Source organism: Lygodium microphyllum, chromosome 23 (assembly GCF_053477565.2).
Source record: "Lygodium microphyllum isolate KBCC chromosome 23, Lygodium_microphyllum_v1.1.10, whole genome shotgun sequence".
Lineage (NCBI taxonomy): Eukaryota > Viridiplantae > Streptophyta > Polypodiopsida > Schizaeales > Lygodiaceae > Lygodium > Lygodium microphyllum.
The window spans coordinates 97,252,563-97,324,651 of NC_141157.1; the positions used below are offsets into that span (position 1 = coordinate 97,252,563).

At 40.0% G+C, this 72,089-nt stretch overlaps 1 protein-coding gene across 2 annotated transcripts; it reads right to left on the reverse strand.

The window, feature by feature from the left end:
• Window positions 1-22,272: 22,272 nt before the first annotated feature.
• On the reverse strand, window positions 22,273-27,786 carry LOC148016510 (mitogen-activated protein kinase kinase 3-like). 2 transcript variants are annotated; one of them, XM_087664015.1, is made up of 9 exons: window positions 27,465-27,781; window positions 26,306-26,629; window positions 25,640-25,858; window positions 24,977-25,114; window positions 24,654-24,821; window positions 24,368-24,481; window positions 24,162-24,269; window positions 23,993-24,084; window positions 22,273-23,605 (listed from the first exon to the last, which is right to left on the reverse strand). In XM_087664015.1, exons 1-9 carry the CDS (start codon window positions 27,564-27,566, stop codon window positions 23,251-23,253), a joined length of 1,620 nt encoding a protein of 539 aa, XP_087520141.1. In that variant the 5' UTR covers window positions 27,567-27,781; the 3' UTR covers window positions 22,273-23,250. The 2 variants fall into 2 exon arrangements, with proteins under 2 accessions (XP_087520141.1, XP_087520142.1); XM_087664016.1 differs by having other exon boundaries at window positions 23,463-23,708; window positions 23,989-24,084; window positions 27,465-27,786.
• Window positions 27,787-72,089: the final 44,303 nt, after the last annotated feature.

Sequence of the window (72,089 nt, forward strand, 5' to 3'; positions counted from 1 at the left end):
CAATGCACTTGGAATCCCTATCTTGGATTCACCTAACAACATAAGATGCCCAATCGCATTGCCACTACATCTTAGGAGTGCTAGATGTGAATAGCTTTTGGGAAGGATCATATCATCATGCCATCCTCTTAATAGAAGCTCTCGGTGACTTCTCAAGATGAGGAATAATTAACACAAGATCTGCGCTAAACATAGTTAGCTAGGAAGTGCTCTATGCATGGGGGAATCCTCCCATCAGGCAAATGCACTTCAACTTGAATCATGATCGATGGATTTAAAATTTGTCATTTGGGATTTCTCAAAGACTGACCAATCAAGATCATAGGAGTAAAAATTTTGATTAACTTTCTAGTCATGAAAGTAGTGGACTACATTCTATTGCTCAAACATCCCTGTATGCAAAAAGCATGACCCAATTGGAGCAATGGTCTAGATTTCCTTGGCAATAGGATAGATGCAATTGGAATCAAAATGAGGACACATAGGACCATTCTCATAGACTGAGATACAATATCCAACAAGTTGTGAGAAGATGCCAATTGTCATTCTATCAAGAAACCCATGAACTACTAACACATACCTTGACTCGAGGATGAGCAAGATTGAGCCACTTGGAATGTTCATGGAGGAAGGAGATTATCATGAGGCTGATAACACTTCTTATCATGAGCTCTAACTTAGCGACACCAACTTCCATTAAGGGATATCCCACCCCTACAAAAAGTAGGCTTGACCTACATAAGATATTAATGGTATCCTTGTTTTTGAAGTAAGAATGAGGCTAGCATGCTAATCTTTGAGGAGTTTCTCACAAGTCCCAATTGGCAATGAACTAAACTCCATTAACAAGTACCACAACAACCACTAGCTTCCTAATGCGAGTGCAAGGTGTAGATAGTGAAGAAGAGAGTGAATTAGAAGAAAGAGAATTGATGAAACATGGAAGTAACAATGAATTGCATAGCGACTCCAAACTATACCACTGATTGCAAAATAGTAGAGTAAATTATGGCTTACCCAAAGCCTCTTGTGTGAAAAGTCTACTCATAGCCATGGGTGAAGTCAGTTAAATTGGATTTAGAATGGTTAGAGCACCTAGAAGTACTTGATTACAAGAGCATGGGGTTGTTTGGGATTAATGGCCACATGTGCCTAGCCACCTATATTTAGCTTGTACTTATTATATGCACATCGATATAGTGCATGTGCTAGCCACCCATCATTGTCACTTTATTCTTTATTTTTAGTATGACAATAGAATAAGGGAAGGCATGTCACACATTGTGATAGTTGGAGTTCCCACATATGGTCTTCCTCTTTCTTCTTGCTTCAACCTCCACAGATCTTGCTTCTTGCTTCCACTTGTACCCTCATTTTTTCCCAAGAAAGAGAGCTTCAATTGAGCTTCCATATAGTAGTTATCTCTTTATCTAATTGAGCTATATAGCAACTTCCCTTTCTTCCCATCTTGTTTCCCATTATCTAGAACACCTCCTCTCAATGCAAGTGACCTTGAAGGATCAAGAGTTGTAGGAGAAGGCAGAAGAATAGCCCTTGTATTTTTTGGCACAAATTTAGGGGCAATTCCCTACAGCCCCTACCTTAGGTGCACTAGCTCTTACTGCCATTGTCCAATACTGTAATATACTTATCTTTCCAATCCAATATACTTGATCACTTTATTTTTACCCTTGATCACTTATCTAGGAGTCGTATGTTTATTTTTACTCCTACATCTTTGTAATAGTTCGAATTGATTTTAATTGGTATGAAATATATTTTAAAAATAAAATTGAATTGATTTTATTCTAAAATTTCTAAGATTTATTTTGAAATTATTATAATATCTATTACAATTTTTTCTTTATTAATTATTAGTCATTCTAATTATTACTAATTTTAAAAGAGCTATTTTGACTCATTACCTAATTTACTATATTAATATGTCAAGAATTTCTCTTTTTTAATGATAAATTTTAAATTAAAAAATTTCAACTTATTTTACTTAAAAATTATATATATAAGAAAAAATGATTTAAAAATTCAATAAAAAGACCTTAGTGTTAAGGGTTTGAAAGGCTCCCTTCCCCTCCCCCCCTCCCTCCCTTGCAATCAATGGGGAGAAAAGGGGGGCCCCGCCTCGCGTGCCACATTGATCTCCCCTCCAAGAGCTTTGTAGGTTTACCATGGCATTGCCTAGGTCAACAAACCGTGATCTGCCCCTCCAAGAGCTTTGTAGGTTTACCATGGCATTGCCTACGGATGCATCTATATAGGGAGTAGTAGTGACTCTAAGCCCTACTTGGTTTCCACTCTATGTGTGATTCCCTATACCTAGTGGTGAACCCTCATTTATGCTGCATCATGAGGGTGTAGTCCTAGGGTGTGTCTATGTTATATCGTTTCTTTCATTGAATAATACGAGAGTATACTATGCTCTCACATATCATGTTACCTTTTTGTGCCATGTTGAGTGAGTGATTGAGTGCATATGCATTACACTTGGTATTGGAGTAACTCTTGGTCGGAGTTTAGGAGTGCTCATGGAAGCATGAGAGAAGATCTAGTGCCCCAAGGTCATGTTGTGATGACCCACATCATATACCCCCCGTCATGACACCCCATGTCATGTCACCCCAAGTCATGTACCCACATCACGATGCCATGACGTGACAACCTTGGCGTGACATACCATCTAAAGGCGAGATAGACTTTCCTATGATGCAACTACCACTTGAAGGTGAAACGTGACTTCCTTGCAATGACAACCCTAGAGCCAATGTGTGGCTCCCCCATGATCTACTACCTGAAGCCAAGGCACGGCTTCCCACAACACCATGGAAGACAATGCAAGGAATGCATCCCACACACCTGTTGTAGTTGAAGATAGGAAGAAGAGCTAAGGTCAAGAATGGAGAGAAGCTCAGGAAGAGAAAGTAGTTGGATTAAAGAGGCAATTAAAGGGCATGTCAGCCTATTAGATTCAATTTGGAGGAGCATAGAGCACAAGGAAGAAGAGGAGAAGACAGGTTGAAAAAGAGCAAGGGTTTAAGAAGTTGATGAAACAACAAGAAGAGAAGGAGAAAAGACATAAATTATAAGAGAAGATATATAGATTGGAAGATAGATTAGCTATGGAGAAAGCATCTAGGAAGTGCCAAGAGATAAAAAAGGACAAAGAGAAGGAAGGATAGGCTATTGATGCTTCAAACTCCCAAGCATGGACATAAACAACAAGTTGTATGGATTACTATTTGGTATGCAGGAGTGGGCTAGTAGAGATGTAGAGAGACCAGAACCAAAGAGTTTAGTCGCCATGAGAATGGTGGAGAGACTAGTAGATTTGGAAGGAAGGAGGACTACCCAAGGAAACTAGACTAGATTCAACACAACTCTCACCACCAACTCTTGGACCATGAGACCAAACCTCCCAAGAAGACCTATCTCAAAAGTTAGAAGTTAGGTCTCATGAGTAACCCCATACACATCACATTCTACCTTGGTACTAAGGGGAGCCTCTAGAAGGTGGGGAAACAATCACTATAGACCAACTTCAAGCACATCTTATAGGTTAGTAGGGTCAAATACATCATGGTGGAGATCCCAAGCCTTAGCCACCACATGAGTTAGATGTTTCAAGTGCAATGGCCCACACTATCAAAGTAGATGTCCAATGGAGGATACAACATCAACAAGTGGGTCTAGAGTAACAGCCACAAGTGTTTATAGAGGAGATGAGTCACAGCCCCCCTGCACAATAGATTCTTGATAAAGGTGAGGTAAGCCTAGATCACTTCGTCGAGAGTGGAAAGGGTCCCCAATGCATGGCAATGTGAGTAGAAGTAATGTATCACTTATACTTGAAGGGAAGAGAAAATGTGTGGGATCAATCATTCATAGTGTATAAGGAGTAACTCCAATTTCATCATGCCAGAGTGTGTAGCAAAGCATGGGCTGAGATTGTCCAAGTCACTAGAAGGATTAACAGTGACCTTTGCACCAGGAGAAGCAAGGGAGGTGAAATAAGTGTTTGCAGTGCAAGTGGAATTAGGGAAGTGGAAGGCCATGCTTAATTTTCTAGTGATACCTATGGACGACTTTGAAGTCATTTTGGGTCTAAAGTTCTATGACAAGTATGTTATTGCAATGTTTGGCAAAGGAGTCAACAAGATGCTGCTAGATATGCAAGGAGAAGATGCACAAGTGCAATGTAAAAGAATGTAACTCCCAAATAGGGCATCAATAAAAGTGTAGATGAAGGATAGCAAAATATGGGGCCTCTTGCCAAGCCATAAAGTCAGGACCTCGTTAGTAAGGAGCCCCACATGAATCAACCCAGAACCTATCACAAGCATCATGCCTTGTATCATGACATGCACTACCAAACTGAAAGGTAGAGCCGGAATGGAAGCACACAAGTAGAAGCAAGAGCTATGGCATATGGAGAGAGAGAGAGAGAGAGAGAGAGAGAGAGAGAGAGAGAGAGAGAGAGAGAGAGACCTATGTGGGAACTCCAACAACCACAATGTGTGACTAGTCCTCCCTGCTTAAATAGTCACTGAAAAAATAAAAAATAAAGTGACAATGATAGGTGTGCACCACCTATAGTGTACACGTATGCAATCATGGTGTGTGAAGTAAATATAGGGCAGTGTAGGCACAAGCACCTTTAACCCCAACACTTAAGTCCATAAAGACTCTTACTCAACTTGCACACTAGGTGTTCCTTTCCCTTTTTCTCAAAGCCCTTAGGCTACTACATATAGATATCATCATGCGATTTCCCATAAAGAAAAGCCATTTTCACATCCATCTGGTACAAGTACAAATCCATGCATGCAACCAAGGCCAATACCAAATGTAAGGTAGCCACCTTGATTACAAGAGAGAATATGTCATCGAATTGAACTCCCTTTTCATGCCTAAAACCCTTAGCAACTAATGTGACCTTATATGTTGGCTTAGGGTGGCCAGGGGTACTCTCCAACTCGTACACACATTTGCATGACAATGCATGTTTTCTATTGGGCAAAGGAATTAAATTCCTTGCATGATTTTTCTATGGTGAATCATAAACAAACTACATGGCCTTATCCCAAGAGTGACTATTATCTCTATGCATAATCTCCTCATAAGTAACGGGCTCACTAGAATTTGTCACCATCACATAATGCGTAGACTACTCAAAATGATTAGGAGAGTGTGATACTCTAACAAAAGCATCTCAAAATTGGTTGTGGGGCCTATATAACATGTCATCTCTATACAACATCATCATCTTGCACAACATGTGAATCCTTGGCCACAATATCATCAACAATTGTAATAGGATATCTAACTAGGATTGGTTATACTGTAATAGGAGGCTTCTGCTAGAAAATCACCTTGCATATCTTAACTACCTACTCTGGTCTCATATGCATCTTTTTCTCAGGAAATACTACAATATGGCTCTTTGGGTAACCTTTTGAGCCTATGGATCCCAAAGACAATAGCCCATCTCACATGCATCACCATATCCAAAAAAGATATATTTAACAAACTTTAAATCCAGCTTATTGTGTTTGTTGTCTTTTGGAAATATGGCAAAAAGTCTCACATCCAAAGACATGCAAGTGTGTATACAAGAAAGGCTTAAACCATACATGCTCTACAACTCTACCACCAAGAGCAATGCATTGGAATCTATTAATCAAATGAATTACAATAGTAACTACCTCAGCCCAAAAGCGCTATGGTAAGTTCTACCTAACTAAGCATATTGTAGACTCTTTCTTGAATATTCCTATTTGTGTTCTTTGCAATGCCATTCTAGGGTGGGATGTGTGGGGCAGTCAACTAATGCTTAGTACACCTCTCATCACAAAATTTCTCAAATGCCTTAAAGGCATATTCACTTCCATTGTTAAATCATAGTAATTTTAGCCTATAGCCTTTCAACCATACTAAGAGAGCATTGAAATGTAACTATAATATCTCTAATTTTTGCTTACTAGGATAGGCTCAAACTTTATGCAAATACTCATCAATTAACATCACAAAGCCCTTAGCACCACCTAATGACTAATAGGCCATGGGACCACAAACATATGAACAATCAAGGGCCAAAGGCTCACCCATGTACATAGAGCACATTTTTATGAGAGTTACATGTGTGCATGTCATATAAACAATGATCATAGTCAAAACATGAGTAGTCCAGAGGCAGTAAATATGGTAAATGAGTGAGTACTATCATTACTTTTACAAACATTTTCCCAAGATGTCGATGCTAAAGAGAGGAAGATCAATCATAGCCAAAACATGATCAACAAATCCAAATACAAGCAAAGGGTATAGGATGCCAACCTTGGGACCCCTCACAAACATAAGACTACCATGAGTAATTCTCCATGTAGAATCACCAAAAGAGATAGGGTACCTATATCATCCAATTGTTTAATGAAGATAAGGCTTTTAGTTAAAGCTAAGACATGACATACATCATGAACCACAAATGGATCACCAATATCAAACTACAATGTTATCTTTATTTTTTCAACAACATGAGTAGTATGTTTGCTTAGAAAACTAAAATACACCATGTCTAAAATGGAAAGTAGGTGGATGGGTCTTCTACACGAAACCATCCTAAGGTTGGGTGGATCCAGTGAGTTGGTTGGCTTCTTCTATTGACTCTTAGAATTAGTATAGCATTGTTTTAGGAGGTAGTGTAAGATTGTGCCTTACGGGCAAAGATGTCACCATTGAGGTCCCCCTTATTTCTTACTCTCATTAAACTAAGTACATTTCTTGTCCGTTATTTGACAACTCACACAATAGTGACCACTGTAGCTAGGTGGCTTCTTTCAATATTTAGAAAAAGAACTATGAATTGTAATTATCCTAGGGTCAAGTCTCAGAAATTAGCACTATTTTAGGAGAAAGTATGAGACTATGCCTTAAGGATAGAGAGGTCGATACTCATCTCCCTCTTGTTTCTTAGCCTCATTGAACCAAGTGTAGTGCTTGTATATCTTGAATCTTTGATGGCTTGGGCAATAGTGATCATCTTAGCTCAATGCTAGTATGCCACTAGAGACCATAGATATGTTGTTAGGAACCTACAAGATGATCCTCATGGAATGAGGGGAAATGCTTCGCTTGTGAGGTAGACTTAGAGAATACCTAGGTAAGTAATTTTGCATGATCATGAATAGCATGGATGGTGACAACTAAGATCAGATCCCTAAATGACTACCAAAATACCCTTCCTATGATTTAGGATCCTTTGCATTTCACATGGTATCAGTGTAAAATTTCAGTATGCTCTATAAATGAAAACAATGTTAGATTAGAAATTATCTATTTTTGTAATATAAATAATCACATTAACTTGAAATTAAGTTCTTACGGATAGTTAATTAAATTTGGGATTCTTTTAGGAATTCTTTAATCAACTTATGAGCCATGAGGTGTTTCAAGCAATGTATACTGTGGCTTGTGAATCGAGTGATTTCCATTTTTGATGTAGCATTCCCTTACTTACATTCAAGGTTATCCCTGGATTTGATTGGTCTAAATCCAAGCTAAAAGTTGGCAACTTCAAGATGGAAATTACTTAATTGATATTGGGAAAGTAAAACACATTCACAAGATATAAAGAGAGCCAAAATTCTTGAAAAGCTTGATTGAGATATTTTGGTTCTTTGAAACAAAAGACCCCCAAGATCTTGCATGTGTTAACAATAAAATGACCAATCAAAATTAGTAAAAGTTGCACACCCTAAGTGCATTGGAATTTGGCCTCATAAATCCTTTGTACCCAATATAGAAATATATAGTCTCCTTGATTATCCCATTATGGCCATGGATATAAAGAGAGTAGCCCAATAAATCTATCATCCCTATTCTGCTTGAATACTACTTTTAGGCTAGCCAAAGCCTTGTAAATCAAAAGATTTTCTTAGCAATAAAATGTGAGACTCAAGATATTATTAACCTTTGGAAAATATTAAAGTGGTTTTAAAACTCTTATAAAAATTATAAATCTTCTAAGGGTTTTTCTATTATCTATGAATAAAAGGAAATCATTATACCATATGAAACTTGTACATAATAAGGAAAAAAACCCTCTCTTACTTCTTTCAAAATCCTATGCAAGTGGAATTTTGTGTAATATTCCCCTAGTCTATTAAGTAGGGTTGCAAGGCAGACTTCCCTTGTGAGAGGAATTTTTTGGATGATGGATTGGATCTTTGTTCCACCTTGCTACTAGTTCTTCAAGAGCTTCCAGTGGATGTAGTGTATGGGATGGTATATGACACCTCCCAACTACTACATTTATGTCGACTATGTCAACAACCTAGAATATGATATATGGAGGATTCAAAGGATTGAAAGACTCAACATCATCTAGCTTTTACCTTTTACCCTAGTCCCCCTAGCCCTATTGAGTACCATGAGGGTGAGGCCATAACTCAAGCTTAGTGGATATATAGAAGATTTACCCAACTCATTTGACCTTTAACCCTGGATGTGAGTGAGCCACTTAAGTGTTAGCCTATTTCCTTAAAGAAATATCATGATTAATCTTGTACGAGATGCATGGTTTTTAAGTAAAGCATTAGCTTTTTTCTTCTATGTGCAATCTTGACTTAAATAGAATTGTGATTCAAATTAGCTTTCTTTGTTGCAATATAGATTTAAAATGAACTATGGCATGATTTTCTCATCTTCTACACCATGTATCAACTTCCTCTTCATTCGTGGGACTACTCTTAGCATAAGGACTTTATAAACAACGTGGAAAGTCTCTACTATCCCCTAGGGTATTATGTGGGCATGTGTTGACCTTGATATGGCATCTATTGCTTCATTGACACCAAGAGGGTAGCATACCTCAAGACTAATTTGAAGCAAATTTGATGGATGGAGAGTTAAAGCTAGCAAAATATTCCTATTTGAGGAACATAAGGTTAATGCCATAATAAATGTAAATGATCAAAATATCTATCAAAATTAGTATATCTATGACCGAGTAATTGACATTATCCTTATTGATAGGATAGCATATATGGGCAGACTAGGACAAAACAATTATATTGTTAAAGGATTCCCAGAACAACCCAATCAATGTCATCTTCTCAAAGTCTATGAAAAGCCTCATGTGTATAAAGAAATGGCTATCTCTAGCATCCCATAACTAAGTTCCCAACCAATGCTTTAAAAAGATCTTTCTAAAGCTATGAAAAATGTACTTATTGTAATGCAATAAAACTTGAACTTTTTGTGGTGTGAATAATCATGTAAATTTTATCAAACTTTTTCAGGTATCCCTTCCTCTAGTCAATTTGTCTAACCAAAAGGAAAAGAAATCTATGTTGAAATAAGCCTCCCAAATTCAATGCAAGGGCCCTAGAATAGAAACCAACACTAAGGCCTAGATTGAACAAATGGAGGAATATTTTTTGCTTGCTGGGACGAGGGTAGCCAATTAGGCTATGATCAGCCAATTGCATCTCACCTAAGAAGTTCATTTCTAGTGGAAACAATGGTGCTATGACAAGGTTGTCATTAAGACCTCCCAAACTTAGGAGAAGATTAAAGTGGTACTCCAAGGAAGATACCTATCATTCCCATCGCACCAAATGTAGAAGATTGGCAATTTCTTCAATTTGAGGTAGTAAGGATTAAGAGTAGAAGGTTACTACTCCCCCTTTGTTACCCTCTTAAAATATGCCCCAAGATGAATATGTCACAGCAAGTAGCTCATTTTTACTGAGGCTTAAACCCACCACTAAATGGGTAACTTAAAGCCATGAAACCCTCTGACCTTGACAATGCCCTATTGAGAGCCTAGCCTTTAGTAGACTCACTACCCAAACGCAACTTTCAGGAAAATCCACACCTTCCAAATTGAGGATTTATCTATCCAAAGATGGCTAGAGTCATGGGCCATCAAAATTAGGATCATGTAAATATTGCCAACAATGCCCCAAACTACCCACCCAAAAATAACCACCTAAACACTCTTAATGCCAATGTCTACCAAGGAGCCCAACCCTGATGTCTCCAATGTAGCTAGTCATGCCACTTTTGAGCCCAATGCCCTACCAACACAAATAATTCCAATGCAAATCCTATTCATAACCCTCCAGCAGTAAGGGACAACTTCAACAACCTTGGTCAAGGACGAGGAGCAAGGTGGGGTACAGGTGCTCGTGCTTGTTTCTTGGCTGGGGAAGAAGAAGACCCTGCCATATATGAAGAAGTAGAGAGAGTTACCATCCATACAATCATCAATAATCAAGATGCTAAATGAAAATATTACATCTTACAATTCCTACAGATCACCAAGGTAAATCCTTTTAAATCCTCCTTGATTGTGGTGCCACTCATTTCTTCATTTCTCCTAAGTATCTAAATAATTACATTTGAAACCTAAATCCACTAGAAAGCTTATTATCAAACTGGCAAATGGGAAAGAAGTTTTTCAACTCAAGCAATCAAAAATTTGGGGCTGCAAGCATTCATTGTGGAGAAGGGAAGATTACATTTAGTAACATCAAAGGAACCTTAGTTTAGGCCTATGGAAATGCAAGAAAACCTAGATTACTATTATCCAAGGCCATCCAATTAATTAAGGTTCTAAGAAAAGAACTACCCATATATATGATCAAGCTAAATAAACTGAAATCTCTTGTGGACCTAAAAGAACCTTTATGGCTTAGCAAATATGCCAATGTGTTTCTAGAATATCAAATTGAGTTATCCCCTAGATGTGAAGTAGTTCATGAGATTAAAGTAATACTTGGAGCTAAGTTGGTTACAAAAAGACCCTATAAGATTTATATTATCAAAGTCATTAAACTAAAAGAAAAATTAAACCAACTATTGGAACAAGGATTCATTCAACCCATTGAATCACATTGGGGTGCCCTTGTACTCTTCTAAAAGAAGAAAATGGGACTCTAAAGCTTTGCATTGACTATCATGGGTTAAGTTGGATACCTATTTAAAAATAAAGATCCTAGCCCACGGATGAGGAGTTTCTTGATAGATTTCAAGGAGGAAAAAAATATTCAAAATTTGACCTACAATGGGGATACGATCATATTTAAACAAAAGATAAAGATGTCCCAAGAACTACCTTCAATACTAAATACACCCATTTTGAGTTCACAGTAATGTCCTTTAGTTTAAGTAATTACCAACTACTTTGAACATGATAGTGTATGACATTTTTAGGCCTTATCTCAATGAATTTATTATTGTATTCTTTAATGACATATTGGCTCAGTCCAAAGAAGAAGAAGACCATCCAAATCACCTCTAAATTATCCTTAAGACCTTAAGAATGAACAATCTCTATGCAAAATAAGTTATATATTTCAATTGGAATTTGTAACCAATTCTCATGGCCGTTATGCTAAGCTCAAGAGTCATATTTGACCTTAGGACTCCTAGTTCATGAGCATTGTGCGTCTGAGCCATGTTAACTTTTGATCGGCCTCTAAGCCCTCCATATGCCCCTTTGCACCTTGCCCTTGGCCATGTGCTCACTACCTTTATGCTAAGCTCAAGAGCCATATTTGAGCTTTGGACTCCTAGTCCATCATATTTGAGCTTAGGACTCCTAGTTCATGAGCATTGTACGGCTAAGCCATCTAAACTTTTGATCAGCCTCTAAACCCTACATATGCACCTTTGCACCTTGCCCTTGGTCATGTGCTCACTACCTTTGAGCCACATTGGCTTTTGATAAACCTTGAAGTCATGCACATGCACCTCTAAACCATGATCCACTATGGGTTCCTAAGCTTGTTGACAAAACACGTCATGTTCCAGATCTAGTTGCAAATAACTTCTTATCATGTATGTATCTTCTCCAGAATCTATTTTACAAGATTAGACACTGCCTCTTTTGAGGTAAGACCTTCTTGGGCTTTCTACACTTATGTTTTCTCTAATAGGTTCAATCACCTATAACCTAAAGGGGGGGTTTTCAGTTATCTATCATCTTCGTGTGCAAACATAGATGTGTGTGTGTGTGCGCGCACGCGCGCGCGTGCGTGCGTGCGTGCGTGCGTGCGTGTGTGTGTGTGTGTGTGCGCGCGCGCGCGTGCGTGCATGCGCGTGTGTGGGGGGGTGTGCACGTGTACGTGCGTGCACTCGCGCATGTGTGAGTGTGTGTTAGCATGTCAACACACCTTAGTATGTGTAATTTTAGGGTTCGCTTTGGACTATTGAATCCTTAGGTCTACATAATAAATCCTTTACATTACACTTTCATAATCAATCAATAAGTGATTTTTATTTAGCATTAGTTTTGTCTACTTGCAAGATCTCTTCTCTCTCTCTCTCTCTCTCTCTCTCTCTCTCTCTCTCCCTCCCTCCCTCCCTCCCTCCCTCCCTCCCTCCCTCCCTCCCTCTCTCTCTCTCTCTCTCTCTCTCTCTCTCTCTCTCTCTCTCTCTCTCTCTCTCTCTCTCTCTCTCTCTCTCTCTCATGGAGCTTCATCCACCTTAGTTTTTGAACTCACTTGCAAGCTCCATCATCCAATACACACAAAATGAATAGCAACTTCATGTCCCACTCCTTTCCTTGGGACTCTAACAACATCAAAATTTTACACAATGTCTTATTTGTGGGTAAATGTGTATTTATTCCTTGTCCAAACATGAGCTAAATTGATAGGCCCAAGGTATGGAAAGGTTCTAGTGGAAGAATCAAATGAAGATGCATCTAATGTTGGGTATTCAATTAGCTCAAACTTTGGCACACATCACACGATATCAAACCATCTTTAAGACATTTGCATGCATCATCACCCACCATAATCCAACTTATCGAATTTTCCTCATAGTAATTTAAGCAGAAGAGTGCCCTCTTCTTTGATGGGGCTCCTCCATTATAGCCTCTTTCTCCGAAGAAGCAAAACCACCCCCTGCAACATTTTGGTTATATTTTAGTGGTATAACTAACCCAAAATAACTTCAAACTACTAGCTTCAAAGTGCCAATGGCTTCAACAAGTCTATTGCAAGATGGTGGGGCGTTTTCCCACTAGAAAAAATTTCCAACATTTCCTTGTACCAGAATCAACACACATTTGGAATCGGTATGTTATCCTCCAAAGCTGTGAAAGCTTCAAACACCAGAGCATCTAGAAATTCATCATCAATTATGTAACATAATACACCATGCCAAGACACTTCCTTTCACTAATGTAATGATTCCTTTCATTTGAGAAAATATCTAACTTCCAATGATAGATAGGCCTAAACCAGTCTTTCCTACATCAGGACACTACCACTAGCAATGTCAAAACATGAAACTCCTTCTTCCAATGTAGAGGAATCAAAACTAGGGCTTTGGAAAGCATCTGACATAATCTTTGGAAAGCTAGGTCATAGTCTACATCCCATACAAAATCTTTCTTTGGCAATTTTGCAACTCAATTCAAGGAATCACCACATGCATCAAGAGCCTAATCTGGCAATTGTACCACCACACCTAGGTGCCCAAGGAATCTCAATATTGCATTCAATGTGTCCAGCACTTGTTCTTGCATGATGGTGGACACTTTTCATGAATACACCACTATGTAGTTGTGTGAAATGACATGATCGAGATGCATCCACCCTTTTATACCAAGTAAACTCTTCATGTGGTTAAGGCTGATCCATGCTTCCTAACACTTGGCTAAGAACAACTATAGATGATCTAGATGTAAACTAAGCCCTCCAAATACACCAAAGTCACCATGGAATATCCACAAAAAGTTTGTTAGATAAGAAGCAAATATCTTTTGAATGTTGCAAAGGGAAGAGAAAGGCACATTATTTTGGCCAAGCCACATTTTGATACAAATGCTGTAACAAAATTTTATATTTCTTTAATCCTCTAGAACCATTTAAACTTGACCATACCCACTAGAGTTGTCTAAATAAGAGTACACTTCATGTCTCACCACTTCCTTGAGAATGCTATCCAAGTATGACAAAGGAAAAGAGTCTGGAATTGTGATCTCACTAAGCTTTCTATAGTCCACATAAATGTGGATTTTCTTACTTTACTTTGGGAAAAAAACTATAGAGCAATTCACTCTTCTAAATCCACTAGAGGAATAAACACAACCCAATCCTTCACCAATTTGGCCAAGTGAGGATTCACATAGTATCTCTACATACAAGCTGGAACCATATTGGGGTTGACAGGATTCCTGTGTTGACAAAGGAGAGGATCATGCCCCATCGTTTCTAAATAGTTCCATGCAAAGACATCTCTAAGTTCTTAGATCAAGTTTATCAACTACTTCCAAAAAGTGAGCTCCAACATAGCACTCATCTTGATTGGTTTGGAGTTCTAATCATCACCTGAGTAAATTTTCACAAACTCATCTTCCTTAAGTGACCTTTTTCATATATTGCTCGAACTCCCATTCTTGCAACAAGGCCTCTACTACAATTGAAACCACCAAAGCTACAACTTTTGTATCCTCCACATCGACTTAGATTCCACTTCAAACACTCCAATAGAATCAAGAACAACTAGTTCCTCAAAATCCTTATTCATATATCAGTGACTTATTTGAAGAACATCTGCCAAGTGCAACAATATAAAATTAGTATTGGCCACTAGGAAAGCTTCCTCTTCATCATTAAGTATACTATTTCTACAATCACTAATCGCAAAGTACATGGTGGAGGTGAGACTTTAGTTAAGGAAAACTTTACCTTGTGATGACACTAATAAATCGCCAAGTATTCCACATCCCAATTGTGAGGGACTCTAGCTTGCCATAGCCAAGGCCTCCCTAGTTGCAAGCTAGGATCCTCATCCCCCATTTCCATATTAAGGACCACAAAAGAAACCAAGAGTGGAATATTGGCAACCTTGATGACTATACAATAGAGTACTCCAAAGGGGTACACCCATTGTTGATTCACCATTTGCACCAAGAAATGAGTCAATTCTCACACCATTATGTCAAACCCCTCACATGAGCCATCATAATGATCTTTACCATGAACCGACTATCCAATAGCACATTGTTAACAATGCGGCCCCTACACTAGACTAAAATGACCAAAATGGTTGGATCCAATAGTAGACCTTGTGGCACCAGGGTATCTAAGCATTCTAAACTACATTCATCAATGTTATTGGTGTAGACACAACCCCTTGTCATCTAGCAAGGGAAGGAAATAAAGATTGCAAAATCTAAATCAAATGATCCCGAAAAGCTAGTACCAAGTTTAATAAAGGTTAATTTTGCAAGTTGAAGATTCTCTAGCTACACTTGTGGACTCGAAACTTCAACTACACTTGTGGACTAGAAACTTCAACTACACTTGTGGAGCATGGGAGTAAGGAAAATCCTTCAAATTGGACATTCTCTAGCTACATGTGGACTCATCACTTCAATTAAGGCCCTTGAAACTTCAACTACACTTGTGGAGCATGGGAGTAAGGCAAATCCTTCAAATTGGACATTCTCTAGCTACATGTGGACTCGTCACTTCAATTAAGGCCCTTGAAATCACTTCTCGATTTTGATGAATTTTCGAGGTGTCATCCTAAATAGGTAATGGGGCTGAGTCAAGAAAGGCAAGTGGCTCTATTTGGGCCCATGTGGCCACTTGATTCTTGACTTTCTCCTCGTGGGGCTAGTTTAAGTATCAAAAAACCTACTTCCTTAAGCGCATTAGCACACTCACCATAGGGTCTAGAATCTCCACTATTTTCACCATGTTGACAAAAGGTATTAGAGTGTTTTCCTTACCATGTCAATACTACTTTTGGTTTTGGGTATCATATATTGTCTCTTTAAAACACTCATGCCACCAGTGTCCTTTACCAATACAAAAGAAATAGGACTTATTGTGTGTTTATGAGGGTCCCCAACCACCTCATTCTTGACCACAACCTTCATCCCCTATGTGAGGTCTTGCTGCGTGTAGGAAATTGCCAATGCAACTACAACTGTAGGTCTTAGGTTTTGTTGTGTGTAGGAAATTGCCAACGCAACTATAATTGTAGGCCTTGAGTTTTGCATGATGCATGTGTGGGCATTCGTGCAACTTATCAACCCCTACTTTGGATTATTGGTTCCATGGGTTGTACTAATAATGTCTGCATTATGGGTAAAATGTTTGCAACTCCCTCACTAGTGCTAGTTACATGTGCAGTCAAGAGTCAAATGCCCTAAGTTTATACATTTGGAACAAAAAAGGGTAATCATTGGTGATTTTCAAGCACCCTCCAAGAATTGGTAGCCCTTGCCCTATTTTTTGGACTTTGTGGACTCTTAACCTCTTCCTCTTCAAAGTACTCTTCATTGCTACCATACTTTCCTCCTTTGTGTCACTATCCAACTTAGAGTCACTAGATTCAAACTTTTAACTCTTGCATTCCTTTTTTGAGGACTACAATTTTTTCTCTTTATTGATCCCTTCTAGGGACGATCTCACCCTAACAAGCCAATTGAAGCCACTATATATCAAAAGTTGTATTTTGCAAATCTACTAAAGCTAAGAGCACACCACAAGTCCCATACTAGACCCCAAATAAAGAAAGAATTTTGAACTTTTGAAGTTGGTCTCTCCATCAAAGGAATGCATTACATCAAAGCATGGTAACTAGCAAAATAGCTTTCCACAACCTCACACCCTACTTAAATATGCATAAACCTTTCACCATTATCCATATAGCAGTAAGCAAGAAAGGTTTTCTTAATAGCTTCATAAGTAGCAAACTCAGTAAGCTCATACTTTTCCAAACAAACATGGACCTTGTTCTACAATGTCGACTCAAACACTATAATTGATCTCGTACACCTTCTCAAATTGCAAGACATGAATGTCTGGATCTTCATATTTTTTTCTAAAAATTTTAGAAGATTCAAGGTGCATCCATTCTAAAACCACTTTTAAACATGTTGGAAACTTGGGAAATAAAGATAGGAATGGGCTACACAAGTACAAGGCCACTGGTTTGGAAGAGTTTCCTAGGAAGAATCAAAGGCCAATCCAACACAATTGGTAGATCCAAACTTATAGGCCAACCAAGAGGGTATGTACACAAGTGAAACCTAGGAGGCATAGTACCCTATTCAGACTCCTTATTAATGACAAAATCATGCACATCATGGCCAAAGGCAATAGGTCTTGATGTGTTTAGAGGATCCTGATGTTGCTAATCATGCCCGCACTATAGCCTACAAATGGGAGAATGGAGGTAATGGTGGACCCTACAATCAATGCACATGCATTTGTGCTTGGGAAGGTTGAATCATCATGGTCATTATCATTGAGTGTCATTAGGTATAAACATCCACACATTCATGCCCAACACAAGGGTGCAAATTGGATTGAACTTCATCTCACTTTATAGGTTATTAACACAAAACGAAAAATGAATTATGCAAAAAAAATCCATGTATTAACTTTAAAAAATAGAGAATAGATTTCTCATTGATTCTAGAATAGCATTGGTTACAAAATACATCATCACAAATGAGTTACATGATGCAAAAATTGCCAAATGGCACAAATCGAAAAAGGCACAAACAACAAACAATGGCTTAAGGCATTTCCACTCTATGATTCAGACACCCAAGAAATAATGTATTTAATAGCACGAAACTCAGTATGTGTAAAACAATACACATGAGGCTTTACATATTTGATTTTGACTTGATAAATAGACTAGGTCAACTAGCCAATTCTAGTCATCTAGAACTAATTGTTCGTCGTCAGAGATAGTGAGTTGTCATGATACCATCTGATTTTTCTATAAAATACCTAATTAACTTGTGACCTCCATCCATGACCACCTATCAATAGCTATAGAAAATTGGAAACACATTAGATGATAATCAATTTATTGGCTTGCTAGTATACATATACAATTCATTGGCTTGCTAGCATACAACTACAATTTATTGGCTTTCTAGTATACATGTACATTAGATTATAGTTAATTTATTGGCTTGCTAGTATACATGTACAATGAGAGAGACGGGATCAAGATATGAATTTGACCACTCAATCAAACTATTAGCTATTGATTTTACAAGTATACAAAGGGAGAGATCTCACCAACCATTATACCAACTACTAGGTTGAGATTAGAGAAGAGAGTGACTCAATGATGGCAAAATTTGTTAGGACTTGATAATTTGAATGAATAAGAGCAGAAAGATATGATGACAATGTATGTCAATGTACGTGAGTCCTAAAACACATCAACACATCAAAAAGATTCGTTATATTCACAAGTTTGATATGCACATGGAAGATGAAAAAAGTTTATGTATTCCAATGAACTGCCACAACAAAAGAAAATTCAAAGAGGAGCAAAGCACCTCAAGAAAGCAAATAACCAAGTCTTTAAATAGGTCGAGAGAGAAATATGATGGACACATAAAAGCCCAAAGTTGATATATTTCAAACAAGTGCCACAACAGAAGAAAATTCAAAGAGGAGCAAAGCACCTCAAGAAAGAAAACAACCAATCTTTGCTTAGATCAAGAGAGAAATAAAAAGACACTTTGATGCACCATCTTCAAAAGTTGATCATAGCCATGTCATAGACCAAAAGACCCCATTAGAGATACGATCAATCTTGTACATGATATTGAAGGAAGATGACTCTTGAAATTAGGATGAGGCACCACTATAGTCAAATGTACTTTGCAAAAATACATTTTGGAAGCTACATAATGGGTGACATCTTCTATCATGAAGTGAAGGATGAGACACCACTATAATCAAATGTACTTTGCAAAAATACAATTTGGAAACTGCATAATGGGTGCTATCTTCTATCATGAAGTGAAGGTTGATATCCATGTTACTACTACTCTTGCTAGGACAATGTTGTCACAAAAATTTGAAAAGTTGTAGGTTGTTTGATCCATGATGTAATCCCTCAAACCTATCCAAACACAACATAGGATAAGATATGAGAGAGTTGCATGTCTACGTGTGCACATGCATGTAACTCTATGATAGTCATATTCCTATTATCACATAGGTACATTGTTTTACTTATGACAAGTCTCCTTTGACCACAAGGCATCTCTAGATAGTGGGCTTTGTGATCTAGTGATATCCATCCCTAACTATACCCATTTGAAAATTCTATTGGGCATCCTCACACACCTAGTCCCTTGCCATGTGCTTGTAGAGAAACCTCTTTGCATTTGAATAACGATTGCTATAAGGTCCAATCCAACCTCTCAATTCTGATTTTCAATGACAACTTACGAGTTATGTGTCTATGTGCTTCCAAAATAATGAGTTTATCTATTCAAGTTTTACCGAATGCTTTAGCATCTTGAAGCACCTCCAATTACATGAAAAGACTTGGATGGAAGAAATCAATTTTGGTTTTACCAACTAAGATCTTGGTTCAAATTGGTTTAGGGTACAATTACTTATCTATTGTAGTGAAACTCATTGATTGCATAGAATCTAATATATTTGGTAAGTGAGGATGGTGGCAACCAAAATAGGTTACATTTACACAACCATGTTAATTAAATATTTATATCATTGATAATATATGCCCCTATATATGTTGGCTAATTCCAAGAAATTCATACCCAAAAAGCATTGAAATGATCGCCACCATGTATCCTTTACCCATTAGGATATTTAGAGATAGTATCATATACTGTTGAGAAATTGGCACTTGAACCTTGAAAAACTATATCATATGACTATCTAATGAATACATAATGAATCAAAAGATGGATGAAATTTTCTGCCTTTAAAAAATAGAAGTTTTTTATTTTTAACTAATAAAAATATTGCAATCATCTCTATCCATATTTTAGATTTCCATGGTTCGCACAAGCAAGAAACATAAAAATTAGTATGTATCAAAGCCAAAAAAAAAGACATTTATAAGTGGAGTCATAATAACAATAGCAAGGATGTAGAAAGAGGACTCACATAGGTAGCAAGGATGTAGAAAGAGGACTCTCATGAGATGATAGAGTTTGACATGCAAAGCATGTACCCTACTTAACCAAGAAACCAATGTTTGGATTGAAAATCCACATCACCTTTTTAAATTCCTCCCAATACTGGTAGGCTTATCACTAATAGTATGCAACAAATCCATATTGTCCATTCCATTACAGTAGCCAATGATCAACTTTCTTGCATCCCAACAAGAGGCCATATTGGTTTTGTGTGCATGTATGTATGTGAGAGTGAGTGAATGGGAGCTCTCTCATCACCTGAACATGGCTATATATTATGTGTACACAAGTGTGCATGCATTTTCTCATGCGAAGAAGAGAGTGAAATTATGTCTCATCAAAAATGCACAATAAGTTTTCCATATTTTCTCATGTAGTAAAAAGGGTCTCTCTCTCTCTCTCTCTCTCTCTCTCTCTCTCTCTCTCTCTCTCTCTCATTATGTGTCAATGTGTCTTGTGACTATTATTAGCATACTTCATTATGCATGCTTTTTATCTTTTAGTCATTTCAAGATTTCATAGAAACCACTTTTTTTCTCAAATCCACACACACACACTATGTACATATATTTTTTAATGCATGCCACTGTGTATACATACTATGCACACGCGCACATGCACATGTGTGTGCAAGCTCTTTAATTAATAAAATGAGCCAACAAACTAACATTGCCACTCGAGCTAGTATTGACAATGATGGGCATGCCTTATTTGTCTAAGAAATGGATAATGATGACCCAAAGACGACTTGGTGTGAAATTTCCAAGTAGCATTGCGTCCTATCAATAGCAAATCATGAAGTGCAACAAGCTCTAACAACGGGCATGCACAAAATCCATGGCTCCCTTCATGTGAGTCCAAAGTTTTAAACTCTTCTCAACCCCATGCCTCCAAAAGTGGATAACCTTGCACATTGCACAATTTGCAAGTTGCACTATCACAATCGAGAATACATTAGAAGGTAAAGGTAAGACATCTCCTTAAAGCATTAAAGAAAAATTATCAAAGAAAAAGATGTCACCTTTTTGTGCAAAGAATCATGCACCTTTAGCTACCCACAACATGTTTGTACTAGAATCATGTGGATGAACCACAAACCAAAAATGATTATCATAAGTGAGCAATGCATTAAGAAGTGAGACTTAAGGCAAGATGGACATCATAAGTGAGCAATACATTAAGAAGTGGGACTAAGGCAAGAAGGATGCCTACACAACAAAAAGAGATTCATTTGCAAGCATTGCCACACTACCAAACACCATCTTCAAATAATAGCCATGACAATCCATTGTATCAACTCTAGTCCTGGCCTTAGCTTCTAAGTATGCTTATGTCCAATATATTAGTAGTCTAAGCAGAATCACCTGACCGTATATCTTTGGTATTTTACCTCTCCCTTTACTTCTCTCTTTCATTGTATGTACAATTATTGAGTCTGAGCCTAGTATTGGGTTCTAGAAGTTTAAGTATTTCAATGCTAGCTTTCTATTTGTTCTATGGCTTAGTGTTGATCCTTAAATGGTCACATACTCAATCTATAACACTACAATTGTACAAGCACTTCACACCACAAACCACTTTAAAATCGACAGCTAACACTTCACAACTACCCACAACCAACAATCTACCAACATGTTTCTTCCCTTGTTACTTATTTGCAATCTGTGAATTTCAAACTCTTGGGATGCTCTATTCTCAACACCTAATGTCCAACCAAGCAACACAAAATTCATCCACAACCACATGATTATTAGCCCAAGTTTTCCTTTTATAATGTGTTTTTGACAATCTTCGGCGAAATTTATCAGCCCAAGGTGCAACAGAACAGAGCCACCAAATTGCAGCTTTTGAACCTTTGACCTTTTGACACTCACACACTCAAAACCAATTGGGCTGCAGCAACGAGCACAAGTTTTGGCCACTGGGCTGGAACATTATCATTCATGCCTTTGGCTCCCATATTCTCTTCTTATGCAGCCTCTACATACAAGCCACATGGCTACTATTCACCCAAACTATTTCATTATTTCCATACTATTTCATTCCTTATTTCCATACTATTTCACAAAGATCTCCAATCCCTCTGAAACGTTATTTGGGAAAGTAATTGTCAGCTTATCACAGAGCTGGTTAGCTTTGAGGATTTCCTAATTAGACGTAAACCTAGAAAGGTTCTGGCTTATAAAGAATACTTCTAAACTAGTGTAAACTTTTAAAGTATATATATTCAAATTGCTGACTTTAAAATTTAAGAAGTTTCCAATGGGATTTCTGCAAGTTTCTCAATAATATTTTTCTCCACTGCTCTCAAACAGGAAACCAGGGTCCTCCCATTAAAATGCATGGTTTTGCCACTAAAGAACCAAATCTTTTATGCAAATGGGATTCATATCTTTGACTTACCAAGAAATTGGACCTTTTGTCCTTGTTTAAGTCTCAAGTGCTTCATTGGTGTGTCAATCATATGGGGGAGAAAGGGGAAAAAATATCAAAACTCAAGTGTGGCATATATTAAGAAATCCACTGGTGTGTGCACTGGAGAAACACTATACGGGGTAGCTTCTGCCTGCAGGTCATATGAGTTTTTCACCACTCAGAACTGCTTTAAAGTCCAGCAGGTTGAAAAAACTCAATTAACCTAGTCAGTCCAGGAGAATGTAGGTGCAAGTACATTTCTTTACAACTTTTGGGTTCCAACTTCAAAATAAGAAAGCTGCTTGCTGGCAAGCACACTTTCTGGGATCACTATGATGGGGTTCTGTATCATTGTTCCAAAATGTCATCTCTCAAATGTTCCAGCGATATTGAAACGTCATCTCTCAAGTGTTCCAGCAATCTTCAACATTGTTGGATGGAGGAAAAATGTGCAGCCTGCACTGAGACTCGGGTGCTTCCCTGCAAATGTTGTGAGGGAGCATAAAGCGATCCAGGCAAGTGAGCCCTCCAACTTTTCAGATCACATAAACAGCGCCCACATCCACAGAGATTTGACAAGCAACTCCCAAGCCCCCCTAGAATCATCCACAAAACCAGCACCTTCTTCCCACCTTTGCAATGAATGACACCATTTGGCAACTTGGAAGGATGTATATGTCAATTATCTGCAGACACAGACAAACCTGTAACAAGCACTTGAGAGGACTGTTCACCTTTACAGGTTTGCTTCATCATGAATATACACCTCTTAATCGTGACTTACGGACACACTTGAAACATTCCCATACACATCTTTGTTCTCCAATGTATCTAGTGACCACCAATATAACAACAAATAATTACTGCTGAAGAAACAGCTCCTGCTTGAGTATATAATAGCATCCCAGTTGTTCCCCAGGTTCTATAATAAAATGCTCATTAAATGTGCCCATGCGTCCCTTCTGCAAATCTGGCATGAGTTGCTGCGCAAGACCCTCTACTTGTACACCATCTCCAGTGGGTACAAAGTGTGTACCGGTGACAAATGATCCAGAAACACGTATCATCACCCCCCGCTTAGCATAAGCACAACATTGCAAATTTTCTACCACATGCACAAGCCTGTCATCCACATGTTCCCCAATTAACATCCCACGGATGATGGACAAAGTGTTGAATATATCCTCATCTCCAATAACTATTTGATTCTCAAACCTGCAGCAGATAGAGCCAGCTATGTTTTCAAATGACTTGCTTTTCCGAAAGGGGCAAGCAACACTGTATTAGGGGGTGTTGCCAAATTCAAGTGTTTGAGTGTCTGAAAACAGAGAAGAGATGAGGAAAAGGAAAAGCAATATTGATCTACAAACTCCTTGTTTCAGATATTCTCAATATTTTCAAGTACAGAATGGACAGAGATACCTAGCCTATTCTATAATTCAAAAGAAGGAAATTTTCCAACTGCACAACTAAACTACAAAGTTGAAAGTAGGCTTGCACTTTTGCAAATTAACGATACAGAAACCTTTAAGAACAAGACCGGCTGAAAAGAATTTCCAGACATAATGAAATGACAACAAAAAAAAGGCTATGATTACCCACGTCAAAGCAGAATGTTTCCTGTACATAGTCTTCATATGCGGCCAGGTGTGTTCTGGGCCATCAAACAGCATGTAATAGTGGATTGTAAGCATCTGCACAGTTCACATACATGAAATGTCATGAAAATGCCAAATCCAACACTTGAAACTCACAAAATTTTATGGCTTACATCAGATAGATCTTTCAGCCGTTCTGTTGGATCGAACACGTTCTGTACAAAAGCGGCCAGATCAACCTCTGAATTCTCGTACTTTTTTGTGAATGGATGAGATAACAACTGCATCATATAATATTCATTCATATTACAGCATGAAGATTGAATGTGATAATAACTGCATAAAAGGGTAAAGATAGTTGAATACTGGAAAGCTGTACCTGTTCAGCACTTGGCCTTGCATCTGCTTCTTTCTTTAAGCATGCATCTACGAAAGAGCAAAACTCAGGTGAGAAGCAATCACTTGGAAGTGATGGTGAGGGATCATACATCACCTGCAAAGATTACAATCATAAGCAAATTGGCCTTCAGGATCAAAGTAAAAAGTTGTTTTTCAAGCAACGAAATGAAGCTTATTAGAGCTAGCCTCTGTACTTCTGTTTTCTATGAACAAAATCATTGGATGTGTTTTTTAGCCCAAATTTGCTGGATCCAGTCTTTACATACTTGAAGCATCAGATTCACCGGTCCCTTGCTTGCATTGTACGGAAATTCACCAGTTGCACATTCCAGTAATGAAAGTCCAAGACTCCAAATATCAGCTGGATATGAGTAAAACTCATTGTTGATTCTTTCTGGAGACATGTACGTTACTGTGCCAACAAATGTAGCACACTGCATAAAGAGAAGCTTCATGAGAACAACCTGATTCAAACCTCTCATATTACTTGATGACTGCAGTAAAAAGAAGTGGGGAAAGAAACATAAGATCTCATTCACACGATGTCAAGTAAAGAGCATCAGGAAGTTGAATCATTACAAGAGTATACCATTGCAATTGAGTTGTCAAGACCAGCACTGATTCCAAAATCTGTGATTTTTGGTTCACCATCTAAATTAACAAGCAAGTTTGCTGGTTTTATATCCCTGTGAACAAGATGCCTAACTCCATGCAAAAACTGAAGACCCTGCAATGTTGACAAAGAGCAACGAATTTAGCTAAAAGAGCATTGTCACAAGTGACGGGGGAAGGGGGTGGGAACAGGGGGATGGGGATGTCATTAAAAATACATGTTACATTTAAACACTGCCAATTTTTTCTATGCATTACAGTTGAATGTCACCAAATTTTTCAAAAACAGCTTCAAATTGTGAATTGTCGATCATGATACTATCAAAGACTTGTGTGTGTGCATACATGTGCATGGTGTGTCTCCACGTGAGCATGAAAGGTGGAAAAATGGTACAGTGAAACTGCCCGAAAGGTTTGGGGGAGGGGGGGATTTGTCCATGAGTAGGCCGCATTTGCTGGTGGACGGGGATGCCTGTGAGGGATGGGACAAGGTATGTCTCCTTCTTTGAACACATCCCATTCATCTCCCATTACAGGAATGCACCAGTGTGTCCCGAACCCATCCCAATCTGTTACTTATGACTATGTTGTACCACAGAAAAGGATGTGTACTGAAAAGTAGTTAATTCACCAGTTTTACCTGTAAAACTTTCCGTGTGATGACTGATAAAATTGGCTCTGGTATGCTGCGCTTCACTCTCACTATGTCTGCTAATGAACCCCCATCCATGTACTCAAGTGCAATACTTATCTGCCCACTGTCAGGAGTATAAAATGCTCCATTGAACTCCACAAGTCCTTGCGCATGTGGAGCTTCACATAAGGTGCGAATCTCGTTCAAAAGCTGCTGTCGTTTGTCCTGTCAAAAAGGCAAAGGAGAAAGCCCTATTAACGAAACACTCACTAAATGGGAGCATGTTTCCTTATACACAAGCATAATACATGAAACCAAAGTTACACACTGTTGGTGCATCTTGCCTTTTGCTAAGAGAAGACACTGTTGGGGCACTTACACCTTCAAACCAAATAAAACATCACTGCAATTTATCAACAATTGGAACCATAACAACTCGCATTTAGGTGTGACAGATCACCACAACATTTTGATTCGACCAGCAGGAGCACACATATAAGGTGATGTAAACATGATGTATTTCGGACCCTGTGCAACTATAACCAAACAGAATATATTGTACACAAAATTACAGGGTAGCAATGAAGAAAGGACCAGAATAATTTTACTTCTAAAGCATAAGTACCCTATCTTCCCATGCGAATGCTGTTAATTGCAGAATGAGAACTTTGCCTTCTCAAATATGTTAATTTTCTTGAGAGCAAGTATTCGGTGTGTGGGTATGTGGATGGCTTTGCGTACGACACTGCTCGCACCCCAGCCAATAGCACCAAAGACGCACATTTCGTGCGAGGCACACCTGTAGGTGCGCTCCCAGGCCCCTCCACCGGCTCCTGAGCTATCATCCCCTCTGTCATCAAAGTTTGTGCTGCCGCCACCATTAGCGCCAGCAGATGAACAGGAGGAAGAGCCGCTCCTCTTGTGGAATCCCAATTCATTAATGTTGTACTCACCACATGATCTGCTGAGCAGATTTAGGGTTCCTCCTTCTGTGACCTGCAATGGGAATGAATGACATCAATAAGAGTAATGACAAAAGGGATACTTCAGTGTGTCTTCTTGTGCAGAAGCTGCACACAACAAGAAGTGTGAGGCATTTCCCCATGAATGAATCCACATTTTTTAACATTGTTGTAATAAAAGGCATCCTTACAAAAGTCAAGTTTAGAGCCTTTTCCATCAACCCTCTTTAGAGAGGTAAGGATATCAAGTCCTTTTTGGCTCATATGGCCTAATCTCTTATGCCATAAATCCAAGTGGCTGCAAATTTCAGCAACTATAAGAAACTTGCCATTCAAGGCTCTACAATGCAAACAATACAAAGTGCCCTTCTTGGTTCCTTTTGCAATCAACATGGAACTCTTTTTCACTTTCCACAAAACCACCACCATGTAGCCATGCAAGTCAAGCTGACCAACATATAGTAAACTCTTTTTAATGCCAGGCAAGGCACTCCCTAGCATATGAATCCCCATTTCTTGACCTCCAACAACATCAAGAGCTCCTGCGTGTGAGCTACCACATTCAGTGTAGCAGGGGACAGCAGTTGCAGACAGAATCAGTGCCGCTTGTCCAAGTCTGCCTTGAGGAGCTCGTGATGTTGAGGTCTCGGATTCCCACGACATCACAACCTCCTGCATGGGAGCTACCACATTCAATGTAGCAGGGGGTGGCGATTGCAAACAGGAATCTGTGCCTACCACCGGCATCTGCCTTGAGGAGCTCGTGATGCTGAGAATTAATGTTGACACTGACTGTAAAACAAGCGGGTTGACACAGAACTGCATTAAAATGGACAGTAACAAACGCTTCTTGAAAAGGAATTTGAGACCTTGTACGAAGCCGTTGCATCAATGGACATGTCTAAGCACAAGCTGCCTTCCGTCCCGACCAGGGGGAGTAATTTCTTGCGAATCTGCTCCAGGCCAGCCATGGCAGCAGGGTTATGTCCGAGCAGGAGAGAGGGGGAGGAGAAAGGGGATTGGTCGCCGCAGTCCGTTATTAAGATTTAAGAATCAGGCGACGGTACACGACGAAGGAATTGCCCAAGTGCCGACAAAAGCGAGAGACAAAACGCACAACTCTCTTTCGCTGCAGTAAATGGCGCGCACGCACTGCTGGCACTGCGAGAGAGAGAGAGAGAGAGAGCTTTTCGCAGGTGAAATGGCAGGTGGCTGGCAAAAGTTGGAAAATTGAAACAACAACATCCAATCCAATCCAATTCAACCAAATAAAACGGATGATGAATTTGATGTGATCACATTGTAGCATCATGATGACGATGATGATGTGAGCAAACCCTTGGGAATTCCATGGGGCAAGGTCACATACCCCATGCACATGAGGCTCCATGTGACGAAACGAGAAAGCACCCTCTCCGCACATGCGAAGATAAACAAGAGTTGCTTCATTCCAAGCCCTTAACATCTAGCCAATGAGAGTCTCCAAATTTCAAATGACACATCAAACCAAGCTTATCAATGAAATTTTCCATCATCACAATAGGTACACAAAGAAATAGAAAAGGTTACTCCACATCACCAGATTCTCGCGCGATCCTTTACAAGATGCTTTACAGACCTCTCATGTGCACAATGTAACAGGAAGTTTTAGACGAATTCCCACTATAATTTCCACTAGGTGCTCTGCAACTGAATTCTTCCGGCGCTTCATGCCGGTGTTCTTTTGGTGCTTTGCACCAAGTTCAAAGGACTAGTGGCAACAATAGCAATTAAGGGACTTTGCATCCTAATGTATGTTTCATGTGGCAAGAAAGTTCATGGGTGGTTGAGTCGCAAAGAAACCAACCATGTATGCATGCATGTGCGTGATCTATATCCATGTATCCATTTGTCCGATCTTATAAGCTCTTCATTTTTCTCTCCCCTCTCTTTTCTCTCTCCTCTCTCTCCTTTCTTTTTCGCTCTCTCTCTCTCTCTCTCTCTCTCTCTCTCTCTCTCTCTCTCTCTCTCTCTCTCTCTCTCTCTCTCTCTCTTTACATACATACACACACACACATACACGCATGCACCTACACGTGCATATATGTGTGCACATGTGTATGTATATATGTGTGTGTTTAATATGTGTGTTTCAATTTATGTAGCCTTGTAAGTGTGTATGTCATCTCTCTCCCTCTCATCTCCATTCTTTTTTTCTCAAGAACTTATCTCTCATCTTTTTTCACCTCATACATGTGCATATTGTGTATGCATACATCTTTTTTCACCGCATACATGTGCATATTGTGTATGCATGTGTGCATATGTTTGCACATGTATGTACGCATACATATATGTATACGTGTGCATATATACTTGCACATGTATGTACGCATGCATGTATGTATGCAAGTATATACACGTGTGTGCTTAATATGTGTGTTTCCATTTATGTGGTCTCATAAGTGTTTGTGCCCTCTCTCTCCCTCTCATCATTTTTCTCTCGTCCCTTCCTTTGTTTTTCCCAAGTCCCCTTTCTCTCCTCTTTTTCACCTCATACTTGTGCATGTTGTGTACACAAATGTGCATGTATATGCATGCATGCATGTGCATAGGTATGTGTTTGTGCATGGATATATGTGTCTACATAAGTGCATATACATGTATATGTGTGCATGTTTTATAAGTTTATATCCATTCTCTTTCCTCTCCTTCGTTTCTTCTCTTCTCTCTTGAATAGTTCTCTCTCTTTTTCTCAACCATTTTCTAGTCCCCCCCCCCAACTTGCTCTCTCTATTTTTTTTGCCTCTCATATTTCTGGGTGTGTATGGGCATGTGTGCATATATATGTGTGTTTTCATTTAGGTGGTCTCATAAGTGTGTGTGTCCTCTCTCTCCCTCTCATCGTTTTTCTCTTGTCCCCTTCCTTTGTTTTTCTCTAGTCCCCTATCTCTCATCTTTTTCACCTCATATGAATGCATGTTGTGTCCGCATATTTGCATTTATATGCACGTGTATAGGCACGTGTGCATGTTTGCATTATGTGTTTGTGAGTGGATATATGTGTCTTCATGTGTGCATATGCATGTATATATATGCACATTTTATATGTTTGTACCCATTCTCTTTCCTTTCCTTTGTTTCCTCTCTTCTCTCTCTCATAGTTCTCTCTCTCTTTCTCAACAATTTTTCCAACCCCCTTGCTCTCCATTTTTTCTCTCCCTCATATCTTTATGTGTATATGGGCATGTGTGCATAAGTGCATACATGAATGTATGCATTTGCACATATATATATGCACAATTGTGTGTGTGTGCATGCAAGCGCATTTGTGGCTGTTTTAGAATATGCACACATTACATGCAAGTCTTCAACCATTAAAATATCATTCCATTCTATTTTAATAGTATATGTGCATTTGTTGGCATTTTTAGAGTATGCACACATTTCATGCACATGTTCAAACATTAAAATATCATTGCATCTTGTATATCTTCAATCATGAGAGAGAGAGAGAGAGAGAGAGCCATAGATAACTTTAGAAGGCTCAAGTTTCCTCTTCTCAACACCATGTCACCTCTCAAAAGAAAACCTTTCTCTATATAGGGTAAAGGGGCTAATAAAGTGACGCGCGCTAAATGCAAAACACATCAACCCCAATTGAGTGACAATTTTGTAAAAAAGATGTAAATTTTTTAGCCACTCAACATTATGATATAATTTTATTCATATTATATAGGAGCTTACCGTGAGTTAAATAATTGAACCACGTAAATTTTTATATATTTTGGATTTTGTAAAACCTTAAAACAATGCATCCTTGAGTATCACTCTATTGGCTCCACATTGTCACTATTTTGTGAACCCTTCATTTATAACTAGGGCTATTTGATAAAAACATAAAAATGTCCCAAAGTTTTTTGTTAGCTCTATATGATATGTATTGTCTCACTATTCAAAAACATTTATGTAACTCCCTTGGAAAAAAAAGCTATATTGGAGATTTTTTAGATTATACTTTATTGGCCCCTTTACCCTGTGCGTGTGTGTGTGTGAACTTTTCAAAGACTCACCTTTTCCCGTGTGTGTGTGTGTGTGTGTGCGCGCGCGCGCGCGCTTTTCAAAGACTCACATTTTCCCCTTGTCATTATCAAATCGCTGCTCAAAAAAACCCCTCTTTATACCAAACCTCTCCTAATAGTGAAGATGTTGTGAATCACTACAAAATCATGAGCTTCTTCAAGGGAGGAACTGCATACCTAGGTAGGTGCAATTGGGTGTAGCCTACGAGGGGTTGCTGGTCCCCATACTACTTCCCAAGCAAAAGCTAATGATGTTAAACATTATAGGGAAACACAAAGGGGAAAAATCCTTTTCTCCACATGATGAAATGTCAAAAATTTCTTACGTTGTTTGGCACACCCGCACCTCCCAAATGTAACACAATAAACTTAAGATAAATTGGCAATGCTCCTTAGCATAGCTAAACTTTCTTCAAGGCCTTATAGACAACCTCGAAAACAAAATCCTTTCTCCCCATCTCCTTAAAGGCTACCAAAAGCTCCTCCTTACATTTTTCTACAATCATTAGTATGACCTAGAATTCCTCCCAAACATAGTAGAGTTCCTATGCTTCCATAAGGACCTAATGATCACTACCTTGCTGACATTGCATTTTTTCAAAGATCCATCATTAAGCTAAAAGTCTGACCCCGAAAAGGATCATCGCCTTTCGATAAAATCAGACTACCAATACAATCACATTATAAAAAAACATTAGATAGATTGTAACTATCATTCCTACATTATGAATTACAATAACATCGTGAGCTTCTACTCAAGAGGTACCACATACCTAGCTAGGTGTGACTATTGGGGGCATTGGGCTGCCAACATGACACTATAGCAAAAAACCATCAAAAGGAGCCACTTTCACACATGGGAAAATAAATATCAAAAACTTATTATATAATTGTGAAACCAAAATTTAATTCCTTAAGAGCTTTAAATTTTAAAACAAAAGGTTTAAAACTCTATAATCCACTGATTTATTTTTATGCTTTTGTAAGTTTCAACTAGACTTCGTCCCAATCTCTCACCTGAAGGTTATTCGCACGTGAAGGTCAAACAACACTTCACTATAAAGAGAACATGTTGTGAAGCCCATATTTGAGAGATTTAAACTTAAGATCTTATTTAGCTCACCCACATACCTTACCAACTATAAAATGGAAAATGCATAGAATCTAATCTAAAAGATTGTGAATTACAAAGTTCTTTGGGTCAAAATATACTAGGTTTTTACTAAGAAAACATAGAATGTACGAACATGATGTAACCACAATAATTTTGGCAAAGATGTGAAACACAAAATAAGAACAAAGTTGACACTAAATGAATGAATGCACGCAATGCTCAAAGGCTAACTAGTCTTAATTGTCAATGACTCTCATGGGAGTGGGCTGAGGGAGGTGTTGGAACTATGTCATCCATTGGAGATAGATCCCAAGTGTTAGAACAACAAATCGAAGCAAATAGTGATGTAGAAAAGTGTTGAAACACAAAATAGACTTGCTATAGATGCAAACACTGATCATGCTAATGTTTAAAAGTGTCATAAACTCAATAAAACAACCCTTTGTAGATGTAAACACATATCAAACTAATGTTGAAAAGTTTTGTAAAACTCAAAATACATATGATTGATGGCAACAAGTAGTAGAGAAGGACAACAAGCTGGGAGGCCTGCAACAACAGAAAACCTCTAAACAATAAAGAGTAGGAAGGCAACACTCATTTTGATATAAATGCAGTTGTCCAATATATCTTGATGAATCCTTAATGAGGAGAGTGGCAATTGGTAAACCCTCTAACAAGAGTTGAAGCCATCACAAATAGGGTTGTGTTGTGGGTTGGCATATGTCATGATAGTTTGTAATGGGCCTTCCTTATGTAAATAAAATCTAAGGATTCATGTCATTGTGCCTTTGGTGATTTAACGTTCTGATTTTCCTAACACCTTTTGATCAATACTTATTCACTCAACTTGTTGTTGCACCTCTAAAGTGATGCTAATTCACTACTCTTTCTAAATCAAATACTTGAACAAGGTTAATTAAGCACTCACAAACACTTTACATTATGCCAATAACCAATTGTATGACATGGGATGATCAACAACTTGATATGAGGATGACCCCATTGATTTTGAGCACTCAAGCTCGGTAGGCCCAAAGCTCGAGTCATGGATATGTAGATTCTTGATTAACCAACCCAAAAAATAATCATTCACTCTATCATCTCCTTGCTTGACTAATCTACAACAAGTCAATCACTAATAAAAGACCTTGAGTTGGGGAAGGTGCACAACTGAGTAACACTTTACTAAAACCACCCACTTGTAGATAAATAAACTATTTCTTGCACTATTGTAAGTATATAATTGCCAGAACAAAATTAAAAAATCCACACATGCCTTGAGAACCCATGCCCTACAATGCTCATAAGTGTGGTAGGCATACAACTAATCAATATTGTCCTAAAACCACCATCTTGTACATAAAAAAATTGTTTGTTGCATAGTTATAAGTAAATAATTGCATAACAAATTAAAAATATACACACACGCCTTGAGAACCCAACCCTTGTAGCACTCATGAGTGTTGCTACACTTTTATGGCTAGGAGACAAAGAGCTACATTATGAGATGGAAGGAGTTATGAATGAGGGCACATGTAAAAACGATACATGTGATGTGATGAAATTTCAATTCATAATAAAAAATGTTCATGTATCCTCAAGTTTCATTGTGGAAATGAAAGACAAACATGTAATGAACAATGTTCTTAGGCCTTGGGAAGATAGCAATGAAGTAACAAGGTGATGATCCTTAGAATAGCTCAAGAGTGTGAAAATGTTGAAGACACCAAAACACTTAGGAGCCTTTGTTGACATCAAGGCCTAAATTTTGCACAAAAGCTGTACCTTGACCTCTACTCCAAGCGCATCTACTTCCTCAAAAGGGACATGTGGACCACTCCAATAACTCCAATCACTTACAACTTTCAGGCTTGGATTTCAATCTACACTATTGTGTTTGAAGTACCTCAACCACATTGATGGTATCAAATGACTCTGATCCAACAAGAGTAGTGTGAGATTAAGAACTCATCCATGCCTATGGCAAGCCCTAGCATGTCTTAGCACTAGCTCTTAATAAAGAGAAGTTTATGTCGTAATTAGGAGCAAGTTGAGAGACTCTTGTTTCTAATAAGGATTTTCTAGTAAGGACTCTCTCCTCTTCTATAGCCTCTACTCCCTCCAACATGCATCATCTACTACTCTTTCATGAAGAAGACTCCTTCAATCATCATACCACCTTTGATCAAAGTTTTTTTCTTCTTCCGACTTCTTCAATTATCATACCACCCTTGTAGTAAATGGCTCTCACTCCCAAAACCTCCATCGATCCCCCCCTTCAAAGACCACAATCTCCCACTAGACAGCTAATCAATCGCCTTCCCTTCATCGAGAAGTTTCCCTCCATATCTGGACCACCTTCTCCCACATGATGAAGATAAAGATATTAACACCATTTAAAATAGGCCCTCTAAGTGCTTGTTCACATGCTCTTAGGCATATTTAACACAACAAGCATTGAGGCATGCATAGGCACACACATAAGCACGCATGAGCATTTATTCATGCACACTACCACCTCATGATCAACCTCTAAATCCTTAAACAACCTCGATTCGATGTTGCAAAGCTAGAAGCATCATGGTATGCCACTTGCACATATATTTACTCAAAAGAAAAAAGCTTGCACAATCATTGCACTGCAACTAAGGGTTCTCAAGCCAAGTATGCTCGATGAGCTTGATTAATGAGTTCCATCCCTAGGACCCTATCCTATGTACCCCTTTTTTCCCCAAATACAAAAGAGAAAAAAAAATTAGGGATTTGGAATTCTTAAATTCTCATGTTCTTCAAGACTAGCTAATAAGGCAAACTGGGCCACCTTCACTCATTGCCCTCTCACTAACAATATAATGGATGGCATGCATGCACGTGTGCACACTAGTCCACGTATGCATACAAGTACACACTAGTGTTCTGCAAGGTGTCACCTTCCCCCCTCCTCCCTCCCTTGCAAATAGGGTGGGTGTTGTGTTGGAATTGAAAGGGAAAGAGACTCTTGTGCAAGCGCATGTAGGTGTTGCATAGTGATGTGCACTCATGTGTGCACTTCAAGGTGGTAGTGCAAAATGGGTGTACAATGAGATCTAATGGAGTCAATCTAATAGTGAGTGCACGATGATGTGCATGTATAGTGCAAGTGATTATGCAAGGCTAGGTGTAGGGTATAGTGTACTAAGGGGGGGCTTGTGCACATATATGTAGTGCACTATGGATAGTGCACTAGAGGCTGCAAGGTGCACTAGCACTTGCACTTGCACGTGCACTTATGTACACTTGTGTGCACTTGTGCCCACCTCACCCACTCTAGGTCCACTACTCATAAACCTTGCATCTAGCCTTACCTAGCACACTTGTGTGTGCTTTTATGCACTTGAGTGCACTTAGGCACACTTGCACTAACATTGACACTAACACTAATACTAGCATGCAAATGTGCACACATGTGCACTTGTGCATGCACCCTTAGTCACCTTAAACCTATTACACATAAGCTTGCACTAAGCCAATCATTGTGCACTTATGTCCATTTATGTGCACTCGCATGCACTTGAGCACACGTGTGTGCTTGAGATCACTTGAGTGCACTTATTCACACTTGCATTTAGGTGTACTTGCATGCGCTTGTGAGTACTTGTGTGTGCTTGAGTGCACTTGCACTCACATTTGCACTGGTACTTGGATGTAACCCACACTAGTGCACATTACACATGCACCACATATGATCTTAGGCACAATAGTGCACACAAGCAATTACCCTTCCTTAGTGCACTATGATGCCAAAACCTAATGCACTTGTCTCACTTTTACACATCAATACCCTAGTTTAGGGCACTATGCATCTTAACTAAGAACACCTCACCTTGTGCATTGTCTTGCACAATACCTTAGTACGCACACATCACTTTGCACCCTAATACCCATGTGCACTAGTGACCCTAGTGCACTACTACACTGCACACACCTTGTGCATCAATGTACCACCCTTGCACTCATAACCTCTCACACACAATGTACCTAGCTTAGTGTACATGCCTTAATACATTTTTCTTCATTGCACAATCTTGCTTCCATGATGTTGCTCTAGTGCACTACTATATGTTGGGGGTAAAGGCACCTCTGCCTAGCCACTTGTGTATTACTATGCTGACAGTACTACCCGCGCATATACACTGCAGGTGGTGGGCACCCATCACTATCACTTCATTCTTTATTCTTTTAGTGACATTTGAATAAAGGGAACGTCGATCAAACATTGTGATTGTTAGAGTTCCCAAATTGTGTGCGTGACTCTCTCTCTCTTGCTCTTGCTCATTCTATCATAGCTCTTGCTCCTGCTCGTGCTTCCACTTCAGGGCTTACCACCCTTCAACTCATATTAGAGCCTTCTTCTTTGCAAGATTGAGCTTGGTCCCACATTCAGCATTCATTCGAATACCTACAACTTGGTCTTCACTCTTGGCAGCCATAGCTGCACCTTTGAGCTTCTGGTCAATCTTATCCTTCTTGGGCTCGCATTGGGGCTTCATGGGCACCCTCAACGCACTCATTTGAAGGTACTAGAGCTCTCTTTTGTTGCTTTACTTTAGTTCACAGGGTACAAACAATAGTGCAACCATGCCTCTCTGGTTCTTGTGAAGCATACACCTTCTCGTTGCATTTACCCTTCAAGAGGGAGCTTCCATGGGCCCTTGGGGACCCCAACACCTAGCCAAAGCCTTGTTGTAGCTCCCTAGCCCCTCCAAGATTGAAGGCACCATCAGTGTGGCTACTCATAGGCCACATTTCAACTTCCCTTTGGTCCAAAGCAGCTCCCCCAAGCCTTGCCCACTTGAAATGGGTTCATCTAAGGCATACAAACCTACCTAGAGCTTGGCATTGAAGGCTTTGATCATTGGCATTGGGTTTGGATTGATATACATTAGTTCCAAGATTGTTATAATAGTCCACAAGTAGTTCATAGGCAATGTTGTATTAGCATTTGATGTTTATGCTTGGTTGGCACTAGTTGTTAATGCCATTTAGTATCCAATTGATGCCCAAATGTCAAGGAATGCTATGCGTATATTATGGGAATGATTTGGAGCTGATTTTGGCCTTGTTTTATCTCAATTTAGCAGTGAATTTACTTATGTAATACACCAGGACTAAAGCTTATTTGGTCACTTTATGCTTTGCCTATTGGTCATGGGTACTTCTCAGTGATTCATATGATTACATGGATGCATCTGGAGGTTGTCACATGTCTTGTATTGCTGTGGAATGCCTTTTGATCTTTGATCAAGATTCATCTTGGTTGGCATTTGATTGACATTGGTCTACAATGGCATGCTATGTGACAAGTATTACACCTATGGTCTATGCTTGACCCTTCGGTACATGCTTTGAACCATATGTCAGAAATGCATGCCCCTCACATTGTTTGTGTTTAATTGCCACTTGGAGCTTTAGTTGGGCTTTCATTTGCATGCTTTGGAGCTCTTGATGCTTATTTGGGTTGTCAGATATTTGATCTTGATTCTTACATGATGTATTGGATGCTATAGGTGATGCTTGACCAATCCCTTGCTCTGGATGCTCTGTTGATAGTTGAGCTTCTTGAGTATATGAGACTGGGATCTCTAACATGTCTATGCTCTTGATAGATACTTGTCTGCATTTTATTCTTTTGACCTGATTGGATCCACCTTCTCTTTGAGCATACACTCACCTTTGTTAAGTCTTATCAGTTCAACATACACCTAGATTAGATTAATCTCTGAGTTCTTTATGCTAGGGTTTGTATTGTCCTACTACCATCGATTGCTCTAACACATTTGGGTGTTTGGCTCGTGTTTCTTGGCTAGCAGTATTTGTTACATGCCCGCTTGATGCTGGATCTGACTTGGCAGTCATACGTGACTTTGGATCCCTGTTAGCTCATTGTTTGCTCTCTTTTTCTCACTGCTATGATTTAAACAACAAATTGTTTTATGTGGACTATGATGTATTTACTGAGCTTAATCATGTCATTTTGACGTACTTTTGGTACTATTTGTGGATAGCTCATCATTTTAGTAGTTTCTCTTCTTTTCAGCTTGTTTTGGCAATTGTTTTGGCCTATTTATTACTAATTATAACAGGTTGTTTACTACATAGTTTGCCTCTATTTGACTCATTATGGCTTGTCATCTCAAAGATATGGCCTTGTTTAACATTGCCAAGTTGAATGGCACCAACTATGGCTATTGGAAGTCTCAAATATGGCAAGTTTTGGTACAAAAATTACAGATTAAGCCACCAAATAATAAGGGTATTAAACTCGAGAACATGGATGATGATGATGACTGGGCTGATTTAGATGCACTCTACAAGTCCACTATCATTTTGTCACTCTCTGAAGAGGTCCACAATAATGTTGTTGAAGATGAAGATTAGAGTGCATGGAATCTATGGGAAAAGATTTAGGAACTTTATGCAAAGCATAGCCTTGCTTTGTAGATGTGTTGGCTTAAATGATTGATGGATCTCGGCATGAAGGAGGCGACCCCATTATCTGCTCACTTTAGCCAATTTCATTCTATCATGAAGAATTTGCTTCAACAAGGTATTGAGTTTCAGGATATCCTGCATCCTTTGTTTTTGCTTGGCGCTTTACCTAAGTCTTGGGATGTATTTTGCACTGCGATATGTACCAACAAACTTGATGTGCTAAAATTGAAAGATATAGAGAGTGCTCTTTTAACTAAGGAAATTAACATGAAAAATAATGATACTTCCCATAGTTCACATGCTTTATCTATTAGAGGTGGCAAAAGTGGCAAGAAAGATAATGATCATCCTGGGAAGGACTCTAAGAAGTCCTGGTCTAAGTCACATGGACGCAACAAGTCATGTGGATGTAAGTCTAATCTTACATGCCATTATTGTGGAAAAGCGTGACACATATGGCTATAGTGCCATAAGATACGTGATGACGAGTGCAAAGAAAAGGGAAAAGAGAAAGTGCAGGAGAAATCCAATGATCGAAGTATTGTACCTGCAAATTCTAGCATAAAGATTGAGGAGATAAATATCATGTAGCGTGAGAAGTCCGATGGTGGCTACATCTTAGCAACCTCTTCATGTGATGCCTTTCAACTGACTGAGATCAGTCTATGCATGCACAGTGTTGGCCCTTGGATTCAGGTGCATCTTTTCATGTGACCCCTGCTATGAGTGGTTTCACACCTATCGCAATGTATCTAGTTCAATGCACTTAGGTGATGATCGGTCTCTTGCTATTGTTGGCCTTAGTGATGTCACTTTACAGTTTCTCTCTAGTAGCACTTTTGTTCTGCATAATCTACATCATGTACCTGCACTATGACTAAAAGCCTTATGTCTGCAAGAGGGCAGCTTGATGATGTAGGTTATCATATATTCTTTAGTGATTCTACATGGAAGATAACTCGTGGAAGGCTCGTTCTTGCAAGGGTGCCAAGTCTAGCTGCCTCTACCCCTTGGTTGTATTTGGTACTATTGAAACCATGTTTTGTATGTGGGTCCTATCCTACATGTATCTCTCAAGCATGCTCATCTTGGGCATATGTCGCTTAAGGGAATGAAAATTCTTAGTGTTTTTTGCAGTATCTTCCACCTTTTGACTACTCACATTTTGAGTCACGAGGTCACTATTTATATGGTAGGTAGACTAGGATTTCGCATAAAAGGTCTAGTATTCCATGTACAGGTGAGCCTTTGGCTCTTGTGCATTCAGATATATATGGACATGTGCCTTGTTTGTCCTTAGGGGGTGCGAAGTACTTTGTTACATTTATTAATGATTATTCATGTAAGGTTTGGGCTTATCCCATAAAGCAAAAATATGATGTCTTGATAGTCTTTCAGCGTTGGCTTGTTCTAGCAAAGAACCGGTCTATGCATAGGCTGAAATGCCTACCGACATATAATGGGGGTGAGTATGTCTCATGTGATTTTAAGCATTTTTGTGATGAGTGAGGTATTAAGCGTCAGTTGATTGCCCCTTACACCCCTCCCCAAAATGGTATGGTTGAGCACATTAATAGGACTATCCAAGAGAGGGTCTGTAGTATGCTTAGCCAAGGTAGCTTACCACAACATTTTTGGATAGTGGCGGTTACTCTATTGTAGTACATATCATTCATAGGTTGCCTTGTAGTGGCATTCACTTCTAGGTTGCAAAGGAGGTATGGACAGGAAAGCCTCCCTCATATGCTCATTTGTGTGTCTTTAGATGTGAAATCTTCTACCATGTGCCCAAGGACAAACTCAATAAGCTAGATCCTAAAAGTGTGAAATGCATTTTCCTTGGCTATGGAGATGTAGGTGAGATGGGATATTGTCTTTGGGATCTATAGGCCACAGAAAGTGATCCACAGCCATGATGTTATGTTCCATGAGGACAAAATGCATATACAGCCTAAGAAGGTTGTTGAGGTACGTAGGGTTATCTTTCAGGAGGAGCCCCCCTGCTCCTGCACACAGCCAGCTAGACAATCTACACCAACAGTCGACCCTCATGGCTTGGATCTTAGACAAGATGTTGGATAGGAAGGACAACTTGCATTGAGGTATTCTACTAGAGATAGATGACCTCTTGACCATTATGAGCCCTCCATAAATTATGTCTTGGTTATAGATGCAAGAGAGTTTCTCACCTATGATGAGGCTATGCATAGGGGTGACAGTCACTCTTGGGAGAGGGCTATGCAATCTGAGATTGACTCATTGCATAAGAATCGCACATGGGATTTGGTTTCCTTGCATAGTGGCAAGAGGGCTTTGCCTTGCAAGTGGGTGTACAAGTTGAAAAGTATCCCTTGACACCCATTGCTGGCATACAAGGCCAGATTGGTAGCAAAGGGTTTTAAGCGAGAGCATGGTGTTGACTTTGATGAGCTCTTCTCTCATGTGGTTTAAGACGACTACCCTACGCTTAGTCTTGGCTTTTATTACACATCTTGACTTGGACTTGTATCAGTTGGATGTCAAGATGGCTTTCTTACATGGGGACTTGCATGATGAGATATACATGGAGCAACCTAAGGGCTTTGCAAAGCTTGGTAGGAAACACCTAATCTACAAATTGAGAAAGAGTCATTATGGCTTGAAGTAGGCACCTAGGGAATGGTACCACAAATTTGATGCATTCATGCAGTTCCAAGGCTATAGCCATAGTGGTATGGATCTATGCTTGTACAGAAGAAATCCCATGATGGTTCGTTATTACTGATTTTAGTACTCTATGTGGATGATATGCTTTTAGCAGGGAAAGCTCATGATAAGCTCTTAAGGATCAACTCAAGAAGAGCTTTGAGATAAAAGATTTGGGATAGGCCTCTCATATATTTGGGACTACTATATCTATCATAGGAGTATATCCATAAAGTCCTTGAGCACTTCCGTATGCAAGATGTGAAGCCTATTGGTTGTCTATTGCCTTCTCATCTGAAGGTATCACATGCCAATTGTTTGCAAACAGATGAGCAAAGGGTCAAGATGGCCAAGACTCCCTATGCATCCATAGTGGACTCTTATGTATGCCATGATAGCCACCCATCCAGATCTTGCATTTGCAATTGTTGTTGTGGCGCGTTATATGGATACACCTGGAAAGAGGCATTGGAATGACGTGAAGGGTATCATGAGGTGCCTGAAAGGCACTACTGATATGTGCATATGTTATGGCAGCCAGGGTACATGAGCCATGGGATACACTAACTCTGACTATGCAGGACATGTAGATAGCAGGAAGTCCACTTCTGGCTATGTGTTCACTTTTGCTAGAGGTGTTGTTTTATGGATGTTTAGGGTGTAGAAATGCACAACCCTTTTGTACTACATAGGCCAAGTATATTGCTGCCACATTGAGGATTGCAAGGAGGCCATTTGCTTGGGTCGTTTGGTTGATCACCTTGGTATTACAGATGCTATCCCTACACTCCATTCAAATTCTATGAGTGCTATCTAGTTAGCCAAGAATCCGGTCTTCCATGTGAAGAAAAAACACAATGAGGTGAGGTATCACTTCATTCGTGAGGCCATTGAGGATAGGGCTGTTGACCTTGTTAAGATCTCAATTGACCAAAATCCTGCAGACTTGCTCACAAAAAGCCTCTCTACAGAGTGATTTGCCTTCCTTAGGAGGTTGATGGGTGTTGGATGAGATGACATCTTTCCTCATCCTATTGTATCTACAGAGTGCTTTGCCTTTCTTAGGAGGTTGATGGGTATAGAGTGCTTTGCCTTCCTTAGGAGGTTGATGGGTGTTGGATGAGATGACATCTTTCCTCATCCTATTGTATCTATGTATATGTTGTACTATCTTTTCTTTTTTCTTTTTTCTTTTTTCTTTTCACTCCTCACTGAGGCAAATTCACCTTTAAGTGGGAGGTTGTTGGGGATAAAGGTGCCTCTGCCTAGCCGCCCATGTATTACTACACTGACAATACCCATGCTTGTACATTGCAAGTGGTGAGCACCTATCATTGTTACTTCATTCTTTATTCTTTCAGTGACATTTGAATAAAGGGAAGGCCGGTCACACATTGTGATTGTTGGAGTTTCCAAATTGTGTGTGTGTGTGTGTGTGTCTCTCTCTCTCTCTCTCTCTCTCTCTCTCTCTCTCTCTCTCTCTCTCTCTCTCTCACTCTTGCTCTTGCTCTTGCTCTTGGTCTTGCTCTTGCTCTTGCTCTTGCTCTTGCTCCTACTCGTGCTTCCACTTCAAGGCTCACCTCCCTTCACTATAGTGCACACGTGCACTAGAGCTTCACCTTAAGACCCCCTTGTGCACTTACTTCTTGCGCATCTATCAGTACACACAAGTACAACACAACAACCACAAGAAGCCTCTTTCTCTCAAATCCCTTGACTCTCATCCTATTCACAAAGGGGGGCTGATAGGGTATTGAGGTTGAAAGAGGTATCTTTCCAAGTACACTTGCTATCCCATCCTCAACATCCATGACTAAGAGGGAGTTCTTGCCCTTCATTGGTATTCTACAAGTATTGTCTTCAACATTGACCTCCCTTCCTTATTGTACCTCCCCTTTACATTGCATGATCATCATCATCTTTGTAAAAGGATGCTTGGATAAGTGAACAATTTTTCCATGAGGGACACTATCCAAGTGGCACTTGCTACTCTCATCATGTAGCATTACTCTATGCATCTCATTGTGTACAGCATCCCTGAGCAGATCTTGAGCTGTTTTCATTAGTGGTTCTTTCACTAACTTATCATAGTACCTACATACTTCTCTTTTTTTCCCCTAATCATTGACACCCTTGAGTAGTTGAGATAGCTTTTTTGTTTTGTAATTTTTTAAATCTAACCATCCCTTCCCATTCTACCCTGGAGGCATCGTTACTTGATAGGCTACAAACCATATCTTCTCTAAACAAGAAAAAAAAGAAAAAAAGTTCAATGTGGTTCCATCCACCTTTGTAGGTCCTGATAGGTTGCTGGAGAGCCGAACACCCTTTATCAAATGCCTTGGCCTCTCTATGGTGATCATTTGGACTCCTTGGGGAATATAAACATCACCTTTGTAGTCTTGGTAGGTCATTAGACGTGCGACATTGTGCATCTTTATCCAATGTTTTGGCTACTTTGGAGTGGGATGCCTTAGGGAAGAAATGGACTTAAGCTTTTCTTTGAGTCTCTTCTTGGTTTGAGTTTTGCATTAGAGAGGGGACGTAAAGATAAAAACACATTACAAACTAATTAACTCTATAAAATATCCCCAAAACATGTAAATTACCAAAAGTTTCATTAAATGGTGTGTGGTCTTAGAGAGTTTCTGTGTCACATAAGCAAAACCCTAATTTGGGAGGATCCTTCTCCATCCATAGATAAAAAAGTTTCCCACCATTCAATCTCACCCTTTGTCTTGCAAGTTTGAGATAGTAGCTCTCCTTGAGTGGTTGTCCAACCTATCACAATTACAACCACATCACCACTAGCCCTTAGTTCCCTATCCATTACTGCCACCCTATTGTCCCAACGACATCTTCCCAAGAATCATAAAACTTGTATTTACTACAATGCAGGCTTAGTCAACATTGTCTTCATCTTCCTCTATTGTTATCTAGATTTCCAAACCCTTTGGTGATTAGTTGTCATTGTCTTCAAGTGGTTGCATTGCTGTGTTTACTAGTTCTAGCCCTAGAGATTACTATGTTTTGGTTTCTAATATATTGCCCTTCAACTTTGAGCCTCATCTTAGCTTCGATTGGTTACATTGCTTGGGATCCATCTGTGATGGACATCACACATTGACCTTTCCTCATCCCACTCCCACGAGAGCCACCAACGGTGGAATAGTTGTACCCTTTGAGCATCTTGTACAGTCTTTTCTTCATTTACAACATTCATTCACTTCAGAGTTACCTTTTTTCCTTGTTTATGTTTTGCATTTTGTGTTTTTGTGTTATGCATTTGAGTTCTCTATGTTTCAATTGTGGTCGTGCACTCAATGTCTTCTTTTAAAAATCCTAGCATATATCCATATTAGGATCCTATGAAGAAGGCTTGATAACATCCAAATGTAGTAACATTGCTCATGAAGAAGCAACCACTGTAGATGAGTCCTTTGTGGTCTTCTTTTCCTACTTCTTGGTGTCCTTCTTATCCTTTTCATGATAACCTTTCTTCTAGTCACCTATCTTCTTTCAGAGCTAGAGTACATGGAAGAAACAAGAAAGAATGGATGTGGGCATTCAACTTGTTTCAATGGGTTTGTACCTTCAACAACTTTGATTTCTCCGAAGAAATTTTGGAAAGATATAGGATCAATGGATGGTCAATGGACTCCATCACAAGCTCCACCAAATCATAAGACTTCAAGATGGCAAGCATTATCACTTGCCATATGTGGTGGGTCTCCCCACCTAGCTTTTGATCATGTGGAAGAGTTAGTAAGATGGGGACCTTATGGTCCATAGTCACTTGTAACTCCGCATCATTTTCAGATGACATAGCTCCTGAATAACCCTCACAAAACAAAGGGTAGCCCCTCTAACTTTGAAAAGGCAGCCTATTAGGGCTTCCTCTACTCCTCTTTCACACCTCTTAACCAGCCAAAGTTGATTAAGAAATAAAACATGTTGTGGAAGGCTAAATATGCTTTCTTTGACAACAAAACCTACAAAAAATAGCAAACTTCCTTCCTTTTCCCTCCATCTTTGTTTTAGCCTTATGTCTATGTGTAGCCCTCATGGACGCCCTAGAATGCTGAAAACATAGCCTTGGTGTTGCTCAAAACCTACTATTCAAATATTCTCATCATCAACCCTTCAACATTGCTGTGATACCATGTCAAAATGTGGTGAATGTGGAAGTATATGACCAAATTGAAAGAAAGAAGTGAACATGGAGAGATGGATAGATAGAGAGAGAGAGAGAGAGAGAGAGAGAGAGAGAGAGAGTAGAATGTTGAAGATTGTAGAGTATGAATGTTGAATACCAAAGGAGAATATGTATAACAAGCTATCATAATATCACCAACTAGAGCCCTCTCTCTCACCGGCAAAAAAACTAAAGTATGAATATACATATGACCTCAGGCAAGCTGGCTATAAATAGCCAACAATACAATTATCAAATAGAATAGGTCAATCTAGCTAAAAAATGGTCGATTGTAGCAATATGAATATTATAATTGTAATAATAAACTTGAAAATGTAGCAATCACTATCATGCTACCATGTGGCACTTGTCTACCCTATCCCATATTACATAAGAAATGCTCATGGCTGCATAAAACACGTCTGCCAAAATTGTATTGACATAGCATGTGCCCCAGTGCCATCATGGGGATGACGAAATCTCTAACACCCCTTCTTAAATGCTAGATGTGGCATAAGGCTCAAGGATCTAGAATGTTGATCAATAATAGCTCGAGGAAGTGCTTTGGTAAAGAAATCTACCACATTATCCTTTGTCTTTCAATGCTCCACATCAATGGTATCATACAAGAACTTCTCTCACAAATGTAGTGATACTCGATCTCGATGTGCTTCATTCTAGCATGGAAAATGGGATTTTGTACCAAAGCTACAAGACTCTACTCGTCTCACAAAATTGTAGTAGCTCCTATTTGTGCATAGTAAAGCTCATCCAACAACGTCCAAAGCCAAACAATCTCGCAAGTGGTAGTACAAGCCGCTTGATACTTGGCCTCTGTGGATAATAGGGAAATTGTGTGTCACTTCTTGGTACTCTTTGAGATAGCACATGTACCCAAAGTGAAGCAATAACTTGTTTTTAACCTCCTCTCATCAACAACTCCATCTAAGTTTGTGTCCAACCTTGTAACACCAAACCCAAACCATCTACACACACACGATAAAATAGGCCAAGGTAGACCACCACCGAATGTTGCTAAAGATGTTCCCATGGCTAAAGAATTTCCAAGCATTACTTGGTAAATTGAACCACCACCAAAGTATCTTGGATGGTTTACATGGGCATGTATACCTTATTGGCCATATCCCATTACATTGGCACTACCATGTTGGTGTTACATATGCATTGGTTGTCCCATTATTGGAACCAACTTCTTTTGATCATTAGAAACATTGGGAACATCACAAGATGGACTAGCATATCCTTCAATACATCTTGATTTCTTAAAGCTCTAAAGGAAGACTTCTTCATTTTACCATTGTTCTTATTCTCGGATGAATTTGAAAATTGAGTAAATTGAGGATCCTTTCCCAATTGAACAAATATATTAGCTGATGTTCTCATTTGATCTTTGAACTAATCATCAAATTCTTCACTCTCTTACTAGTCGTCATCATCACCATTTAATAGAGAAGGGCTTGCATTTTGGTCAACACCAATATTTTTAGTTTGTTATTCATGATGTGTGTTGCATTGTCAAGACCAAGCATTACATTTCCCCCTCACTTTATGAATTTCCAAGGTGAGAGGCATCATCACTATGTGATCGCATCTCATTGAGTGAAGACATCCTTGTTATAGTACTCAGTTAAGAACAATTTCAACACTAGAGTAAAGTCTCTGACTTCCAATTAGGTGCCACAAGGCTATCAATTCAAAGGATTTGATGGTTTCCTAGCAATGGAATCATGAAACTAGCCTTCCTTTTAGGAAAAGGCTAGTAATGACCTTATTAAAAACTAATTACAACAAGCAAGAAATTCACATAAACTGAAATGAAACTGTTACTGATCAAACTTGGACAATAGATACCCGATTGGCCCCAAAACTTGGCATCCCTTGCAATATTTCTTTAGCTTGAATTGAAATTAATCAAGGTTCCATAACTTGCAAAGAAACAATAGGAACCAAGGTCCAAGTGGCACAAGGGATGATGGCTTGATGTGAATGAAAGAGATCATGAGTGAAAAAAAGGCCTATATAAGTTTGCAATCCATGAAGAAGCTCATCAAGATCTTGGGAATCCTGCTCTAAAACACAAAGGGACAAGAAATCTACAATCACATCATTAGGATTGTCTCCCCTTGAAAGGGATGGGAAGTATGAGGGGATCATCAAAGAAGATGGTGGGGGATGGGTGGTGCATAATTGGAAACTAGTGTGACAATAGAAATTTGCCTCCAAGGGCCCTTCACAATGGAGGGGAATGAAGCTTGTATATATCTCTCTCTTGCCAACCTCTCATAAGAATGACTCTCAATGAAAAATTATCAACAAAGATGGCTTGCTTGGAGAAGACACCCCAAGTACTAAGCTAGTGAGCCCATGAACTAAGAGGAGATGGAAGACCAAGTCTAAAACATGTAGGACTTCTCGTAGGGAGCTTGATGGATAGCCAAACAATATAGGCAAGGTGCTAATATCACAAATAGGTGTCGAAGAAGCATCACCACTAGTGACTACACCCTTTGATGAATGAAGATCCTAGATCCAATCTCCTCCAAGAGTCATATGACCTGAGCTTCTTCTTGTTCTCTTCTACAAGGTCATTAGCTATGTACACAAGCTTGGGGTTTCTACTTCCTAGGTGAGGTTCACCTCCTTGAGCTTTGTAGATCCTTCAATTAGGTCATTGGATTTTGTCTCCCTCTTCATGCAAAGCATCATACTAGTATAATCTTTCTTTATGAATCAATTGAATATCCTAGAAAGATCTTGGGGTTTCCTTTTATTATTGTTGTTAGAGTCTTGATTTTTTCGAGTATCCTTTAGTTTTCATTTCTCACATGTAAAAGTAGATTGTTCTTTGTTCATTTGCCTTTGTTGGGTTGAGGGATCTCATGATATGTGTTAGTGCTAACATTAAACTCTTAGCTTGTTGCACTTGACTTATATGAATAGTGTCCCTCATCAATATCCTCTACTCTTTCCATTGCAAGGATTTCAAGAGATTGAATGAGGTTTGTAGGCTTGTATCCTAATTGGTCATGATCTAATACCTCTAAGTACTCAACATTCCCACTCGAATTTAAATCTTATGACTCTAGCATTAGCCTACTAGCCTTTTAGTCTCTTGTGGTTTGGGGTCTGCTAAGCTTTTCTCTATGGTCTTACCATCAAAATCATAGTCCTTAGACTCATCATCTTCTTCCTCTACATTTTTAGCATCAAATGAGTTGTCATCCTCATCAAACTCATCATCCTCCGATTTTTAAAGTTTCATTAAGGACATCACTAGGTTATTATGGGTAATCAAATAATACTTTGTATAACTTTGTCCATTTCCACTCACATTATTAGAGCAACTCTTCAAATATTAGTAGATTAGACTTGGGGTTTTGTCATTGAGACATAATTGCATAAAGTATTTTATGAAGCTTAAGGTAGTTTTGGTAAGGACATTGAATCCTTTAGCTCTAAGTCGAGATGGTTCGAGGCTCATCATGAGAGTGGGTTTCATAAGTTCCACTAGCGTTAGGCTCAAACATATGTGCCACAAGTTATTCTTCCCTCCATTGGCTTATTTTCTCACTCACTCTCTTCAATGAATGGAAACTATAGAGTGGCAAGAATATGCATCAAATATTTCTCATCTTTTGGGCAAGGGTTGTACTTATTGAGGGGTTTTGTTGTAGGTGTACAATTTGTGTCTCCTCGTAGCATGCTAGAAATCTTGCTCATCTTTTGGGCAAGGGTTGTACTTATTGAGGGGTTTTGTTGTAGGTGTACAATTTGTGTCTCCTCGTAGCATGCTAGAAATAGCATCCATGTCAACAAGTGTAGTCTTCCAACTTTTCCATTTCTATTCTAATTGCATTGCATCTGCTATCCAAGAATACTAAACCATTTCTCTAGTCCTTGATTAGTTTGAGCATATCACATCCAAGGCGACTAAGTAATAGTTCATAATCTACCCCTTTCATGACCACAAATTTCACTCAAAATGTAATCCCAACAAGTCACTAGACTTTGAACTCATTAACTACTATGAGGTTGAAATGCATGCTCTCAATTCAGATGTTTTCCCATGTCTCTAGGATTGATTGGTTTACAATACTTACTCTAGCATTGTATCAATAATGCCCTTTTGCAAAGGAATCACCTAGAGCCTCCATTGGGAGAATGGCACGACGCTCACCTCCTTCTAAAAAAGTATTCACTTCCAGTGCTATAAGAGACAAAATCAATGCTTTGAAGGCCACGTTCTCTTGGAGAGTAGGAAGCGATTGCTCCAAAGGTCCAACCTTTCCCTCTATCTAGAGTTTGAACACCTTCAAGAGGTTTGGATTATTCCTAAGTAGCATTGTCACTTTAGTTAAGACCAATGTAGGAATGACACTAAGATTTGTTTTGCTATACTAGAACATGCCATTTTTTCCATCATTTCTTAGACTTAGATCCGTCAAACTTTTCTTAATTTTTTGTTTGATTGGATCCAAAGTCAATCTTTTAAGGCTTGCTCTTGTAATGTATTTGACAATGGTGTTGTACTAGATAACCCCATCACACTCATGTCATACATGGCTTCTTGATCTTGTCCTTCTGCTTGAGCTTCTTGTACCCATTTCTTGACATTGTCAATTGTTTCAAGTTGATGTTTAGTGTTTGGGTATCCTCCTATTGTTGTTGTGGAAACCTTCTCTATGGTGAGGAGCCATGGTTGTGCTTTCTACACTTGTTGCAATATTCATGGTCAGTGGTCAGTGGGCCCCTCACTTTACAATTTCACATTGTGGCTTGCTTTTTCCTCTTCTTAGATAATTGCTTCCCTATTATTGATCCATTTGTAGTGGATGGTCTATGTATGCTTATGCTTGCCTTTTTTCTTTCCTATTTTAATGTCTTTTTTAAATTTTTGCTATATTTAAATTTTTTGTTTTGATAAATAATAATTCTATGGACAATTCCAAATAGTTCTTAAAGTGAGAATTCATGTGATGACTTGGATTTTTACATGACGTTTGAATGTCCTAACTCTTTATTTACTACTAACAAGGGAATACCCACATGTTTACGAGGAGCCATGATGTCATTAGGATGAAGTGATAGAATCATGTTGTTGATGTAGCTCCATGCATGTAAGCTCTTTGCTGTTGTCCACTGTGTATTGAGTCCTCCAAATCTCTCTCTCTCTCTCTCTCTCTCTCTCTCTCTCTCTCTCTCTCTCTCTCTCTCTCTCTCTCTCTCTCTCTCTCTCTCTCTCTCTCTCTCTCTCTCTCTCTCTCTCTCTCTCTCTCTCTCTCTCCATCCCACAATGATAATCTATGAAGGGGGCATATATGCATGGGGGGTGATGGGGGGGCATGATGATCTAAGGTGGTGGGGATTGATATGTGGGGGAGGAGAGACTAGTGGGAGAGGAGAAAGGGGGTAGTGAAGTCGCTAATGCATGCTTGCTCACTCCCCCCCCCCCCCCCAATGTTTGATGGTGTGCAAGGGTTTCGAGGGGGAGCACACACAACAACTTGATTAGGCTACCAACCCCTCTCCCATTACCCTTCCCCCAACAAACTTACTTTTAAAAAAAAATATATTCCTATTGTTGTTGTTATTATCATCATTATTATTAACCTATTTAACTAACATATCTTGCCTAGCTAACTACTATAACTAGCAATCACTAACCTATCTAACTAACTTAGTGATTTTATATAAGTAACTTGACTAAAATTTTGTTTTTTTGAATTCATATTCAATGTGTTTGCAATTGCATGTGGGAATGGACTATTTATTGAAATGTACCACCATTAGGCTTGGTTCTAGATAGCAAGCAAATGTGTATGGTTCCAAAATACCAAGCAACCTTTCATCAGACCTACATTTCTATTATCATGATGATAAAAAGGCTGAATTAATAGCTCTGACACATTAATTGGTTTCTTTACCTTGTAGCATTCTACTATTTCTTCCTCATAAATACCATTTCCTAAATATTCTATATTGGATGCTACATTCACCCCATTGTGGATGCAAAGGTATGAGAGTTTGCAGCCATGTTGCAAGCATGGTTTTTAAAAATTGCATGGTGATATAGTGGTTCAGAATATGATAGTCAATTCAATAGATTATTAGTCTTAGGTTTGTACTTGGATGTATAAGATGAAATCCAAGTTATCATCCATGTGTTGATCATGTTAATATCTAGGCATGGCGATTGGATGCTTTGTTTTACCCTTCCGTTTCTAGACATGTCAACCAATTGAAGGACTTTCCTATTTAACCTGTGATGATTTGACTTGTATGTGTTATGATGAAATTTATATATGATTTTCTTTGGTGTTTCATGTACATCTCAAGTCACTAAATTTATTATGCATTGCATTAGCTAAAAGCTATGATAGATGCTTTTGATATAATCCTATCTATTTATTGTGCATTGCACTAGCTAAAAGCTATGATAGGTGCTTTTAATATAATCCTGTCTATAATTTGATTAGGATAAGCTTTGCATGATTTAGTGGGTCCACCTTTGGCATGATCTTAGGATCCATCTCTACATGGATTTGTTGGTAATAGACCTAAATCATAAAGCTTATATCTATGAAGGATGATATAATGTAGGCCTCTTTAGCTAATGCCTACATAATGCATGATTCAAAGTGGATTTAAAGCGCATGAGTAGATTTTCCTTTAGGATGCACCAAATCCTTGCATGTAGGTCATCTTATGGACTCCTCTATATATATCGATTGGTTGAGCCAAATTCTTGTTGCATATGTTTCCAATCTAATCTATGTTAATCATACACATACATACATACACTATTTAGCTTTGTGTCTACACACACACACACACACACACACAAAGTTAACTGTAGTGTAGGACAGAGAAAAATGAATTAAAAGAAAATTCAAAAATACTGAAAAAGGCGGCTCCATGGAAGGAATAAGAGGAGAAAAGGCTAAAAGCACAAGGACAATCCTTCAAGTTCAAGGCAAATGCAAAAGGGGAAAGATGCATTTTAAAATGTAAAAGTGCCCCTAAATTTTTGTAAAAGAGATCCTGGTTCCCTCCTATGTAATTTGTAACATGTAGACGGGGATAGGTGAAGGGACGGTGCATATAGAACGGAATAGGAAAAGAGGACCTGGATAAGATAGCATCGATCATGTAAAAAAGGGGATGGGTGCCCAAAAGGGATTAGGGCATGTATCAAAGAGAATAGAGAAGTTCATTCTTGTTGTGTGGTAAAAGTGGCTCTCCTCTTCTTCTTTTCTTCTCTTCTTGCTTGTGAGTGAGGGAGTGTGAGAGTGTGAGGGGGTGAGTGTGTGAGGGTGAGGGGCTGTGGTGGAGAAGCTCTCCAATTTCTCCTCTCTACTTCTTCTTATCTCTTGTCTCATGAGGCTACGGAGCATGAAGCTTGAAGGTGGAGGTTTAAGGTTACTTGAGCTCGCATCTCAGATTGTGGAGTTATCGGAAGGTTCGAAAGGAAAGGGTACTTGATTGGGCATGGAGGTAAGCTCACTACACTTGTAGGATAGAGAGTATGCATGGCTATGTGAGAGGTAGCCATTAGCATTTGACTCAAAACGCTTGAGCAATACGTGATCTGTGGGTCTTGATGGTCAAGCAAAAGCTACCATGTTTTGCTTCTATTGTCGGGACCAATGGATTCGAGTCTTAAGTGCTTGTATGCCCAAATTAAGCATTGGAGTAGGGTTTTCCCACAACTGGTGGTTGAGGTAGATAGGTAGGAGAAGGGGCATTTGATCTTTATTACAAGTAAGAATTTTGGATTTTTGAAGTTTAGATAGGTCGGTTTGATTAGCATCGGTATTTGCTTGTGATCTGTAGGCATTTAGGTAGGAAAAAATAAGGGAAAAATACAAAAAAGCATAGTAGGGTTTTGTTGTAACAGCAAGCATAAATCAGGATGCAAAAAGGAAAATGGGGTTGGAATCCGAAAATAAAGAGAAAGGGGCATTGAAGGAGTGTTGGCAAGGGGTTTAATGTTGGGGTAAAAGGCCTCTGGGCTTGCCCGTATACACTGTGACCGCCCATTCTTTATTCATATATAATATGATAGTGTAATAAGGCTGTTAGTTCAGTTGGACAGCACCTACATTGTGTGTGCTCTTCTCTCCCGCATCTTCCTCTTCTCCTTCTCCACTGCCATTGCATCCCCTTCATTTAAGACCCTGAGGAAGGGAGAGAGAGCTTGATCGTGGAGCTTGGCCCAGCATTACTTCAGCCCGGATTGAAGACCTAGAGCTTAGAGCTTCAATGCCAACCATGGCTTCTTCCCCTCGAGGTAAGATTTCATCTCCCGCCTCTCCCTGACCCTCATAGGCTCTTTACAGGTGTTCCTTGGCTTCATTGGGCACCTTGTATGCCCCCATTTGCCCCCTTATCCTTAGCATAACCAACAGGCCCCACAATAGCAGCTCACGTTTTTTTTGCACCTGTTTCAAAATCTAGCTCAAAAATCCCATTTTTTCTCATAACTTCGGCATCCGGAACCCGATTTAGGCAAGGAAAGAGTCTAACTTGGGGTTTTGGTACGCTTCAGAAGCAATGATGATGTCAGATCTGCCAAATTATGATCATCAAATTTTCTGTAATAGATCTGAGTTGATTTACACCAAGAAAATATCATGCTCTTAGCTTATGTGATGCTCCTAAGGCTTGGTATTTGATGCCCAAATGCTTTGGAGATGTTTGCCCAATGTTTTGAGATGCTTTGGGAATTGGTTTGAGCTTCCATAACTCAATTTATGCAAGGATTTACTATTGTACATTGTTTAGGCTGCAAGGTTTTATCAGGGACGACTTATGCATAATGCTCTTTGTTGACATCCAGGTGTCATGTTGGATGTATTGATGCTTGGTCATCATGGTTTATGCTCGGATATGCCATTTGAGAGCTATTGAGCCTTGATTTGGATGTGGACACTTTGTTCTTGGTTGGGATTTATGCTACCTTGGTTGACATGTTATTTTGCCTCCAGTTTGGTTATGCCTATGGTCTATGGGTGCTCTCGACTACTCGGGATGATATGCTAATGTATTTGGATGATGCCACTTTGATGTGTATGCTCTCAGATGCTTCTTGAGCAAAGAGTAGAGCTCAATTCTTGGTTCACTTTCATTTTCTTTGCAGCTGGCATTTCATTTGACAAGGTTTATGCCCCATGCTATCCATTATGGGACTGGTGTATGATGTGGATGCTTTTGGGTTCGGTTGCAGTATGGCAGATGTTTGGGCTTGAATTGACTTGCATTTGAGAATTTTGTGGAGCAGTTTTCATTTGGTTGGCTTATCACTTGTGCAGCTTGGATGCTATTTGGCCCTTAATGCCCGATTATGGATCTTGGATTTACTTGGATGCAGATACATGTTTTGAGCAGTTCTTGGTCCATTGTCTTGGTAGTTGATTATTGAGATTTCATTGCTCATTGATGCTTGGTTCTTTGCTGTGGGTTACTCCTTGATCACTAGACTTCTTGACAGTGCTTGGGTTTAGTAGTTATGGCTTTGTTGCTTCTGTGTTGCCTAGCTTCTATACTAGTTGAGTTGCTTTTGCCCACACAAGTCAAAGAGTAGTTGCTCTTGATGATTACCCGACTATGCTTTTTGTCTACTGTCATGTACTTTACAAAGCCACTTATTTGGATACTGTTGTACAGATACTTAGGCTTCTCTTGGAGCTTGACCATTGCAAGATCTTATGCCACTTACCGGTCTTGCATTGACTTGGATGCTACTATATGGTCTGATGTACTGCAGAGTCATGTTTGCCATTATGGTTATGGGCTAATTTCATGGCTGAATACTATATGCTCTTATGAAAGATGTCTTATGCTTTACCATACTATGGTTGGTTATGTCATGCAGTTGGCTACGAGTCTTCTTCATGTGGGAGCTTTTGCATCCTTGGTTGATGCCTTTATGTCCTCCCATCTGTTAAGGTTTCATGAGCCTTTGCAGCATGCTTCTACCACTGATGTACTTGTTGCAGATGATTGTCTTTATGAGCAAGTTCCCTCCGTTGGGATAGCTCTTGACTGCTTGAGCTTCATGGATGCTATGGATAGCCCTATTCATGATGACTTGGATTCCTTGTTGTCTTCTACGGGTTCTTCTACTTTAGATGTTGTTTGCTTCCATTGTGGGAAGCTTAAGCATGTTCAAAGAAAATGCTTTAGATGGATTAGAGATCAGTAGAGACAGAGACGAACTCGATGTGAGTAGAGAGTCAGAGATACAACAGATGCAGCAGGTGTTACCACTCTTACTAGTGGTGAGGTACATACAGTTACCCATGATGATGCAGTTGAGCATGTACTCCTCTCATCTTGTTTCCCTACAACTTACTTGCTCAGTGATCAAGCCTATGAGCTTGATTGGCTTTTAGACTCTATGGCATCTTGTCATGTTACCCCTCATAGAGCATGGTTCTCTTCTTACACGGAGGTTGAGAAATGTATCGATTTGGGCCTTGAGCAGTCTTATGCTATTGTTGGTACAGGAGATATACATCTAGCTTTGCCTAACGGGACTTCTCTTACACTCAAGGATGTTTTATATGTTCCCATGCTCAGTAAGAGCTTGATTTCTGTCAATTAGTTGCATAATGCAGGATATACTATTTCTCTTCAAGATAGGACATGGAAGATCTGTTGTGGTTACTTGGTTTTGGATAGAGGTTCTAGAGTTGGTTCTCATTACCTAGTGCATGTCTCTCATGTGCGAGATTCTATGGTTGTAGTTATCTAGATACCACATGCATTGTTATGGCATTATTGCCTAGGCCATATGCACCACAGAGAGATGGAGATCTTGTCTCATTTAGACTCGTTGTTGCCTCCTATGTCACGTACAGATCTTGATGCTTGCCCTGATTGTACTCTTGGTCCTTGCAGAGCCCCCTTGGCTTATGGCAATCGTATGAGGCATGCTCCTCTAGATCTTGTCCATTGTGGAGTATATTAAACCTATGCCTTCCTAGTCACTTGGTGGAGCGTCGTACTTTGTGACCTTTGTTGATCATGCTACCCAGCGTGTTTAGGCTTTTTCCTTGGTGCAGATTGAGGATGCTATAGTTATGCTTGACAGGTTTATGGATTTTGCTGGTAGCAGGCCTAGGTGCTTGCAAATGGATTATGAGAGTCATGCTCTCTCTCCCAACTTTCGGATCTCTTGTCAGTAGTATGGCATTGATTTCTTGTGCCCACGATATTATGGGATTGCTCATGGCATGTACCTGACCTTAAAGGTTCTTCTATGCTTACCACAGCTGGGTTGTCTTATGGCTTTTGGGCTAAGGCCCTTATGACAGCAATCTATTTGGTTAACCAGACGCCGTGCTTGACCTTGGATGGTATTACACCCCATGAGGCATGGAGTGGCATGCAGCCCTCTTATGATTACTTGAGGATGTTTGGCTGCCAGGAATCTGTACGTATGCCACATGAGCCTATGTCATGTAGATGTATCCTCCTTGGTTATGGAGATGGCGACTTTAAGGCCTTCAGATTATGTGATTTGGATGCCCAGCAGGTCATACGCAGCCGTCATGTTGTCTTCTATGAGATGCAAATACATTGAAAGGGAAGTGGAACCCAGGAGGAAGAAGCTTGGCGGTGAGAGCTATGGCGGATGGAGAGCAACATCAAGAGAGAGAGTGAAACTCAAAGTGGGAACTCCAACAATCACAACGTGTGGATGGGCCTTCCTTTATTCAAACTGTCACTAAAAGAATAAAGAATAAGTGACTGTGATGGGCACCCGCCACCTACAGTGTGCAGTGGCAGGTACTGTCAGTGTAGTAATACACGGGTAGCTAGGCGAAGACACCTTTACCCCAAAAACCTCCCACTTAATGGCGAATCTGTCCCAATGAGAGAGATAAAAGAAACAACAGTACAACATGTACACATGTACAACGGGATGATGAAAAAAACATCATCTCATCCAATGCCCATCAATCTCCTGAGGAAGGCAATGCACTCGGTAGTGAGGCTGTTCATAAGTAAGTCTGCAGGATTCTGCTTAATCGGAATCTTGACAAGGTCAATAGACTTGTCCTCAACGACCTTGTGAATGAAGTGATACCTCACCTCAATATGTTTCGTCTTCACATGGAAGACCAGATTCTTGGCCAACTGAATGGCACTCATAGAATCTGAATGCAGTGTAGGCATAGCATCTGTCATACCAAGGTTTGCAATCAAACGGCCTAACCATAAGCTTCATTGCAAGCCTTTGTGGCTGCAATATACTCGGCCTCTGTAGTAGAAAGGTCCGTACACTTTTGCACCCTAGACATCCAAGAGATAACCCCTCCAGCATAAGTGAACACATAGCCGGAAGTGGACTTTCTACTATCTGCATGTCCTACATAATCAGAGTCAATGTACCCCACGACTCCTGTATCCTGACTGCCATAGCAAATACACATATCTATTGTGCCCTTCAGGTACGTCATGATACCCTTCACGGCATCCCAATGTTTTTTGCCAGGTGTAGCTATATAACGTGCCACAACCCCAACTGTAAAAGCAATATCTAGATGAGTGGCTATCATGGCATACATAAGACTACCCACGGCTGATGCATAGGGAATCTTGGCCATCTCGGTCCTCTGCTCATCTATTTGTGGACAATCAGCCTGTGAAACCTTCACATGAGAAGGTAATGGACAGCCAATAGGCTTAACATCCTGCATGCGGAAGCGCTCAAGGACTTTATGAATGTACTCCCTCTGTGACAGATAGAGTAGTCCCTGAGATCTATCGTGCGTAATGCGCATACCAAATATATGAGAGGCATGTCCCAGATATTTCATCTCAAAGCTCTTCTTGAGTTGAGCCTTAAGAGCATCTAGCTCCTCATGAGCTGTCCCTGCTAAAAGAATGTCATCCACATAGAGTACCAAAATCAGTAAAGAACCGTCACGAGCTTTCTTCGTGTACAAGCATGGATCCATAGCACTGCGGCTGTAGACCTGTGACTGCATGAATGCATCAAACTTATGGTACCATTCCCTAGGTGCCTACTTCAAGCCATATAGACTCTTCTTTAGCTTGCACACTAGGTGTTCTCAGCCAGGGTTTGCAAAGCCCTTAGGCTGCTCCATGTAAATTTCATCATGCAAGTCCCCATGTAAAAAAGCCTTCTTGACATCCATCTGGTACAAGTCCAGGTCAAGCTGTGCAACCAAGGCCAAGACTAAGCGTAGGATGGTCATCTTGACCATAGGAGAAAATACTTCATCAAAGTCAATGCCATGCTCCTGCTTAAAACCCTTAGCAACCAATTGAGCCTTATATGCTGGCTTGGGGTGTCCAGGGGTACTTTTCAGCTTGTACACCCACTTGCATGGCAAAGCTTTCTTACCCTGAGGCAAGGAAACCAAATCCCAAGTCTGATTCTTATGCAATGAGTCAAGCTCAGACTCCATAGCCCTCTCCCAAGAGTGACAATCACCCTTGTGCATAGCCTCATCATAAGTGAGAGGCTCTCCTGCATCGGTAATTAGTACATAATCCATAGAGGGTGCAAAACGGTCAAGAGGTCGTCTATCTCTAGTAGAATGCCTCAACTTAGGCCCTACTGCTTGACCGACATCCTGTCTAACATTATCATGTCTAACATCTGGGCCATGAGCATCAGGTGATGTTGCACGCTATCTAGGTGGCCATGGAGTGGGCTAAACCGGAGCATGTGGCTCCTCCTAAAAGATAACTCTGCATACCTCAACCACTTTCTTAGGCTGCATATGCATTTTGTCCTCATGAAAGATGACATCATGGCCGCGGATCACTTTCTGCGCCTACAGATCCCATAGACGGTAACCCATCTCTCTTGCATCTCCATAGCCAATAAAAATGCATTTGACACTTTAGGATCCAGCTTATTGCATTTGTCCTTGGACACAGGGCAGAATGCCTCACATCCAAAGACACGCAAATGATCATAAGAGAGGGGCTTGCCTGCCCATACCTCCTCTGCAACCTGAAAGTCAATGCCACTGCAAGGTGACTTGTTAATGAGATACACTGCAGTAGTAACTGCCTCAACCCAAAACTGCTGCAGTAAGCTTGCCTGGCTAAGCATGCTACGGACCCTATCCTGAATGGCCCTATTCATGCATTCAGCCATACCATTCTGGGGTGGGGTGTAAGGGGCGGTCAACTAATGCTTAATACCCCGCTCATCACAAAACTGCTCAAAAGAACGTGATACATACTCAACCCCCATTATCTGACCATAGGCATTTTAGCCTTTTCCCAGATTGGTTCTCTGTTAATGCAAGCCAACGCTGAAATGTGTCTAAGACATCGGATTTTCTCTTTATGGGATAAGCCCAAACCTTACTTGAGTAATCATCTATGAAAGTAACAAAGTACTTTGCCCCACCGAGTGACTGACAGGGCATGGGTCCACATACATCTAAGTGCACAAGAGCCAAGGGCTCACCCATGTGTTTCTTACCAGACTTTTTATGCGTATTTCTAGTCTGCCTGCCATAAAAACAATGATCACAAGAATCAAAATGTGAAGAGTCAAAAGGCGGAAGATACTACAAAGCATGGAGCATTTTCATTCCTTTAAGGGACATATGCCCCAAACGAGCATGCTAGAGGGATACATGGGGCATAGAACCCACAGACAAAACATGATCCAAGGTAGCTCCAGATATACGTAAGGGATAGAGGCTGCTAGACTTGTCACCTCTTGCAAGCATAAGGTTGCCATGAGTAATCTTCCATTGCAGAGTCTCCAAAAGACACAAAATACCCTACATCATCAAGCTATCTAGCTAGCATAAGGTTGTGAGTCAATGCAGGTACATAGCGTACATCATGCAAAAAAAAAAGAACAGCCAGAAGGAAACTGTAGCCTAACATCTCCAACGGCCACAATGTCAAGAGACCTATCATCATCAAGACACACAGAACCAAAGATGGTACGATAGGTATGAAACCAATATCTATAGTGTGTCACATGAAATGACGCATCCGAATCCAAAAGTCAGCATTGTGCATACATAGAATGTATCTCAGAAGCCTGTAAGGCATCGCATGAAGAAGTTAAAAGTATGTAATCGTCATCTGAATCAATGGCCTGCATAACATTAACCTCTTCTATCTTCACACTGGACTTTGCAGGTACAATACTGTGCTCAGAAGACTTTCCCTGCACTTTCTCTTTTCCCTTTTCCTTGTGCTTATCATCACGCATCTTATGGCATTGCGGCCTAATATGTCCTGCTTTCCCACAATAATGACAGGTAAGATCAGACTTCCGTCCACGGGACTTACTGAGACTATGTGACTTGGACCTGGACTTTTGAGAGTCCCTGCCCTTATGATCATTATCATGCGTGCCATATTTGCCACCTCTAACGGCCAATGCATGTGAAGAGCGGGAAGATCATCATTATTTCTCTTGTTGATTTCCTCAGTCAATAAAGCACTCTCAACATCTTTGATTTTCAGCCCATTAAGCTTGTTTGTGCATATGGCAGTATGGAAGACATCCCATGATTCAAGCAAGGTGCGAAGTAGAAACAACGGGTGCAAGTTGTCTTTGAATTCAATGCCCTGTGACAATAGATTCTTCATGATAGCATGAAATGAGATGATAGGGATGCCCCCTCCTTCATGCAAAGGTCCATTAACTGCTTCAGCCAATACATTTGTGACGCAAGACTCTGCTGCGCATAAAGCTCCTGAATCTTCTCCCATAAATCCCATGCACCTTGATTCTCATCTTCAACAACATTATGATGGACCTCTTCTGAGAGTGACAAAATAATGGTAGACTTGCATAGCTCATCAACTTCCATCCAAACATCATCATCCATATCCTTAGGTTTAGCACTCTTGAAATGCAAGGGTTTAATCTGTAGCTTCTGCACTAAAACCTGCCATATCTTGGACTTCCAATACCCATAGTTGGTACCATCCAACTTGGCAATGTTAAAGAGAGCTTTGTCTTTCAGATGACCAGCCATACTGTCCCAAATCAAAGCAAAGAAGCAAAATTGTAGGTTGTTATAATTAGCAGAAAATGCACTAAAACCACTGTTAAAACTAGCTGAAAGAGTGGTTATCACCAAGAGAAGCACTTGTCCACCATATGACCAAGATAACAACAAACAGTAAGCATTACCCTCCTAGAAGTGCTCGAAATCTGCAGATTTCAGCTTGCTGCAATAAATGACAGCAGTATGTAAAATTGTCCCAAAGTGAAGCAATCACTGACACATATATCATTGCAATTGCTAGGTAGCAAGATACATCCAAAAGTGAGTGTCAAGGGGCAAGAAGGTACCAAGAACTGTCAAACCAATAACCTGTTAGGCAAGAGACATCTCATAGGTCTAGAAGTCATGCATGTAATGGGTCTCGGGGTAAGAGAAGAGGCCAAGCACAAAGCACAACTGATAGAGCAAGAAGCTCAATGCATAACCATCCAAGATGCATACAAAACTGACAAACATGTGATAGAGAGAGGTGCCTGCCCCAATAGGCGTATCAAATTAGCCCACTACAGACTAACTACAGACATAAAGCTCTCAGGAGAGCAAATGAATGTAACTGTCCCACAAGCTCAAATAGAGCAAGCAGTGCTCAAATACATCAATTACATAGCATCAGACATGCCAAATCCTAGTAGGGTACATCCAGAGCATAAATCGCAAGCTATCTTAGACCCGTAAAGCATAAACTTAAAGGAATTCAAAGAGTATGTAATTGACAACCAAATGTAATGTCGAGTAGGTCCAAAATGCTCAAATATATCTAAAGTCAAAGCTCGAAGTGATTGTCAAGTATGGGCAAACCAAGTTGCATCCATATCTGACCAAAGCATAAATGCAAGAAGCCTAAATGTCAAGCAGTGACAATAGGCATAAACGGGTCCAAAGCATGCCACCTAAAGTCAAATGCCAGTGAATGACGACCAAGGCAGAGCCTATTCCAAGCTCAAAAGCATTCCGAAACCAAAAAGAAGCATTTGACAATCTTCAAATACATCAGTATGATCATTCAATCCTCCAGTAAGCACCCCGGATTCAAGAACCAATGCATACACCAAGTAAATGAGCTTCATCCCACTATATTATAGCAGCATATTTAGTATTAAATGAAGCTCAATTGGTGCCCAAATCTGCTCCAAATCAATCCCAAAGCATAGACATAGCATCCCATAACATCCCGACATCACTGAGTATCAATAAGCATCAAACGAGCAATGCCAAGAAGCATCAAACAGTAAATGTCAAGTGCTGCCCTGTTTTGACAGTCCTGGGATTGTGTATACAACAATGCCTAAAGGGGGAAGTACTTGAATCGATCACCGTGAGCCAAGAACTAATGCCAGGGAGTCCAACAATGATCGAGGAGGTTGCCAAGAGTGCCGGGAAGCTGGGGAAGAAGCTGGAAATGCCAGGAGCAGGTCAGCCCAGCCCCCTAAATATGCATCGCATTTTGTGTTGGCTGTTCCTGGGGGCTAGGGGATCTTCAACAGTGCTCTGGAGCACTTGGCAATGTTGAGGAGGCTCCGCTGCAGCCCTGGAAGGTGCCAATGGAAGTTCGGAAGCTCGGGGCGGAGGTGGGAGATCAAAACATACCTGCAAATAAAGGTGCCATGGTTGCAATTGAAGCTCGGGTTGAAGCTCTTCAAATCTGGGCTGAAGAGAATGCCTGGCAAGCTCCAATGTCTTTGCTCTGAAACCAGTTGAAAGGGAAGTGGAACCCAGGAGGAAGAAGCTTGGCGGTGAGAGCTATGGTGGATGGAGAGCAAGAGCAAGAGAGAGAGTGAAACTAAAAGTGGAAACTCCAACAACCACAATGTGTGGCTAGGCCTTTCTTTATTCAAACTGTCACTAAAAGATAAAGAATAAGTGATTGTGACGGGCGCCCACCACCTGCAGTGTGCAATGGTAGGTAGTGTTAGTGTAGTAATACACGGGTGGTTAGGCGAAGGCGCCTTTACCCCCAACACACCTCTCAGGCCTCTTGATGAGCATTCAATATGCTTTATGGCTGATTTTATAGTAGCTATAGTGCCATTATAGCAAGTTGCTTATGCTGAAAATGAGGCAATTATTGGCCCAGATGACATAGCTATGCATAGTAGTCAAGGTCAGGACGTTGGTGGTCAGTTGGCTAGACCCCTTGCAGGCTCATTAGAGCCATTTTCTTGTAGTTTTGTAGGCTAGACAACCAGCCATATGTCAGTCTTCCACTTTGCCGAGGCCACATGTAGTCTTGAGACCCCATTGGACGAGTGTTCGGGATGTTGGCTATCTTTCAGTGATTGACTCTAGAGAGTTTGACTGCTCTCCACTGTCTTGTATACGCTACGGTGATGCTATGGGCGACTCTGATGCTTTACAACCGTGCACTGATGAGTTGTGCTTGCTTCATGAGAAGCATTCTTGGATTGCTCCATTGTATGGAGTTGCATGATCACTTATCTCCTAGATGTTATGGACTGAGGGACGCTTGACTCTTCTTCTACAGAGGTTTTCGACACTTCTTGTACAACTCGCTTTCCGATTGGGCGTTGGGTGAGATGTCATGATTCCTCACCTTGTCTTTTTTTCTTTCTTTTCTTTGTTTTCACTCCGCAGCCACATTAGCCTTTTAGTGGGAGGTTGTTGGGGTAAAAGGCCTCTGGGCCTGCCCATGTACACTGTGACCGCCCATTCTTTATTCATATATAATATGATAGTGCAATAAGGCTATCAGTTCAGTTTGACAACACCTACATTGTGTGTGCTCCTCTCCCGCATCTTCCTCTTCTCCTTTTCCACTGCCATTGCATCCCCTTCATTTAAGACCCTGAGGAAGGGACAGAGAGCTCATTTTCACTCGCAAGTTTGAGAGAGAGAGAGAGAGAGAGAGAGAGAGATGATAGATTGCTCTTATAGGGGACAAAGGGAGTGGAGATCACATCAATTCACACGATTTATGTGCATACGACACCTATAGGTGAGCTAACTTAGTTGTTTATATGCCATAGATTGTATCTAGAGCTTGAGGGACATTGGGGTTGGAAATTGAGCCCAAACGAATCAAACTTAAGCTGCACTGTGAGTTTGCACAGATGGGATCGGACAAACCGATTCGGCCCCAGGAACATTTGATTCTCAAAAATCAAAATCAAACTAGGTCTCTCTGTCTAATTGGACATCCACCCAAATTGGATTTGGACACGAAATCAGAAATAGACCCAAACTTAGAATCAGATGTCAGATGGTGTAAATAAAAAATAAAAAATCAAATGCCCGATTCTAGGAATCAGATAAAAACTAGCAACATCAAATAGATGAACCAAATCCAATTTTTGACTTGCTTTGACCTAACCAAACCTAGATAGGGGCCAAACCCTAGCCCTAGGACACCCTACTGTGCTTCCAAGTAAGTAGATAGGACAAAGAGTGGATTCTCCCAAAGATTTGGCACCCGATAGTCCAAGAGTGACTACAACCGCTAACCATGCCCAATAGAGACCTTGAGCAAACCAAAAGGGTGGCCGTAATTTGTGCCTCAGAGCCACATTTGGCTGATACTAAATGAAGGGGGGAGCTAGACCTGCATTGAATTGGCTACATTTGCACATCATATTATTTAATCACTTAAAATGCACATGAAAAGTTGAAAGCCTGATTTCATACGGTGCCTAGTCAAGAGCACTACTCACAAGGCAATTGCTTAAATTAGAGGACTGTTTGGAGTAACAAGGAACTCGTACAAGATAATGTAAATTGAACGAACCCACCATTAGGAGAAGACCCCAAACTTTTTGACACGAGACTCGACGAGCCAAATTGCTTGGAGAAAAAGTGAAACAACACCATTAGGGACTCAACATTGCTTGACCTGATTAACCTGATTGACACCTTGGTGGCTCATGGAGGATCAACCGACATATCTAGCTCTAGCACCAATCACGAAATTGATGAGCTTGGCATGGGAGATTTCCTAGTCGACATCTAGTAGATGATTAATTAATATGACCTACAAACCAAGATGAAGCATTACAGTAGGCTAGCTAAGGACATCATAGCTAACATTGAGGAAGATGGAAATTGGCAAGGAAAGTGCTGCAAGGCATAGCTGCTTACAATTAGGAACAATGAGCTCAAAGACAAAGGCAAAAAATAGAAATATAAGAGGTCCAGTGCATCTTAGCACTTGCTAATTGAAATAGAACAAGCCCAATGCAGAGAGGGAGGGAGCATTAGAAGCTAACCTTACATTGAGTGAACTTCTCACGAAGCGACTCTTAGATAACATGACTGTAGAGTAGAATGGTGCAGCTTTGTTGTTAGCAAGACCCATTTACAGAGTGACCTAGTGAGCAAGCGGTCTCTACCATGTTCATAAGTGAAATTAGGAGTGAAAAGCTTTACAAGGCCTTAGTGAGCAACTTGAACCTGCAAAGGGAGGTGCTAGCTAGGGTCTTCGAAGAAGTCATATGTGTAGATAACCTACTCAAAAAGAGAGGCTCAAGGGCCATAAGTCGAGATAGTGTAGCCTCTTCTAGAACTCAGAGAGAGCTACGACCATTAGCAAGAGATCTAACCAAAGTAACCAAGAGAAAGAAAAGAGTGTTGACCCTAGCTAGGAGTTGGTGAATATAAAGCTAGAGCTGGCTAAGCTCCAGGAGATAATAAGAAGACCTACTCGACCTCATGTGCAATGCGTGCATTGTGGAGGGAATCTCCTCTTCGCCAAGTGCATGGATCCTAGATCCAGACCTTGTGCCAACTATGGTAGGCTTGGCCATGATGCTATGCATTGCCATTTATTGAGGAGATTACCATACTCACAACCATATAGCCAACTCTGCTACTTGGGAAATAGACCACCACACTTCGGAAGGGGGGCTCCATTATCTCTCCCAACATAGGCATACATAGACCCATCCACCACTGAGCGATGCTCTGATACACTATGTAGGGGAGCCAAATGAGGACGACATGCACATAAACCCTTACATCTCTTACAATGAAGAGGGTAACCCCATTCTGATGGATTTTAGATAGGAGCGTTAGGTTGGGGAAGGGGTAGAGGACTAGGAGGACAGAACTAGGAACCAATTACATGTTGGACTTGCAATCATCCAGGGCACATCTCACCTCACTGCCCTGAACGAGAGCAAGCAAATCAAGAAAAAGCCGACTTGAGATGCCCTCTGTATGGACTATTTGGAGTCCACCACTAGATTGGCTATCATGCTTTCTGTACCTTTGGGACTATTCGGAGTCAAAATGCTTGATGGCAAGGCCACTCCTATCTCATTGAATGTCATGACCAGGGCAAATGAAGTAGGCCAGCATTTCATTGCTAGGACCTAGAAACCTAGATACATCCTCAATGGGAAAGAAGACTCGCCAAAGTAAGAAAAAGAGGGCTCACACCAAAATAACACTAAAAATGGATAGTGTCACATTGATGAGAGGAAAGCTAGTCACAAATATAAAGGCTAAAACTTTAGCACCCAAGACAGTAGAGAAGGGGAGTGTCAAGATTGGAGAATATCCTAATCCAAGGCACCAATTAGAAGTGGTTGACAAGGTTAAGGAGTGGGTGAGAGAAGTCAAAGAGTATCTAAAGGATACCAAGCCCATCTTAGAAGATGAGATTGACAAACTCTCCAAAGTGAGCATGCCTTTCTCATCAACATGCATATAATCAAGAGATGCATCCACACCTTATGCAACACCATGAAGACAAGGCCTAGATGCCACAGGTAGGCAAACTGCCCAAGATTAGTGGCAAAAGAGTGCAGGGCATGACGAAAGGCAAGTGGCTAGTAGTCTACTTATAACATTGATATCAAACCTTATAACTTTACCGATGGGGGATCTGCTTAGGCAAAGTCCCTCATTATGGCAAGAATTAAAGCAGTGGGTAGAGGGATCTAGTGAGTCAAGAGCAATCGACTTGCACGAACTCAACACAACCACTCAGATACCTAGCCTGATGCTAAACTTAGTGCCTAAATCCTTGCATGTAAATGCTTTCTAGGAGAGCACTGAAATGCACGCAATCCTACCAGTGGTAGCATTAGGAGACGTCACAACAAAGGGGATCATAAACATAGGTTCGGGAGTCAATGTGCTTAGTCATGCAGTCCTATAGGCTTGGGGTAACCCATCGATGGAGACAACAAGGTTTAACATCACACTAGCTAATGGCATGAAAGTTAAACCATTCGAAGTATTGAAGGACTGGCCCTTGAAAATAGCAGGTGTCCAATTCTCTATGAACTTCATAGTTATGAAGGGAGTAGACTACAATATATTGCTAGGCCGACCCTGGATGCGGAACACATGAGTAATTGAAGATTAGGGTAATGGTCTTATATTCCTAGGTAATAGATTAAAGAGAGTCAAGATGGATATCCGGAAGACCATGTCGGTCAACCTAGATGCCATCTCCTCTATCTTGAAGGGAGACTCGCAAGCAAGAACTCTTATGGACCATTAACAAAGTATATCCCCTGCCCTAAGCATGAGCAAGATTGGATAAATGTGCTAGCCACCATCAACCTGTCGTTCTCAAATGATGAAGAGGATTATAAGTGGGCTACAAAGACCTCCCATGAGCCCCATTGAGCCACTACATCTCAGCTACCAAAGGGAAAGACCCTACCATCAATGCCACTTTGTATGATGGCCAAAAGCCCTAGTAGAAAATCAACACCTACTCATTTCCATAGCCCGCCATCCAATAGACTTGAGCTTTAAGGGATCATTTAGTATTTGACAAGAGAGCTAGCTAGTCACCCAATTGCCAATCTTAAGCCACTCCAAGATCTCATGGACAAACTGAAATGGCGATGGAAAAAAGTGCATGACCTAAACCTCGTGTACAATTGGGCATTAGTCACCGATGAGAATAGAGGCCTAGACAACGACAAGCAGTCAGAATGTAGCGATTCAGACGATGAATACAAAGACTGCTACTCCACAAATGAGGAAAGTGAAGAAAAGGCCAACAAAAATTCAACACCTATAAATTTGAGAAGGGGGTCTTCAGAACAAAATGTGAGCATACTTGGTTGGATCACTTAGACGGCATGATGGACTATGAGCAAGTAGGATTGACCCAACCGAGCATGGTACCTCTCCTTAGAATAGAATTAGCCTCAAAGCTGCGACCATAGGGGGAACTCTTTCCTCTAGTGAGGATCGTGAGTTTAACTCAAATTTGGAAGTGATCTTTGAGAGCGACCTAGAGATACATGGACCACCTTAGACCAAATGCACCAAAGGGAACCTACCGGTCCAACCATCTACATCGGTGCATACAATTGAAGGAGGAAACGAGAGGACAACCAAAGGGGTCAGAAGTCGAACAGTAAAAGAAACCCAAGACCTACCAAAGTGCTTCACTAAATTCAAAAAAGGAGACATGGTAGTGATCTTGTTGGGCACGAAGAGACGAGGACAAGCAAGTAAACCAATCGAAGGGCCTACCAAGGTCAAGGAGGTCAACTTAGTGGGGGAAAGGAAAAAGCCTCAATGACACATGTTTATAACAGATGACCTAACTAAACAAGAGGAGGTTGATCTCTCGCTCTCTTGTGAGAGTATATAGACGTATTTGCTTGGTCCTTAGGCGAACTAAAGGGAGTCGATCCAAGAGTCATAATGCATAACATTCCAATGACTCCTAATGCAACCCCAATGAAACAATGACTTTACCCTGATGAATTTGAAGCATGATCATGCTGTTAAGGAAAATTTTGATAAATTGTTAAAGGCCGAATTCATTTACGATATTGAGCATATGGATCGAGTATCACCCATTGTGATCGTCCTAAAAAAGAATGGTAAAATCTGAGTGTACGTGAACTATAAGAAAGTCAATGCAACAACTAAGAGAGACAATTACCATTGCCTTACATAGAGCACATGCTAGAGAGAGTAGTAGGAAAAGAATTCGACAATTTCTTGTATGGCTTCTCAAGTTACAACCACGTTTAGATACACCCTAATGATAGGAATAAGATGGCATTCGCCACAAAGTGGGGTGTGTTTTCTTACATAGTCATGGCATTTGGGCTAACGAACGTACATGCTACCTTTCAACATCTAATGTATGTCATTTTCAAGGACATGCTCAAGGAAGAGCTAGAGGTATTTGTTGACAATCTCTATGTACACTCTAGTTGGAGGGAACACCTAGACAAGCTTCGCGTAGTCTTTGAACGATGTAGATTGTATAGCCTCTCTTTGAACCCCTTAAAGTGCCACTTATGGGTGAAACACGGATGTATCTTAGGGCATGTGGTGTCCAAGAAAGGCATTGCCATTGACTTCTCCAAGATCAGGGTCATTGTCAACTTGCCACCCCCAACAAACTATAAGGGAGTTCAATGCTTCTTGGGACCATAGGGTACTATAGGCACTTTGTGTCCTGAATTATGCATTGATTTCTAGACCACTTTATAAGGTTGCTAATAATAGTCGAGTGGACCAAGGAGTGCCAACGTGCTTATGAGGAGTTGAAAAAGTCTCTTACCATGGCACCAATCTTATGAGCCCTAGATTAGAATGTAACATTCCATGTGCACATTGATGCATCGAGTTTGCCGTGGGAGTTGTTCTGTGCCAGCCTGGCAAAGATAACCTTGACTATCCTATGAGCTTTGCTAGTAGAAACTCATGGATACTGAGATGAATTACTCTATGATAGAGAGAGAAGGCCTAGCCATGGTGCTCGCTATTATGAAGAAATTCTGGCATTTTTCTTTGGCTACGCCCTTCACCTTCTTTGTTGACTATCAAGCCTTACTTTATCTTGTGAACAAACCTTGTGCTACCAAAAGAGGGTAGGCCACCATAACTAAGACTGTAGGAATTTTTGTGCAATTGAGTCTCCATCAAAGTGTCCTCCCTTGACTCATGCATGTGCTTTTGCCAAAACTTTGTGCATCTCATGCTCACATGCATATCTTCTCAGCAAGTTTTCTTAGCCTAGCTAATACAATTACCTAGTGATCAATTGATAGGGCTATGCTTTCAAAATTAGGAGACAAAGCCATGCCTTCTTAATCGGGTGATCATGTATTCCCATTTCTAGTATTTTTATGATATCATCAACCCAATATGGGGTGAGATCTACTTTATATAGTTCTCCTCTCAAGAGATCTTAAACAAGTGCAAGTCAAGAAGATAATCCTTAATTCATTTTCCATTGGTTCTCTGTTAGGTATTTGAGACAAATCATCAACCATGTAGTGCTATTTTCCTTTTCTCAGAAGTATTGAGAAGACGAATTCAAGCAAAACTAGTAACAATTGAGCTATGTATCTAATTCCATAGGTTTATTTTCTAAGTAAAGTAATGTCTAATGATCAATGAAAAAGGTGAATGGTGTTGCTAGTAGATAGTGATGGAACTTTCTCATGGCAAAAATCATTGCTAAACCCTCTCTTTCAATAATGTGTTAGTTTATTTTTGTGTCCATGAGGTGCGGCCTAGTAAAGCTCACTAGATAGTCCAAATTATGTTCTCTAGATAGGCATAATGTTGCTCCCATGCTGTGTCAATGTGCACATGGAAGGTTACATTTGAATCTAGGGATCGTAAAATTGGAGCCATTTTAAGATTCTTTTTAAGTGCATCAAAGGCATATTGTCATTCTTTGGTCCACTCAAAAACAATTAGCAACTTATATAAGAGTCGAGCAATTAGTGCATAGTTCAACACAAATCACTGATGGTATCGAGTGTGGTCAAGAAAGCATTGATCTCCCTTGTATCTAGTATAAGGCTTGAGAAATTAGTGCATAGTTCAACACAAATCACCAATAGTATGCTCTATGGTCAAGAAAGCATTGATCTCCCTTGCAATTTTTTGGTGATGATAGGTCAAAAATTAGTGCATAGTTCAACACAAATCACTGATACTATCTATTGTGGTCAAGAAAGCATTGATCTCCCTTGTATCTAGTATAAGGCTTGAGCAATTAGTGCATAGTTCAACACAAATCATCGGTAGTATGCACTATGGTCAAGAAAGCATTGATCTCCCTTGTAATTTGTTGGTGGCAATAGGTCAACAATTAGCTTGAAATTTTAAAAAGTTGATAGTGATTCATTTTTGGAAACTGCATGCCCTAAGATACAACTAGATACCTTAAGACACAACCATGCTTTACCTAGAACTAGAACTTCAAGGGATTCAATGAGAGACTGTACTACTGATAACGTTCAAAGATTACTCACACATCAAAGCTTTTCTAATGGTTTGTCTAGTTGGTGTGTATGCAATGGTCATCCACAAATAGTTCCAACTACTTTTGGAGCATGTTCTTGTTACATACATGAGCTACTAAAAGGCATGACTATATATGCAAGCACTCCCCTCTCGATGGTGATAAATGCAATCTTCTACCTACCATTAGAATGAACTTGCATCTAATTACCAAAAAAACTGTCAAGAAAATTGTAAGCCTCCTTTTATGTGACTCTTTCCAGTATACGCTTAGTATTAGGCAATGGGTAGTTGTCCCTTTTTGGCACTACATTGACCTTCTTGTAGTTATAATGCAAACTTTGATTTTTCCATTCTTCTTTAGTATGATGATGATAGAAAGACCTAGTTCCTATGCTTAATTTCATAGATGAATCCCAGATTTAGGAGCTTATCTATCTCTTCTTTGATAGCATGCATGTGTATTTGGTTCATTGTATATAGTCAATACTTTAAAGGCATTGCATTTGGCACCATGGGGATGTTATGGGTAACAATAGTGAGGTTGATCCATTTAAGTTCTTCCATAAACCAAGTGAATCTCCTCATTCTTGGTCAGGTCTATTAGCATGCCTATGTTAATTATGTCAATTTGTCATCTCCTGGTTGTGAGCTCCTATTAGAGTCTGATGGAGACATAGGAACTCTAGCAATTTAGGTGCATTTTCTTTATT

What these genes read in the sequence shown, in the direction of transcription:
- LOC148016510 (XM_087664015.1), bottom strand. Translation starts at nt 27,566, where the DNA reads ATGGCTGGCCTGGAGCAGATTCGCAAGAAATTACTCCCCCTGGTCGGG. An exon ending in AAATTAACATATTTGAGAAG is followed by an intron (nt 25,859 to 26,305) that starts GCAAAGTTCTCA and finishes CCTTTTTGACAG; the next exon opens with GACAAACGACAGCAGCTTTT. An exon ending in GGCTGAAAGATCTATCTGAT is followed by an intron (nt 24,085 to 24,161) that starts GTAAGCCATAAA and finishes TGAACTGTGCAG; the next exon opens with ATGCTTACAATCCACTATTA.